The sequence below is a fragment of the Emys orbicularis genome, chromosome 8, assembly GCF_028017835.1.
Source record: "Emys orbicularis isolate rEmyOrb1 chromosome 8, rEmyOrb1.hap1, whole genome shotgun sequence".
Lineage (NCBI taxonomy): Eukaryota > Metazoa > Chordata > Testudines > Emydidae > Emys > Emys orbicularis.
The window spans coordinates 76,268,445-76,337,780 of NC_088690.1; the positions used below are offsets into that span (position 1 = coordinate 76,268,445).

The 69,336-nt window shown below is 51.0% G+C and overlaps 4 protein-coding genes across 4 annotated transcripts; 2 read left to right on the top strand and 2 right to left on the bottom strand.

Moving 5' to 3' along the window:
* Window positions 1–4,329: 4,329 nt before the first annotated feature.
* IK (IK cytokine) lies at window positions 4,330–21,475 on the bottom strand. The gene is made up of 20 exons (XM_065408798.1): window positions 21,386–21,475; window positions 19,853–19,919; window positions 19,234–19,326; window positions 18,708–18,767; window positions 17,473–17,640; window positions 17,274–17,388; window positions 16,048–16,118; window positions 15,892–15,938; window positions 15,404–15,567; window positions 15,130–15,238; window positions 14,324–14,363; window positions 13,556–13,781; window positions 12,666–12,684; window positions 11,640–11,718; window positions 11,131–11,211; window positions 10,750–10,807; window positions 9,905–9,993; window positions 9,527–9,635; window positions 9,082–9,116; window positions 4,330–4,688 (listed from the first exon to the last, which is right to left on the bottom strand). The coding sequence occupies exons 1-20, from the start codon at window positions 21,399–21,401 to the stop codon at window positions 4,661–4,663; spliced, it is 1,674 nt and encodes a 557-aa protein (XP_065264870.1). The 5' UTR covers window positions 21,402–21,475; the 3' UTR covers window positions 4,330–4,660.
* Window positions 21,476–21,639: 164 nt separating this feature from the next.
* On the top strand, window positions 21,640–28,396 carry NDUFA2 (NADH:ubiquinone oxidoreductase subunit A2). Its single transcript, XM_065409522.1, has 3 exons — window positions 21,640–21,777; window positions 25,635–25,741; window positions 28,186–28,396. The coding sequence occupies exons 1-3, from the start codon at window positions 21,671–21,673 to the stop codon at window positions 28,275–28,277; spliced, it is 306 nt and encodes a 101-aa protein (XP_065265594.1). The 5' UTR covers window positions 21,640–21,670; the 3' UTR covers window positions 28,278–28,396.
* A 377-nt stretch (window positions 28,397–28,773) lies between these two features.
* Window positions 28,774–40,479, bottom strand: TMCO6 (transmembrane and coiled-coil domains 6). The gene is made up of 10 exons (XM_065409896.1): window positions 40,401–40,479; window positions 38,638–38,821; window positions 36,581–36,685; window positions 35,857–35,942; window positions 34,842–34,958; window positions 33,514–33,625; window positions 33,213–33,393; window positions 31,044–31,138; window positions 29,529–29,696; window positions 28,774–29,051 (listed from the first exon to the last, which is right to left on the bottom strand). The coding sequence occupies exons 2-10, from the start codon at window positions 38,806–38,808 to the stop codon at window positions 28,881–28,883; spliced, it is 1,206 nt and encodes a 401-aa protein (XP_065265968.1). The 5' UTR covers window positions 38,809–38,821; window positions 40,401–40,479; the 3' UTR covers window positions 28,774–28,880.
* Window positions 40,480–47,223: 6,744 nt separating this feature from the next.
* Window positions 47,224–48,573, top strand: LOC135882132 (toll-like receptor 2). Its single transcript, XM_065408929.1, has 2 exons — window positions 47,224–48,108; window positions 48,160–48,573. Exons 1-2 carry the CDS (start codon window positions 47,224–47,226, stop codon window positions 48,571–48,573), a joined length of 1,299 nt encoding a protein of 432 aa, XP_065265001.1.
* The last annotated feature ends 20,763 nt before the right edge of the window (window positions 48,574–69,336 follow it).

The following is a 69,336-nucleotide window of genomic DNA, read 5'->3' on the forward strand; positions in this document are numbered from 1 at the left end:
TGATGCTGATGTCAAGCTACAAACCTGATAGGCACTGCACTTAACCAGACATCCACAGGCAAGGACCCACCCAACTGAGTTACATGAATGATTTCCCAGCCACTCATGAACCATCAATAGAAAGGCTCCAGCCAGTTCCCTCCAGCTCCAGCCCTACACCCCAGAATTGTTCCGTCTTGCACTGGTCAGAAGCCTGAGCAGTGTAAATTCATTTCTTAGTTTGCCACTTCTTCATAGGAAAGTGGACATGCACCAGCCTTTGTAACCTGATTTCCCAAGCACTTTAGACAAACTCACTGGTAAGGATAAAACATTAAAATAAGTTTAACTACAGAAAGATCGATTTATAAGTGATTATACTGGTAGGCATAAAGGTCAGAGTTACCTTAAGAAAGGGGGAAGGGAAAGGATGATGTCATTGTCTCTCTCTTAAAAGATCTTTGTTGTGATGTGAGTTAGTCTGTCCCCACGGTGTACATACCTTCTCAGAGAAGTGTCTGGGATAATGGAATGGCGTTGGTGAGCCATTAATGCTGTCTGGCTATTGGTGGCCACTCCTTTGTTGTAACTGAAAGATTGGTTGTGGGTGTTCCCAACCTCACAACATATTTCAGTAACACATCTAGCAATACTTCACATACAATGAGAGCACATACACTCCAGCAGCACATTAATGTTCAACAGATCAAGACTGTTAAAATCAAGGCTCTCAAAGTCCCGGCCCGAGAACCTCCCCACTGCGGCCTGCGGAGGAGAGACGCATGCAGACACAAGGCCAGTCCCCACAGCTCCCATTGGCTGGGGGAGAGGGACAGAGATACCATCACGAGTCGCTGGGCAGAGTCAGCTATGGAGGCAGCATCATTAGTTGCCGGGCAGAGTCAGCCATGGAGGCAGCATCACTTTTTTCTATAATGAATATAAACAAGTCTAAATACCGAACACAATGATCTGATGCACACCTTGCTGCAATCCTGAACGTTTCAACTGCTCAGTCACTGAGGCCAAACGTCAACAAACTGACAGAACTGAAGCGTTGCCAGGTGTCTGGCAAACACTAAAAACTCTCTGGCAGGCGAAGAATTGTATAAAGTTGTTTGACAATTTTATTAATTCTAAGAAATTTGAAATAAAAAATACAATATAAACATTTTCTTTTCTGAACACCATCTTCAGTAACATTATTGGCCTGGTGGGAGGATGTGAGGACTTGCACTGGCCCTAAGGTAAATTGAGTTTGAGACCCCTGGTTAAAACGATACCTCACATGGCATACTTTGTACAAAACATAATTACAGTGGTGAATATGGGGGTTCCAGCATGGTACTTGGAGGTACAGAGTGTCACAGGTGCCCAGGAGGTGGAGTGAGGCTTGGTCATTTGCATGGCCCTACTCCCCCAGGGGTCTCCTATAGCTCTTTGGTATCTGGGGTCTTGGGCTGGCCCCAGCCCAGCAGTTCCATTGACAGCTCTGCTCTGGAATCCACACTCCTCCAGGGGTTTGAGCCCTGTGGATGCCACCCAGACTCTTACCCTTGCACACACAGTGAATTCCCCCTGCCAGCCCAGGGCTGGGCCCCAGCTGCACACAGGGGATTGCCCTCTAAGGTGGAGGCAGCACAAGGAAGGCTGGGCCTGTGGCAAAGGCAGGGGCATGAGCCCTACACGCCAGTACTTTAGCCCTAGCTCTGCCCCCCTGTTGCCCTCCACAAGTGATCACACATCAGGAGTCAAGCCCTAAAAATCACAATAGTACCTTAAAAATCATGAGCTACTAAAAATCATACTGGATTCTTATTTCCCTTTTCTTTATTGACTCTTTGGGGGTCTAATTTTCATGCTCTTTCCTCATCTTAAGGGCTAAAAGAAAGCTGAGAGTCTCATATAATCACTTGACTCCAGGAGCTGGGGCTCAAAAAAACAACAAATACAAACAGACTCAATGAAATCATAAGAAGTCACATCAGTGGGTTCCCCCAGGACATTGGGCAAATCACTGAATGTTGAAATTTGGAAGAGAAATTTTTGTGCCTTGATATCTCAGTGCTTCAGTTCTATTCCTTCCAGGTTCCAATCCTTCCCAGACTGGCTCTCATCTACCACCTCCTTCACTTCAGATTCCAGAACTCTCAGGGATGAGTTCCTGGGCACTCTCTGGCCTTGTAACCCTGTAAAAAGCCTTGGCTGTCCAGGCTTCTTAGCATTAACATTTCTTAACACATCAGTACTCGAGTTATGGCAGATGAGACTCTAGCGCTATCCCAGAAGATGGACAAGCTTCACTCTCCCCCCTCCTTAGCTTAATGAGCTTTTGAAAGGCTGGGATGTTCTTTTGTAGTAGATTTAGACACAGAACCCAGGTTTGTGGTAAGAAAGAAGCAAGTCTTAGCTATATTGCTACACAGGCCCTGTGAAGGCATGTGCCTAATGTATGTGTGTGGTTGAGCAGTATGTCTGTAAAACAGACCTGATCCCACATACCCATTTTTACAGGGCCCTGGGAGCCACACAAATGAATTTCGTCTCATTAAATGAGGAAAGTGGGGCTAGAATGGTTGGCTCTGCCTTTCAAGCTGTGTTCTGCTACCCTACAGGGCTGTGTTCTGGCCCCGATTCCCAGGTGATGCTAGGCAAGTCACCGAAAGCTGAAGCTTTGGAGACACATGCTAGTTTTTGCCATGTGTGCTCTGTGCTTCAGTTCCCCTCCTACTGCTCCTAGACCAGCACTTCTTCACTCACTCAGTTTCGGACATCCCAGCCTGTCCGGGGCTTCAGGTCCATGGACACATCTGGCCATTTGTATGGGAGGGTGGGGACCTGGCAAGGGGTGCAACTTTCCCCCCCCAGAGGACAGTGAAGACTGATAAGATTAATAAGGGGCACCAAGGGCCTTTCCCAAAGACCAAACTCTCAGTGACTGGAGCCCAAACCCTCTTCAGCCCTAGGAAAGGGAGTGGGGTAGAGCAAGCACCCACAATCCAGCTACAGCCCAGGACCCAAACTCCCCCCAGCCCCTCCTCTGCCTCCTGGTGGGAAGATTTAGGGTGGTTTGCACTGACTCAGGACTGGCCTGAGATTAAGGAAAACACTGGAGAGGGACGGGAGCAGATGAATCAACTGAGCACCTGAGAACTCGGATGCAGCTTGATCTCTTCCAGGTACAAACCATGGGGTGGAGGCCCTGTGCCCACAGAGCCTCTCTCCTTCAGTGGGAGATTCAGCAATTTTCAAGGGTGCAAAAGTCTGCTAAGTCCACAGCTGGAGGAAATAGGGAGCAGGAGAGCAGGTGAACCTAACAGCACTAACAACCCCCCTGGCTGGGATCTAGGGCATGGCACTAGGAGCACCATAATTTAGTCTTCATTTGGATCTACACCTTGCTAGTGACAACCAACAGCTCAGCAGCCCAGTATGCAGTGACCCCACTGAAAATAGTAGCAGAAGGCTGAGAAACACCCCAGGGAAAGGAAAAGAGTTAGAAAACATGAACTACCCCCACCAAAAATGGGGTCTATCCCATTTTTGGTGGGGGTAGTTCATGTTTTCTAACTCTTTTCTAGGGAGTCGCTGAACTTTTAGGACCCTTCTCTTCCCTGGCAAGAAGCTCAGCTGCTTTTCGTGACCCAGCAAGGGCAGCATTTCCCTTCTTCCCATTGAACACAGAGGGCACTGGGATTTTCTCTGTCCTAGTGATGGGCACCATGAAAAAGGTTCAACTGACTGCTCAGAATGTAACTGTAGCCCAGGGGTCAGCAACCTTTCAGAAGTGGTGTGCCAAGTCTTCATTTATTCACTCTAAGGTTTCACGTGCCAGTAATACATTAACATTTTTAGAAGGTCTCTTTCTATAAGTCTATAATATATAACTAAACTATTGTTGTATGTATAATAAATAAGGTTTTTAAAATGTTGAAGAAGCTTCATTTAAAATTAAATTAAAATGCAGAGCCCCCCGGACCAGTGGCCAGGACCTGGGCACTGTGAGTGCCACTGAAAATCAGCTCCAGTGCTGCCTTTGGCACACGTGCCATAGGTTGCCTACCCCTGCTGTAGACCATCAGTGGCCCAGCCAGGCTAAGATTAAATACCGCCACCACTGCATTGACTCTTTGGACACCATAGTGAAAGCAGCATTTGCCTTGAGAGCCAGCCCCCAGCAGGGGATAAGCCCCTCCAGACATACTCTGCCTCCTTCTGTTTGAAAGGGGTGATGCACAGTAATTGTCCACAGGAGAGAGAAAAGGGAAGCAGAAGCCTTTCAAACATCCCACAGGCAGCCCCCCCACAGCCTATCCATTCCAGCTGCAACCCAACAGGCCAAGCCCAAAGTGACACACAGAGTTAGCACAATTTTATTGCATCGACAAGGATTACAAATCACATGACGCAGCAGCAGAGACTCTGGAAGAAGGGGCACAGTCTAGATGCACAGCCACCAGCAGTCCAGGGGCCCCAGGCTCCTCTAGACAGAGGAGAGCTCTCCCCCGAAGTGCATATGTACCCCCCAAGCCCTGTTCTTTCCTGAGAGCAGAGAGCAAAGCAGCTTTGTGCCAGAGCCTGCGACAGGAATCAGAGCTGCAGAATTTTAATAGAAACGAAGTGTCCAGAAATCAAAGCCCCAAGGGCTCCAAGGATGAGAGACAGGAATTTGGCTGGGACGTCAGTACTTCGGTCTCTTCACCTCCACCCTGAAACCAGAGAAACATGAAGCCAGCTGTCAGACATCAATCAGCATGTCAGTGCGGCCCTGGGGCTCTAATCTGAGGCTTTCCCTCAACCTGTTTCCTTATGGAGAATGAACACTACCCATGTATTCCCATAAGGTGCACCAGTCTGGGAGAGCACTCCCCACGCCCAAGCTGAAGCACCTACTTCCAGAAGAATGGCCATACTGGGTCAGACCAAAGGTCCATCTATCCCAGTATCCTGTCTACTGACAGTGGCCAATGCCAGGTGCCCCAGAGGGAGCGAACCTAACAAGTAATGATCAAGTGATCTCTCTCCTGCCATCCATCTCCACCCTCTGACAAACAGAGGCTAGGGACACCATTCCTTACCCATCCTAGCTAATAGCCATTAATGGACTTAACCTCCATGAATTTATCTAGTTCTCTTTTAAACCCTGTTATAGTCCTAGCCTTCACAACCTCCTCAGGCAAGGAGTTCCACAGATTGACCGTGCGCTGTGTGAAGAACTACTTCCTTTTATTTGTTTTAAATCTGCTGCCCGATAATTTTATTTGGTGGCCCCTAGTTCTTATATTATGGGAACAAGTAAATAACTTTTTCTTATTCACTTTCTCCACACCACTCATGATTTTATATACCTCTATCATATCCCCCCTTAGTCTCCTCTTTTCCAAGCTGAAAAGTCCTAGCCTCTTTAATCTCTCCTCATATGGGACCCGTTCCAAACCCCTAATCATTTTAGTTGCCCTTTTCTAAACTTTTTCTAATGCCAGAATATCCTTTTTGAGATGAGACGACCACATCTGTACCCAGTATTCAAGATGTGGGCATACCATGGATTTATATAACGGCAATAAGATATTCTCCGTCTTATTCTCTATCCCTTTTTTTAATGATTCCTAACATCCTGTTTGCTTTTTTGATTGCCACTGCACACTGTGTGGACATCTTCAGAGAATTATCCACGATGACTCCAAGATCTCTTTCCTGATTAGTTGTAGCTAAATTAGCTCCCATCATATTGTATGTATAGTTGGGGTTATTTTTTCCAATGTGCATTACTTTACATTTATCCACATTACATTTCATTTGCCATTTTGTTGCCCAATCACTTAGTTTTGTGAGATCTTTTTGAAGTTCTTCACAGTCTGCTTTGGTCTTAACTATCCTGAGCAGTTTAGTATCATCTGCAAACTTTGCCACCTCACTGTTTACCCCTTTCTCCAGATCATTTATGAATTAGTTGAATAGGATTGGTCCTAGGACTGACCCTTGGGGAACACCACTAGTTACCCGTCTCCATTCTGAAAATTTACCATTTATTCCTATCCTTTGTTCCCTGTGTTTTAACCAGTTCTCAATCCATGAAAAGATCTTCCCTCTTATCCCATGACAACTTAATTTACGTAAGAGCCTTTGGTGAGGGAGCTTGTCAAAGGCTTTCTGGAAAGCTAAGGACACTATGTCCACTGGATCCCCCTTGTCCACATGTTTGTTGACCCCTTCAAAGAACTCTAATAGATTAGTAAGACATGATTTCCCTTTACAGAAACCATGTTGACTTTTGCCCAACAAGTTATGTTCTTCTATGTGTCTGACAATTTTATTCTTTTGTTTCAACTAATTTGTCTGGTCTGTAATTGCCGGGATAACCTTTACAGCCCTTTTTAAATACTGATGTTACATTAGCTATCTTTCAGTCACTGGCTACAGAAGCTGATTTAAAGGACAGGTTACAAACCATAGTTAATAGTTCCGCAATTTCACATTTGAGTTCTTTCAGAACTCTTGGGTAAATGCAGGGCCGTTGCAACCACTAGGCGGACTAGGCGGCCGCCTAGGGCGCCAAGTGGTTGGGGGCGCCAAAAAGCGGTGCCCCAAACATTTTTTTTAAACAGCGGAGCACAAGGCTGCCGCTGCTCTCAGCCTCCCAGCTCCAGAGGGGCTGCCCGCGGTGGGAGCAGCCGGCGGCCGAGCGGGGAAGGGGAGGGTCTGGCACTAGCAGCTGCGCCTTCTTCCTTGCGCCACGGGCCGAGCCGGGCTCCCCGCCGCCCCTGGGGCTCTCAGTGGCGGCGGCAGCAGGCTCGGGGGGGCTGGCTGCCTGTGCCGCCGATAAGAGCTCCGTGGGCGGCGGAGGGCCCGCGGAAGAAGGCGCAGCTGCGCTCTGTTCTTTGGGCGGAGAAACTGGGTGTCTACTCCGCCTGCAAGGTACCTAGCCTGGCCGCAGGAAGTCGCACAGGCCCGCGGAGCGCTGCGGGGTGGGCAGGTCCAGTCCCTGGCCTGGGGAAATGGTGTATGTGGGAGCAACCTGGGCACCCCTCTCCCAGCCAGCGCCATCCCCCCCAACACCCACAGACCAGCTACCTTCTCCCCTGTGCACCACCCGCCCCAACCCACCCTGTCCTGCCACTTTTGCCTCTGGGCAACCTCCACCCAGCAACGCCCCCCCGCCAGCCAGCCATGGTCACCTTCACCCCTGCATCAACCTCGGGGACCCCCCCCACCTGCCATCTCCCTTCTGCCACTCCTCCCTTGTGCAAACTCCTCCGTGCCACCTTCACCCCCCTGCAACAATCCTGGGCACAGACACCCCCCCACCTGCCAGCCCCTTGCAACAACCCCCTCCTGCCCACTTCTCCCTTGTGCCATTCCTTCCCTGCCACTGCACCCCCTACAATGAGCCCCTTTTGCCTCTGTGTAATCTCTTCCCTGCCACTATACCCCAATCCCGTCCACCTCTTGGCCACCTCCACCCCCTGCAACAATCCCATGCACCCCCCTCTCTGCCACCTTCACCCCCTGGAAGAGCCCCCATATGACCCCCCTCTTTGCAGCCCCCCCCCATGCCCCCTGCACTTTGTGAACATCTGGGCCCCTGGGGGGAACTTGGCCGTAGGAAGGTGGGGGCTGGACATCGGGGGGTGGAAGTTTTGCCTAGGGCACAAAATATCCTTGCACCGGCCCTGGGTAAATGCCATCTGGTCCCGGTGACTTGTTACTGTTAAGTTTATCAATTAATTCCAAAACCTCCCCTAGTGACACTTCAATCTGTGACAATTCCTCAGATTTGTCACCTGCAAAGGACAGCTCAGGTTTGGCAATCTCCTTAACATCCTCAGCCGTGAAGACTGAAGCAAAGAATTCATTTAGTTTTTCCGCAATGACTTTATCGTCTTTAAGTGCTCCTTTTGTATCTCGATCGTCCAGGGGCCCCACTGGTTGTTTAGCAGGCTTCCTGCTTCTGATGTACTTTAAAAACATTTTGTTATTACCTTTTGAGTTTTTGATTAGCTGTTCTTCAAACTCCTTTTTGGCATTTCTTATTACATTTTTATACTTAATTTCGCAGTGCTTATGCTCCTTTCTATTTACCTCACTAGGATCTGACTTCCACTTTTTAAAAGATGCCTTTTTATCTCTCACTGCTTTTACATGGTTGTTAAGCCACGGTGGCTCTTTTTTTAGCTCTTTTACTGTGTTTTTTAATTTGGCAGGCATCCTGCCTTCCAAAGCAAGGCAGCACTACTGAAGAGACAGTGTGTGTCTTGCTTGGTTCTCAAAGGCAAATACAAGCCGGAGGACCGGAGCTTGCAATGCAGGGAATAGCAGTGTACTGAAGGGTGCTTTCATAAGCCCACATCAGAACCGTGAGCCCAAGCTGTCCCTCAGTTTAACCCTGGTGCAAACTTGAGCCCAAACACAGCTTCTCTTTGGAGCTCCCCAAGGCTATGTGAAGAGTGGAGGGACTTAGCAGTACAGCCCCTAAGAGAGCCCTTCACGCCAGGCTGGGTCAGGCATTAGAGATACGATGATGCCATAGAAGGATCTGGGGAGATAACCTCTCCTCCATTTCTGATCCTGCTAGCTCAGAGCCTCTCAGATTCCTAGGCCGGCTCAGCATGCTTGTGCTCAGGGCATTTAAGAAGAACATACCTCTGGGGGTGGAGGAGACAGCCCAGCCCAGGAGAGTAACAATTGAAAGATGGAGTCTTGACCCACGTCCCAGAGGACGTGTCCATGATGGCAGCTTTCTCCTGAGGGCTGTGGGGGCTAAGCCGTCTGGGAAAGTTCTCGTGGATGGGGAGTGAGCTGCAAGGGAGAATTGGGCTGGGAAGGGTTGGAGAGTTTAATGCTATCACTTGGAATGGGTTTCTTCAGTACACAGAGCCTAGCGCTGGGGAGAGGCCTGTGGGACACCGTAATAAAATAGCTGGCTCCCTGGTTGGTAGTCTCTCAGAGATGAAGACTGTGGGGATCGCAGAGCCTCAGCCCCTCCTCCATCCAGTCCTGCTGTCCCCTGTGCTGGGGACAAAGGCTGGCAAGGCCCCAGTGCGGGCGCTGCAGCACTCTCCAGCAGCAAAGTCACATTAATGAAGAGGAGATTCCACTCACCCGTCAGCCTCCAACTTCTTCCTTTTCTCAATGATCTGCAGAGAAAGCACAAAGACCATGTTGCAACATGAGAGCAACACAAGCTGCCCAGAGACCTGTGGCAGGGGGCTCTCCCTACCCACAGTGAAAGGTGAAGGCTCCATAGGGGAGGGAGCTGGTTTGCAGGTTCTTTGGCCTGGTAAGGGTGGAGCAGGAGCTAGGGCTTCCGAGCTGCAAGATCCGCTCAGGGACAATTCTGTTCAACCAAACCAATTTGTACTGGTGGGAAGAGGGAGTGGTTGAGGCCAGAGGAATGAAGTCAGGTCCCCACTCCTGGACAACACCGGAGACAGCTCAACCAACCCCAGAACCCAAGGGATCCTTCCTCTGGGTGCTAACTGTTCAAGTCCTAGACAAACAGCACCCCCAGCAGGGAAACAGCCCTGTCCTGCCCCCAGACTCTCACCGCACTGATCTTCTTCCACTGCCGGTCCAGCTCGGCCTTGTCATTGGTCTCCTTGAAACGGCGTGTTTTACGGCCCTCTGACATCTTGATTCCGTACTGGAAAGCCGCTCTGGGGTGAAGAGGTGAACAGAGGGGAGCTCAGGTGTGGAGGACAACTCGGCAGGTGGCTGCAGACCAGCCAGGCTGCCTGTATTACTGGGCCAGATTAGGGTTTCATCTCCACTGGGCCAGGTAGGAATCTCCTGAGGGGTACTGCCAAGGGACCATCCTCCCCAAGGGACCTAGGCAGCAGCTGTGCCCCATCACCCACTCTGCTCTCTCCACCCTGGTGGGGTCCCTTCCCCCCCCACCCAACTTCTGGGGGAGCACCAGACTTACTTGGGCAGAGCCTCTTTGTTGTTCATATACTCGCTGTACTCCTCCTGCGTGTCAAAGTCCCAGCGGCCCAGAGGCCCCTTCTTGTTACCCTGCAGCAGGAGAAAGGGGCTTAGGTGCTCATCAAAGGAAGCTGGCTGATCTTCCCCATGCAGATCGCAGGCCCAGGGGAGACGAACAGGCTTGGGGATCTTATTCCAAACCAAGCCAGGCTCGAGCAGAGAGCAGTCTGATCTCCCCCCCTTGGCGGGGAGACATAGTTCTGGGAGCTCCTGGATACCATCTCTGAGGTCATAGCTCCACATGGGAGATGCTTCCATGAGCATGCCCAGAACTAGAGAGAGCTGGTACGAGATGCCAGTCACTGCATCCATGGGGTTTTCCTCCCCCCAGCTCTCAGAGGCAGCAGAAAGGCAAGTCTTTAGATGGATTCTCTAATTTATCTTTGCTTGCTGGATAGTCCCTGCTCACCCACCTCCTTTGAAACAGGAAGTCCTGAAGGCAGACAGGATGCAAGGGCCTGGCTCCAGTCTTGGCCAGTGAGCAAAGCTAAGAGGAGTGAAGAGCCAGGGAGCCAAGCAGCCACAATCCAACTAGAATCCCTCCCCCAGTCATTCATTGAGCACCAGATGGCAGGTAATTTTCACCCTCCTCTCCCCCATAGCCAGAAAGATCCAGCTGCAGGGCAGAGAGAACAAGCACTTTCATCTATCTGAGAAACACAGTTATTTTGTGGAGCCAGGAGTCCATGTCCAGACCCACCCTGCACAGATTCTGTCCCAGGGCTCCTTTGAGCTTCTGTTTTACACCAGCCTCATGAGCTGGCTTTAAAAGCGTGCTGGGAATACCTGATCCATTTTGCTGTAGTCCACCTCTTCATCACTGTCCACAGCCATGTCGTCCATGCTGAAAGGGGAGGGGGAGAGTCAGCTGGGGCACTGGCTGAGACCCTGCAGCACACACAGTTCAACCAAAGGTACTCAAGTACTCTCTGTTCTGGCAATGCAGGACTCTATGTACATCTGACTTTAGCTGGGCAGCTCCCTGGGCCAGATGACAGCATCTGCTCCCTCCAGCAAGCTGAGCGCTCACAGCCAGCCTGCAGGGCACTCTCCAAGCAGGGCCAGGCAAGTGCCTCTCTGGGCTCCTCAGCTCTGACCAACCCCCCCAGCTGCCTGGGAAGCAGCTGCACAGTGACCCCCTGCCCCCAGTGAGTGGAGAGCCCTTACGTGGCAGGGTAGCACTCAGCGTAGCTGTTCGACATCCCAAAGAAATCGCCCAACTGCTTCTTATCTTCAGGCTTCTTTAATGTGTCACGTGTTAAAGAAAATGCAGCATGGAGACAGTGTCTGACAGAAGCAGGGAGGGGGCATAGGAACTGGCTGCACAGGTGGAGCCAGTGTGGGGACTATGCAGGGCAAGGCACAGACCGGGTGGGCAATGGAGGAGGCTGAGATGGTCAGCGGAGCCCCTTCTCTGGTGGGATGCACCAGGCGATGGCTCATGGTTTGGACCCAACGTACCACAAGGGACACAGTATTCAGATGGCTTTTCCCACCCAGCTCTCCTCTCCCAACAGCAAAGTGTGTGTGTGTGTGTGAGAGAGACCCCCTGCGGAAGGAGGGACATGCCGGGGGGAGAGGAGCCTTCCTGCAGCACAGATGCCCAGACACACCAGCAGGCTGCCAGCGAGAGAAGCCCAGAGGCAGGCTGGTTGATGTGTGAGCATAAAGGATATGATTCTGCTCCCTCCCAGCCAGCTGCTCCAGCGAACTTCTCATTGATGGATTTAATCAGCTCCTTGGCTGAGCCTGGCCCTGGGGGCAAGAGAAAAGCTGTTAGACTCCACTCTAACCAGGACACCAAGCTGGGGTACAGTTCCCCGTCTGCAACATACACAGGACTGGCCGGAAACCTCTCACATGAGAGCAAGACATAACCCCCACATAGTTACCATGATCAAATATCAGGGGGTAGCCGTGTTAGTCTGTACCTACAAAAACAACAAGGAGTCTGGTGGCACCTTAAAGACCAACGGATTTATTTGGGCATAAGCTTTCGTGGGTAAAAACCTCACTTCTTCAGATGCAGAAGAAGTGAGGTTTTTACCCACGAAAGCTTATGCCCAAATAAATCCGTTAGTCTTTAAGGTGCCACCAGACTCCTTGTTGTTACCATGATCAAAGCAGCTTCTCAACAGCATCTGGGAGAGGCACTGCCCCCTTCTGGTAGCTAATGGAATAAAGTGCATGACCCAGAGATCATCCACCAGGGACAGGGCCTGGGGACTAATGGGGACGAGGAGACCCACAAAGGAGGAAAGAAACCTGACCCAGAGTAAACAGCTTGTAGGGTAAAGGTCAGTCCAGGCAGGGCCCATTGAGTCCCTGGCCTTCCTGCTGAGACCTGCCAACTAGTGCCAGCGGGATGGGGCCCCTGTTCAACCAGGGGCTAAACTGAGACCCACCTGGCCAGCCATGACCCAGTGGGAATGAATTTCAGGCACTGGCAGCCCCAAATGGATGCACACCAGTGCCCTAGGATGAATGGCTCTTTATCCCATTTCCAATCCCCGGGAGCCAGATGGGCCCCCACTATTTTATAGCAACATTAGAGGCTTCAGGAGCTAAAGCAGAACCCTATTGGCCTGGACTGGCAGTGCCAGGAGCTCTGCTTGCCATGCAGCCAGTAGGATTAGGAGGTCTCTGCTGCAGGCTGGAATTCAGTCCCATCTGCCTCATGCCACACAAACACAGCAACTCACCTTTGTCAATATCCAGGGGCTGAAAAGGGAAGGAAAGAAGAGAATGTTACTATGGTGGGCCAGAAAACAACTGAAAATGACAGTGCTCCTGAACCCCGCGTCTGAGCACCCAATCCTGCCCCCAAGCAGCACAAGCAATGCTGGTTTGAGCCTTCAGTGTGTGAGAGTAAAAAGCTCCTTCCGGTCCTGTTTTCCAAGGCAATTGCAGGAGGATAGAGGTGCCCAGCCTTCCCACCAATCAGCTGATCAGCAAGACTCTGCCCACGTCAGAGATCACTCTGGAGACATCGGAGGATGGTCACACACCGAAAGGCAAAAAGCTACAGGTGCAGCAGCAGTAACATCCCTCTCCAATTAGCACTCCGATCCCACTGTGAGCTTGTAGGGCAGTAGATGACCCAGCCACATTCCTGCCCCAAAGAGCAGGCAACCTCCTCCTAGGTGCTGGGGCAATTCAAAACTGCAGGGTCTCATTCTGAACTCAGATCCACCGGGGCTGACCAGAGTGCAGTCAGTATGGATTTCCCACAGTGCATCACAGGTCAGAATACAGCCCACACACTACTATAACTCTGAAAGAGCCTTACTACTGACCTGGAGCTAGCATCCCCCACCCCTCCCTCAGGAAGTCTCCATCACAGAACAGATTCTGGACAAGATGCTGGATCTGTTCCCGCGCGGCATGGGGAGATGGAGAGCAGGATACCCAGGGCTCCCTCTTCTCCTGGGAGGGTGTATTCTCATTGCAGCATGAGGAGCCAGCAGAAGATGCAGGTGTTGCTATGACTCTCCTATGCCATATCCCCATTTTGGAACAGAGATGCGCAGTATAAAATCCCCTCTGCTCCGTGATAACCCCAGCCCATTTGAGGGGACCTTCTTTAACTCACCTCGTCATCAGCTTTGGGTTTCTCAAAGTAGCTGTGTCTCTTCTTCTCCTCTTCCCGTTCCCGCTCTCTCTCTCGCTCCCGTTCCCGCTCTCTCTCTCTCTCTCGCTCCCTCTCCCGGTCTCGCTCCCTCTCCCGATCTCGCTCCCTCTCCCGATACCTCTCTCGCTCCTTCTCCCGTGGCACCTTCGCCGCGGATGGCACGTAGTCACCAATATCTTCAAAGATACTGCAGGTGAAATGGACATTACAATTACCACTGGTGTTGCGGAAAAGGCCAACAGATCAGCCCCTCAGAGCTGGAGGCTAATCAGTAACAAGCAGCATGAATCCAGAGAAGACTACAGCATCGGAGAAGTCCCAGCCAGCTGCATCCCTATGCTCATCTAGCACACATTTTTCTCCACTGAAAACAAGAGCTTTCTGCTCTGCAGCTCCTGCTATCTGCACTGGCCTCCCTTTGTGCCCCAGGGAGGTGCAGACGCTCCAGACATTTCAAATTTCAACCAAAAACATCTCCTCTCCCTTGTCTGGGCCTTTTCATCTCTCTCCCTAAAGGGAATGGGAGGGGGGGGGGATATCTCCATTCTAAAGCCCGGTGTAAAGAAGTAAAGGGCCAAACAGAGCCCCTAGGCTCCCCCTAATTCCCCAAACGAACCCAACAGCTACCCCCAGAAGCACCAGGCAACTTCCTGATTCCCAAATCCCTTAGTGTGAGCAGTCAAGAGAAAGCCCAGAGGACAGTCCCTCATCCCAGAGGAGGTTACTTACTTCATATCAGCCTCAGGGGGTTTCTTCTCATCCAGCTTTCCTGCAGGCAGAAGGCAGCAGTCAGTTAAGTCAGCACACTTCTGTCCTGCTTTCTCTGCGTCCCGTGCCCTGCCCAACCAACTGAAGTGCACACAAGAGGGGCTTGTGCTATCACCACAGAGCTTCCGAGCAGGGCTCTCCCAGAGCCTCCGAGCAGGGCTCTCCCAGAGCCTCCCATACTAGCCTCCAGCAGGCCCCCGGCTATATATACAGTCCTTTGCAGGCAGAGCTGCCTCCAGACAGCTTTCCCTCCCCTTCCTGCATGGCTGGGGATGGGAAATAACCAGTTTCTCTTCAACCCGAAAGGAGATGAAACCAAGAAAGGCACAGTGCAACCCCCATTTAGAGCCTGCACTTTTAGATTAGCCAGGATCTGCCAGGATCCATCACTTCATTCCTAAAAACCCTGTCCCCCCAAATCCATCCCATCATGGGCCACAGGAGCCCCACCCCCTGATTCCATCCCACAAGGCGATGGAAATCCAGCCCTGCTAGGATACACACAGCTCCCTTCACTCCTTTGTAATTTCACTAAGATCAAGCCCCAGTTTGTGGCTGACCAAAGCCCAGCCAATAACTTTTCTAGCTACGACATTGCATCCCACCAGAGAAGGGGCTCCGCTGACCATCTCAGCCCCCTCCATTACCCACCCGGTCTGTGCCCTGCATATTCCCCACACTGGCTCTATCTGTGCAGCCAGTTCCTATGGCCCCTTCCTGCTTCTGTCAGACACTGTCTCCTTGATGTTTCCTCCCCTCAGGGCTACCTTTGTCCTTCTTCTTGAGCTTCTTGTTGCGGGTCCCCTGCCTCAGGTAGGAGAGGATCTGAGTCAGCTTGCTGATGACAATGTCGTTTGTGGTCAGTGTGGTCTGTGCCTGGAAGAGAAAGCGCCGAGAGAAGGAATGATTCCCCAGAAAGAGAACCCCTGAAAATTGCAGCCTGTCCGTGAGGCAGGACTCTGAGCAGCTATGCTCCTGCTGACCTAGAACCAGTGCTATCAGACAGTGCAGTAAGAAGACCAGGACGGCCTAGGCAGTTACCTCCATGGTGGGGCAGTCAGCTTTGCTCCGGATCAGGGTGGTTGGGATATCTGTGTCTGCGTACTCGTCATCCAGATCGACTACGTAGGCCATCCGCCCCGGCAGGTACAGCTCGTTCCGCTCATATGCCTTTGTCTTGAACAGTATGCGGTAGATGTTCCGACCTGGGGAAGAGAGGGAAGCGTAAAACAAAGTGGCTCAGGAGAAGAGGAAACCAAAATACCCAAACGTCTATTGACTGCAAGAGCTAAACTATCCCTGCGCTCAGAGGCTCCAGAATCTCTCTCACTCAGCCTCTCTCCTGAGAGCCCCAACCGATCGGCCAGCTCCTCACCAATCCACGGAGTCCTCCACAACTCCCCAACCGATTTGCTAGGCTTCCTCTCCACCAAACCCAGGGCATGATCCTCAGCCATGCACCAAGCCCCTTCCTAGTCTCTGCACAACCAGCGTAACACACCCAAGTGGCCACATGGACACATTCATACCCAAACGAGTCTTGAATTCTATTTTATTTTCAGGATCTTCATCTTTTCTGAAAAGAAAACAAAGTATTAGAAGAATGGCCGTTTCCATTCCTGCTCCAGCCCCTGCGGAGCTGGCTGCACTGTGCTCAAAGGAGGACTCAGCCTTCTCGCACTCACTTGGTTTCCTTCTGGGGTTTCTCCATCAGCTCCTCCTCTTCCTTCTCTTTGCTGGCAATCTCAGCACGCACCTGATCAGAACAACAAGACGGACGGAAAGGGAAAATGCTGTCAAAATGCTACCCCTGCTACAGCTGCTCATTGGAACCAGAAGAGAGGCATCCAGCCCTTTTCCCTGGGCTCCAACACCCTTCAGTGGAACCGCCAGTGCTCTGCCCCAGCCTCACGCAGGACAACTCCAACCAAGAAACTGGCTGAACGGGTGCAGAGTAGAACTTGACCGTGCTATTTCCCTGTGTGCTCCACTAGCTAGACTGGAGCAAGGGATTGCGAGAGAGAATTCCTGGGTTCTAGTCCTGGTTCAGCCACTGCATCATTATGTAGACTTGAGTAATTTGTGACTTGGTTTCCCCATGTAAGCTGGGGATAATATTTGTTTACTGCACTGAGGGGTGGAGGCAGGGCCATCCTTAGGGAGGGGTGGGGTCCAGGACATTAGAAACTCAGCGCCTATCTCCCGGGGGGGTGCTCACCCCCGGCTCCACCCAGGCCCTGCCCCCACTCCACCCCTTCCCCCAAGGCTCCACCCCCACCCCACCTCTTCCCGTTCTCACCCCTTCCTACCCCGCCTCTTCCCCGCCCAGTTCTGCCTCCTCCCCCAAGCACGCTGTCCCCTCACTCCTATCCTATCTCCTAGAACTGGAAGGGACCTTGAAAGGTCATCGAGTCCAGCCCCCTGCCTTCACTAGCAGGACCAAGTACTGATTTTGACCCAGATCCCTAAGTGGCCCCTTCAAGGATTGAACTCACAACCCTGGGTTTAGCAGGCCAATGCTCAAACCCCTGAGCTATCCCTCCTCCCTCTCCCGCAGCGCCTCCTAATGCCGTGAAACAGTTGATCCGCGGCAGGTGGTAGGCCTTGGGAGGGAGGGGGAGGTGCTGATTGGTGGAGCCCGCCGGCAGGCAAGAGGTGCTGGGGTTCTGATAGGGGGGCTCCTCCTCGCCCCACCCCCCCCACGCCCTCCTGCCCCTCACCCCCATTCGCCTCCTCACCCCACTTGCCTGCCTCCCCTCCCATGGGGCCCCCCAAAGCATGGGGCACGGGGCGTTCGCCCCAATTCACCATACCCAAGGGACGGCTCTGGGTGGAAGTCAATGGCTTAGCTCGCAGAAAAGTACACTGCTACTCAGAAGGAAAACCCTATTGATGTATTATCTGCACTCACCTTCTGCAGCAGTGCAAAATCCAGACCCTTCACCAAGTGAGTGTGCTCCATGTCACCACCCAAGAACTTGGATTCCTGGATCAGCTGTCGCCTCTTCTCAGCCGCTGACTTATCCCTGTGCAATGAGAAGGGAGCATGTTACACAAGCTCTGCTCTGGGCTGGAGCTCCCTGACAATGCCTGGACACAGGCTAACTTACGCTTCTGCAGTGGGTCCCACTGCCCTGTAGTTGGCAGTCGTGCTAATAAGCTCCGTTTCCTCGTAGTCTTTGTTGACTCCGTCTCTTCTCTCCTTGGCTCGATCCCTGTATTTCTCAGCCAGCTCCCTCTCTCGTTCAATCTCCTGCTGCCGCAGCTTTGCATAATAGCTGGGGGCAGAAAAAGGGAGAAACGTTTGAGCTACTGGATTAAAATACTGACCAGGCAACACCACCAGTCTGTTCCCATTCCCACAGCACTGCCCTGCGTGGGCCACTGCCTCCATCCACCTCTGCTTCAATTCTCAGCTATGCTTTTAGCTGCTCTGCCTCAGCTGGCACAGCTCCCTTCTCCATGGTCCCCTAAAGTCCCAACTCTCCAGACTCCAGCATGTAGAAAATACTGCTGCCTTCCTTCAGCCATGTAGCCCCATCCTCAGACACCTCCAGTGCCTCCCCATTAATTTGAAGATGCTTGATTTAAAAAACCCTTAATGGACTTGCTGCAGACTCTCTTAGACCTTGTCTCTCTCTACTGCCCTTCTCACTCCTGCTCATCTGGCACTGGCCTCATCTGTCTCTTTCAAGAATCTCTTCACTGTAGGTGCAATAGTTTTCTCCTCAGCAGCAACACTTGTCCAGGACAGTCTTCCTGTAATTCTCAGCTCCAACGGTCCTATGTCCTCACATCTCAGTGGAAGACAAAACAACTTTTCTTCCTCTCTTACCACTCTTCATATTTTTACCTCTACAGCATTTGGGGACACAGTTTGTATGGCAAATGGTAAACAAATAACATTATAATATCAAGATATTGCTGAGGAACAGAGTAGCTTTAACAGTGAAGAACCCACTCTGCACAGTCAAACGGTGTAAATGCACCATAATGAGTTCAATACTTGAAAGAAAATGCTGAATGGGGCGAACACTTCCATATTGTCCTAACTCACCCCCACAGAGGGCAGTCATGTCAGGTGCTCTCCCCTAACATCCTCCCAGGGGCAAGCTAAGCAATCTGTGGCACCATCCTACTGCTCCCCAGTGCAATCACTTTGTTGGTTGTGAAAAGTGACAACCTCCCTATCAGAGTGCTTCTAACATCATTTGGTTCCTTTGCCATTAGTCCAGAGCCCACTGATATTCCAGGCCACTTAGGGTCCCTTTCTGCATTCTAAACAAAGGGCAGCAGCTGGCTGACAGGTGAAGGTGGCTTCTGCTACAGCACATTCCCCATTTACCTCTTCTTCTTCCTCCTGCGAGCAGCTGGATCTTCATCTTCATTGTACTCCCGGGGCATCCTGGAGAGAACAGAAAAACCAGAGTCATCACAAACAGCAGACACCCACAAAACAGGAACAGGAGGGACTAGAGGCGACAGTCACACAGGGACCTGGGCTTGAGAGGTCTAACACTTAGATGTCCAAAGCTAGGTATATTTGGAGCAGGGTAGTAGATTTCTGCCCGATAGGACACCTAACTTAGTTGTACCAACAGGGAGGGAGAAAGTGAAAGGGCTCAACATGAGAACCAAAGACAAACCTTGGGGTTCCCATGCATGTTTTAATAAGTCTATTGCATCCATGCTCTCATTCATGATGTTCCTGATTTTACTAGTTCCCCCCAATGCATATACAACATACAGAGCAAGTTAGTCAGTCAGTACTGGAGTGCAGGGAAGAGAGAGTAAGATGTACAATAGCTGATTGAGACAGATGAGTTCACATTCGGTCAAAGAGCAGTGAAAGATTAATGAAATCTACTTACTCATGATGGCGAGATTTGGAGGGGGGCGCGGATGTTGGCGCAGCCCGCGGGGTCATAAGAAGCTTTCGGAAGTCTTCATTGGTCAGCTTGGACCTAGGAAACGGAAGAATCATGTTTCGTTGTAACAGTGATAACGAGACCATCACACACTCCTGCTGAGAGCAGTTTTGTCTTTATTTTTCCCTGCATATGCTTGGCCACATTGTGACATTGCAGCCTGCACTGGATTGCCCATATTCACCTGAGTTTCACAATGTTCAAACTGGAAATAAGATGCACATTTTTAAACAGTGAGGATAACTTATCCAGGGATACGGTACGTTCTCCATCACTTGGAGTTTTAAATCAAGATTAGATGTCTTTCTAAAAGATACGCCCTAGTTCAGCTACAAGTGATTGGGCTTGGGCACACTGGAGAAATCTATTATCTACATTATGCAGCACATCACACTAGATGAGCATAATGGTCCCTTTCTCGCCTTGGAATCTATTAACTGGTGCCAAGAGATTGACTGCAGCACAGAAACAGTATCCAAATCCTTCCTCCCTACAGTACACCATATTGTGCCCACTACCTTTCCATTTGAGGGAAACAGAGAGCAAAAGCTTTTATACTCACTGATTGAAGGAGTGGGAATCATCCACCTCATGGCCATCTGGGGCCAGAGGGTTGGAGAACGGTTCACCTTGGAGAAGGAAAAAGAGAGCTGGTTAGAGCCTATCAATCTGTACACTGTGCTGCCAAGCCCAAACCTATACCAGGCCCTACATCTTAGACGACAGACGACTCAAAATCAGATTTCAGTGAGCAGCAAACAGAAAATTAGATTTCACACACACACACCCCTCCCAATAAAATAAGCTTATGCCACATACCTGTGTGACAGATTCTCCCTTCACAGAGCACATCAATACACAACTGACATTTTTAGCCTAGTCATCTGATGAAGTGGGTTATAGCCCAGGAAAGCTTATGCCGAAATAAATATGTTAATCTCTAGGGTGCCATAAGGACTCCTTGTTGTTTTTGCTGATACAGACTAACAGCTACCCCTCTGAAACCTTAGCCTAGTCAGTTACTGAACAGTGCTCTGTTATGACCCTTTGATCCTTATAACCTGGCATCAGTTTAAGAGGAGTCGGAATACTAATGCTCTGGAATCACTCTCAGTCACTTTGAGGTGGGAAGGCACACGTTAGCAGTCTCACAGATGGTTACATTAGAGAATTCAGAACTACAAAAGGAGCATCCCTCACTGATCAATAGCATCATCTCTCACAAGGCAATGGAGAGAAGTTATGTTAAACAACAAAGCCCCAAAGGCCCAGTGAAGGAGTAAAATTCTTGGGTTATGGGGAAAATACTCAGGATATTGACTTTTACCCAGCACCTAAAAAAACACCAAAGGAAAGCCAGCCCTATTTTGGAGTGAAGATTCTGTGATCCTCCAGCTAGCCCCAACAGGAAATAAATGCAGGAGAAGCATTTGCCATTGTCTATCATCTCCTTAACTGTGAGAGTATGTCTATAATAAAGCCGCTACAGCAGCACTGTACGACGCTGCAGCTGTGCCGCTGTAGGGTAGACGCTTCCTACGTGGATGGAAGGGGTATCTCCATTGACATAGTTATTCCCTCTCTCCAGAGGTGGTAGCTAGGTCGAAGGATGACTCCTTCCATCGATCTAGTTGTGGCTACACTAGGGGTTAGATCGACCTAATGGTTGTGCTCAGGGTGCAAAATTTTTCACAGCCCTAAGCACTGTAGATAGGTCGATCCCATTTTTAAGAATAATGTTTAATCCTGGGGAGTACCTCATCGCTGGGCCCTGTGAGCACTACGGGAAGTGGGGAAGAGCTGTTTCAGTGCCTGCCCAATGCAAACACCCTGTAGCATCCGGACATCGACCCCCCAACACACACACGCTCGCCCCAGGTGGGCGCTCACAGGTGGCTCCACCGCCGGCCCGGCAGCACCGCGAGTAGCTAGTTTTGAACAGTCTCTGAGTGACTTCCCTGCCGGGGCGAGAGCTCCGGGGCCGCGCTGGGGCAGGGAGGGGACCCTGCACTCCACAGACCGGCGGGGGCCGCCCCAAGAGGGGAGGGCGGAGCCTGACAGTGCCCCTCCCTCGGCTCTCGGGCCCAACACTCACTGTCTCGCTCCGGCATCTTCCCCGCACAACCGACGCCACCACAGAACCAACCGAGACCCTCTACTTCCCACAATGCCCCGCGCGCGATCTATCCACAATGCCCCGCGCAGGGAGCAGAGCGGAACGAAACTGAAGCCCCGCCCCCAGTCTGCCCGCACAGCCGCCTGCGGATTGGCTGATGAGGTTCGAAGCGTGTTTTGATTGGCTGAGTCCCGTATCATGCTTCAGGCCTCCCCTTCCTGCCGGCTATGGGATTGGCTAGGAAGGGGGCAGTACACTGGGAAGATGGCGGCGGCCGCGGCTGTGCGGAGTATCGGGAGCGGTCTGGGCCGGAGCCTTAAGGAGCTTCGGATCCACCTGTGTCAGCGCTCGCCGGGCAGCCAGGGCACCAGGTGCGGGGCACCTCGGGAGGGCTGGGCGGGGGCCGAGATCCTTGGACAGGCAGCAGCGCCTCCCTCCCGATGGGACACTGGGGATCTCCTAGTTACCGTCATCATCGTCCTCGCGTCGGTATAGTGTGAAAAACGGCTCTTTGTCTTAATTTGCTGAGCATGCTTAGTAACATCTGCTGAAACCATTGCCCTTCACCCTGCCCTTACTTGGCCTCAGATTCTGCGGAGTGCTTTTTACAGGGGCAAAGGGGGAAATCGGAGGACGGGGGAGCAGAGGGTGGAAATTGACTGGTCGGGGGGTTCAAGCAGTTGGAGGCAGGGTTAAGATAAGGGCCGAAGGGCAAAATGGCGGGGGGAGCAGGGGCAGAGGGGGTAACAGTTACTGGACTGAGACAATAGTGTTTGCAAAAATGGGGAGGGGGGCAGAGGGGCTTTTTCATTTCTCCTCCCATAGGACAGTACATCTCAGCATGGGCTTCCCAGGGCTGGGTTCTTAAAGGCACAGGCATCCCAATGCCTAGTCACAGCAGCTCCTAACCTATTGAGGTGCTGCAGGAGACTTGATTCAGTGAAATATTTTACATATACCCCTTCAGAAACAAGAATCCCTTATCCGTGCATCTGATTGCATAAAGTCTCATAGCAATTCACAAATTTGTCTTATCTGCTGCTGGGATTCCCTGAATTACTCTTAGTGCTTCATCATTTACCTTTGTTATTGTGCAGATGCAGGTCATTGAGCTATTTAATTTATATTTTAATAATACTCATTGAAAATATGTATAAGTAAGTACTTGCTAGTAGTTTTAGCAATGACATCTGTGTTTCAATCTCCCTGGACACTCAATAACAGACTTAAAAGTGGCTATTCCCCAACAAAAAAACCCTTCAAAAATAGACTTAAATGAGAAACTGCGGAGTTGGAATTAATTTGCAAACTTGCCACCATCAAATTAGGCCTCAATAAAGACTGGGGTGGCTGGGTTACTACAAAAAGTAATTTTCTCTCTGTTGATACTCGCACCTTCTTGTCAACTGTTGGGAATAGGCCACATCCACCCTGATTGAATTGGCTTCGTTAGCACAGACCCCCCACTTGGTAAGGCAACTCCCATCTTTTCATGTGCTGTATATTTATATCTGCCTACTGTATTTTTCAATCCATGCATCTGATGAAGTGGGTTATAGCCCATGAAAGCTTATGCCCAAATAAATTCGTTAGTCTCTAAGGATCCACAAGGACTCCTTGGTCTGTATCAGCAAAAACAACAACCCGGCTACCCCTCTGAAACCTGTGTTTCTAGTATTGCACTGGCTATGTTTTGCTAGCACAGTAAATGAAGCTGCAAAATAAATGATGTTTAAATGACCTCCTTCAATTAAGAGGTAATTAATACATATGTACACCAGGCAGGGTTATTTGGAAGCCGAAGACTTTATGCTTCCATCCCACATCACTGAAGTTCTAGCAAATTGGGACAAGTCAGAAAGTAAGGACAACCTCACTTATCAGTAACTGCTACTGGTTAGAATTTGCTATCCCTGTTCCAGTAGCAGATTGTCAGATAGCAGTCTAATATCAGTAACTGCTACTGGTAGCAAATTAAGACAGATAGCAGTTTTTCACACTACACTGGCAGGGAGCAGGACCCCAGTGTGCTCAGTGCTGCACGGCCACCTCAAAGAGACGGGCCCCTGCCCCACGGATCTTAGTCATAAACCAGGAGACACCGGGCGGATCGAGACAGACAGGGGAGCACATGGCAGCAGGGAGACAATGGGCAGCCACGCGTCCGGTGAGATGTCTGGAACCACCCTGAAAACTGGGACCTGATCGTCCCTGATCAGCTGCAGTTGCATTCTGCCTAGTTGACCATATTTTCCAAAGGGAAAACGGGACACTGCATGGGGCTAGCCCGAGGGCTTCTGCCTCCCCTGCATGGGGTTGGCCCAAACCGCCGGCCCAAGTCCTGCCCCTCTTCCCCGCATGGGGCTGGCCTGAACTGCTCGCTCGAGCCCTGTCTGCCTCTCACCTGAGCCCTGCCTCCCCCCCTCCGCGGGCCTGGCATCCCTGCTCACCCTCCTCGGCTCTCCACTTTGACAAAATGTGCATTTGTCCCTTCTGCTCTTTCCAACTTGATCAGCTAGCAAGAGCAAATGGGACAAAATGTCCACTTTTGCCAGAAAAGTTGGGACGGCCGGAACAGGGCTTAAAAAAGGGACTGTCCCGTCCAAAACGGGACGTTTGGTCACCCCACACCGATACCCTGACAGGGAAGGTAATTGAGATGGTGAGGGTGGCAAAGACTGATTGGGCAGTACTTGTAATCTACAGGTTTCCTCTCAACCTTCAGTCTGCCTCAGCCTTGGCATTGCACGGAAACGCCCCATGGTGGTAAATCACTTCTCTCTGCCAATAATCAAAGACAGGACCCTAAATATGACTGTATCAGACCAAGTGAGTGTTCTTGCTAGTCCATGATCTCTTTTCTGGCAGTGGCTAGTACTGGAGATTGCAGAGTGAGGTGCAGGTACCCCAAAGCGGGCAGTTATGGAACAACCTGCCCATGGGGCAGTTTCCTCCTCCGAGGGCATTGCTGGTGAGTTGCAGTATAGTCACTGTGGGGATGACACATAAGTTGACTTTTTACATTTGACTTGTAATAGTACAGTTGTTCAGCTTTCCCAAAGGCTGGCTGAGTGAGCCAGAGTGGACGTCATATCTCAAATAAACTAATAGTGATTACTTGCTACTGCAAAGCATCACTTGATTGGATTTTACTGGAGAGATGGTTCCGGGCTGTGTGCAATTTGGACAGCACCCCTATGAATTGTGGGGGTGATGCATGTATAGATCAGGGGCCGGGGGTTGAGCTCACGCTCCCTAGACTTATTGACTCCTGCGTATATTGTAAGGCCTATTTTTCTAGGCTTGTCCTTAGGGTAGGGATTGTATCTAGGGAGCTGTTTATTGACTGACACTAGCTCAGCTAAGTGAGAGTAACTAGATCTTTTTTTTCTCTGTTATTAATGTGCCTAAAGCCTATAAACCTCCAAGACTCCTAATAACTGCAGTAATAATGGCATGCTCACTTAGGACAGGGAGGGTGATGTCATGGAGATGGGGCTTGGTGTGAATGTAGGTGAGAGGCCTGTCTAGGTGCCCTGGGTGGACACCGTGTCCTGTAGGTGCTCTGATAGTAATATGGGTCAGTGGTTAAAAGATGCTCCTGGACCGCATGGATTGATGTGTTGGTAAATGTTTAAATCTCAGCGAAAGGCTGTGTTGTTTTGAGTCTCCCCTTTCACAGCTTCCACCCTGCAAGAGGGAGGTATGTACAAATTGCTTCTCTGAGCAATTTCCACACCTTCCTGCTTGAGTCCCACTGTATATGCCAGAGGGAATTCTCCAGGCACTGTTGTGATAGGGGACTGTTCACTCAGGCTGAGGTCAAAGGGCAATACTGTTTGTGACTTGATTCAAGCATAAAGTAGAATGGGGATCCTGTGTAAGAACACTACTAGTATAACTGTTCTTTTTTTGACATGTCCTGTTTCTCTGTAACGCTTGTCCTACGCTTCACGTAGCCCTGGTGAGGTCCACAGGACTGCTGAGCTGTGCAAGAGGGAGCAGAGCTGGGGTGAAATTGGTGTACAGACAAGATGTTCATTACTGTACCCTTCCGTAGACGGTGGTCCTCTCTACTGCCTGCTTCCAGAGGCTGTTGATGCTTTGGAAGGGCCAGGTGCATATAACACTTCTGAGACCCCAGTAGAGAAAACTACTTATTCTCTTTAGTTTGACATAATTGTACTTGGAAATGACACAGAGCTTTAATTAGCTCTGTTTTTGACAGAGACTTCATTGAACAGCACTACGTGACTCTGAAGAAGGCAAACCCGGATTTCCCCATCCTGATTCGGGAGTGCTCTGATGTGCAGCCTAAGCTCTGGGCTCGATACGGTGAGTTGGGAAGGAGCCCTAGTCAATGTCATTAGCTCCGAGTTTGACAAGAACACTGGGGTCTGTATCAAACTAGAAATTCAGCAATAAACTGCTCACAATCCAGGAAAGAGCAGTGCAAATTACACATCAAGGAGGAGTTTCCATATGTGGAGAGATGAGGCTAGGACCTGCTTGGTTTGGGAAAGGGCAAAAAAAAAAAAGAGGCACTGTACAAAATAAAGGCTAAAAACTGCCTAATGGAAGTCTGAGACATGAACTCGTTAGGAAGTTCAGAAATCGGGGTACTTGCAGTGGTGCTCTGCCCTACCAGTTCAACTGCTTAAACAGTGATTCTGAATGGTGTGTGTATGTGTCTATGCATCTGCACAGTGGGGCTAAGTGAACTTTGTGGTGTGAATCTTTAAAGGGGTAGTCAATTTGAAAATTACAAGTCCACCTTAAAACTTTGTACCTACTGTTGTTACCCCATCTAAAATTCCTGTAACAAAGCTGGATATTTTTTGCTAGGTTTCTATTTTTCCCCCCCCATTTTACTTGTTTGTGTAATTGGTTTCATTGTTTCCCTAGTCTATAGTAATTATCCCTAGCTAGACAGACCCTTATAAACACCAAGCGAACAGGAAAAACTTTCCACTTCTTAAAGGAATGTTTTAAAAAGCATTCAGGACATACTGTCTAAACAGGGCTCTATCAGAAAGTAAGTTTAAAAAAAATTAGTAAATAAAAAATAAAATTGGGTGACCCTGTTAACACTAGAATGCTCTGTCTGATGCAGAAGTGTCTCTATGAAGCTTTAAATGTAATGGTAGCCTGTGAAATGAACAGATTTTTCCTTTTTAAAAAAAAAAAGTGTTTAAATGAGTAAAATGTGCTGCACACTCACAATAGACAGACTTCTCCCCGTGTAGCTAAACTGGAAGAGTGGTCTGTTGCTTTAAATGCACAGAGTTGTTACGCAGACACAAACATGCTTGACTGCAGGCTGAATGTTTGCAACAGAAAATTCTTGCCTTGGGCTCACGCTATGGGCAGGAACCTGAACTCCGAAACCCAGCGAAGCAGGGAGAGTCTCCAGCCTGGGTAAGAACTTCCTTGCTGCTATTTTTAGCCCTGTGGTGCAAACTTGAATCAGATGAGCCAGGCTTTGAGACTAGCTGCCACAGGGTTTTGGATTTTGCTGTGTAGCTGTCCCCTTTGTAGCTATATTTGCAAAAAGCTAGCGAGGCTCACAACTACAGCTCTTGAACCAAAGTGGAAATCTCATATGGCGCAAACCAGCTATAGCACTTTCAAGCTTAAACTGACCCACTGAGGATTAGCCATGAACTCTGGTTGGAGTTTTAAAAAAAATAATTAGTGGTGGAATCAGAAGCATAAAGAAGGCCAGTTAATTACACAGACTTATTCTCTTACTAAACCATGAGAATGGGGGGATTCTGAAGACTACCACAGGAAATGCTGCTTTTCTGATTTGGGACATTTAGTTAGTGTGCAGAACTCTGTTATGATGGAGGCTCCTTGAGAACCGAGAAGAAGAGCTGCAGTGCCAAATGGCAGTCAGTGCAGTAACCAATCTTTTCAAACAGCTTTTCCCCAAGCCTTAGTCAGGACTCTGAGATGAACAGGCTGCAGGTAAAAATGAAAATGCAAGTCTGCTCTGCCTTCAATACAAGTGTCCCTCACAGCTTGGGGTAGTAGGCTGTCTCTTCCTTGCTTCTGGGGATTAGCCAGTGAGACAATCTGCATAGCCATTCGTGGGGGTGGGGCTGACTTACAAGGAAAGTGGGCTAAACATGCAGAGTTCAGATGAGCAAAAACTAGAAGGGAGGGAAAAAATCTGCAAATGTTTTGAAGAGTGTGAACACCAAGGAGGAAGAGGAGGGTTATAACTAAGAAACAGAAAGGGGAACACTTAAGCTGAGTCTGGGAAAGGCTCTTTACAGAGAAGTTATGGGATAATCTAAAGGAAAGAGTGGAAGCCCCATGCTATAGAACACTCGAGTTGGGTATCTGACCGGTCTAAAAATAACTGGTCAAATATTTTAGAGCCCTAATTTGTTAGAACAGTAACAAAAGAGTAAGACTATGGTCTGCAATAGGCTTTGCCTTAGCCACTTATGCCTAACTACAAAAAACAATGTACTTAACTGAGTTATTTTAACTCAGATAAATGCAAAACACAATGAAATTAAGTTTAAAAAATGAAGGAATGGCTCCATCATGCAGTCACAAAAGTCAGCCGTCACCTACATCAGGTATTCCTGTTGGAATATTTCACCATGGTCAAATAATAGGGGGTCAATTGACCAGCTTGTCAAAACCTACACTTATGAGATTGGCCAAGGCACTAGGGAATAAATCCAGCACTGCCTCTCCTGGGGGAAGGGGACAAGGTGGCCTCTTCATCTAATTCTCTCTCTCTCTCTCTCTCCCCCACCCAGAGTTCGGCAGAGAGAGTTGCGTGCCACTGAATAATCTCAATGTGGATCAAGTGGCCAAGGCCCTGGAGAATGTTGTTCACAGCAAAACATGAAGACAAAGAGAACTGAACCTGCATGTGCTGGAGCCCTTGCCTGAATGGGTTTAATGGAGAAGCTGTACATCTGTAATTGTAACTTATTAATCGCATATAAAAGCATGTCTGACAAAGTGCTCTGAGAGTCTGTTCTAAAAGAGATGCTAAGCTGGGAGGTAGCTCCTCATCCTCCCACATAGGGTGGGGGGCACTGAAGAGGGAGCAAATCCACTGAGGTACACTCACCTCTTGTCCAGGATTTAGCCACTTCCCTTCTACTCAGTTGAGACCTCTCTCTGTTCCCTACCTGAGCAGTCATGTGAGCAGCTTGCTGTGCTGGAGGGAGGGTACCTTTATGGAGAAGGGTGAGGTAACCTCTGGCAGTCTGTGGGCTTGTTATGGCTGCCATTCTCTAGGGAACCATCCCATAGACTTTCCAGACAGCTGGGGGGCAGTAAAATCAGCTGGCCCTGTCCTATTAGGGCTTGGCTTCACGCTATGACAGCAGAGGGCACAATGTAAAACAGTTTATTAAATTCCAAAATAACTTCTCAATGTACAAAGTCCATGGGATAGAATTAGTGCAAATGGGAAGAGAAGCAGGAGTGGATGCAGCGTGGTCTAGGAGGAGGGCAGTACAGCAGCTGAGGCACCGGCGCAGGAGATCAGAGAGGCTGCAGCTGGCTGGAGGTATGTCTCGCTGAGTGCCCTCACTCGCTCCTGGAGTTGGGGGTTGTCCTGGTGCTGTTCTAGGGCCTGCAGTCCTGCTTGGCTGAGAAAGTCGTCAGCAGCCTGTTCCAGGACAGACCGCAGATTAGAGCTAGGCCCAGCCTAATGAAGGCGGCTGAGCAGCCCACGTGGGATGAGTGGATCTAGTTCTCCATGGTCTCTATCATAGAACCCATCATGCCTGATTCTTGGGAAAGGGGCTGAAGGATTAATTTCTAATGCACCTCCCGCCCCAGGACCTAGGTGAAATGCTCAGACTAATAGTTGACTTAACGGTTTCAGCTTATCCCCATTTTAGAACCCTGAGGTGATCAGTCCCTGCAGCGCTGGGTTGAGGCACAGCAAAGTTCCCATGGATTGTGCTCTTGCTGCTCTTTAGATACAGAGAAGCCTTGAGGGAGCAGGGTTCCCCCTGGCACCTTTCCACAGCATAGCCTCTTAGTTCCCCTGCTCAGGTTAGGTGGTAGCTGTTAGTTTACCACCGTAGTTCCCCGGCCATTGCACAATGCAGGGAAACTGGAGGTCTTAGCTGAGCCCTACCTCTGGCAGGTGCAGGAAGAGGAGATGTAGCAGCTCTAGACTCTGGCCCACCACCTGGGCATCGGAAAGAGCAAGGGTGCTGAGCAGCGAGGGCAGCACAGCCTTCTGGTGTAGCTGGTAGCAGTAGGCAGGGCCTTTCTCGGCGATGTTACACAGCACAGTCAGAGCCTAGAGAGGGAGCTGGCATGAGTATCCCAAGCTTCATGGCTCAGTAACTGACACCCAGGGAAATGACATTACTGAGGTTGGTCACAAGTTTTATATTGACTAGAACCAACCAGCTGTCACAGTCCTGTATGTCTCCCTGCCACAGGATGGTGCAGTCTGGGTAACCACCTCCGAGGAGGACATGGAGAGAAGCAGGAAATGCTGTCACCCCTTGAAGGAGACGGCCCTGCAGTACAGCAAACCTTCGAAGGCGGAGATTGGCATGCTAGAACCCCACTCCCCTGCCGTTGTCTGCATGGCTCTAGGGCAGGGCGAGATGAGCTTTCTGAGCAGGTGACAACCTGCTGAGGCCATGTGGAGTCTACTTGTGTTAGCATGGGGCTTGGTACACTGGCAGGCATTCCTGTGCCCACAGTCACTCTGTGCTGGAGCTGCCTGCCAGGCTGGGTTGCACAAAGGCCTGAGGGTTAACTCCCTGCAGGCTTGGTGGGGAGCCATGGCAGTCTCCTGCCAGCAGAACACACTAGCGCAGGGCAATAGGTTTTCTCTATTTAAGCACAGGCTGGTCCAAGCCTTTCCCTCACTGAGGCTGCTGGAAAGGCAGAGTATGCAGCAGCTCCTGTTGGCGTTCAAGACGCTTTGAAAGTGCTTTCTTCAAAAGTAGTACACGTGAAGGGATTTTTAACTGGCTGCCTCCAAGCCCGAGTACTGGCAGCGCTAGATCCCGGCTGCTCCTTTTATCTGCACTGCATTAGAGTGTGTTCCTCTTTCACTGCTTGGATTTTGAAGCATCTTTTAGTTGGTCTACACTAGCTTTCCTACCGGAGGAAGTTCAGCAGCTGCTCTCAGCTGGACCAGTTCCTTTCAGAGCAAGAAGGCACTGGACTGTCTGCTGGAATGGCTTATTATCCACTGGCATATTAGGAGACTAGAACCTGGGCAGGCAGCTCCCCTCATATTCTGCCAACTCCTCCCATGATGACACACAAGTTGGGATGGGGATGAGCATTTCAATGGGCTCCAAACCCTCCCAGGGCAGGATGCAGTCAGAGCCTCCATAAGCAGGCATGAATACAGAGTCTAATAAGGAATGGGGGAGGGGACTGTCTTTAAAAAGAAACAAATAGGACCGAGGTAAATTAACCAGGTGAGGCGCTGGGTACTTATCTCACCCTCATCGTGGGCTGATAAAACCTCCGATATACATATGGACCTCCCAAGTACAGGGCCCAACCACAGGAGCACAATCCCTTCCAGTGGCTTCTACCTATCACCAGAGGCCCAGAAAACTGACTGCTCTAGCTGCTCTAAAGAACACAATAGCCCATGTAGTGAGAGATTCCCTACCAGCAGGGTCACCATCCGGGAACAGGACAAGAGCTGCAGGAGGGCTGGGAGCAGGTCCAGTGTGAGCACGGCAGAGCAGAAGAAGGGCTCATCAGCTGGGAAGATCAGGAGACAAAGGTATTAAGGAAACCCAAACAGATTACTGAAAAAGGGCCTTCCAGACGAGGCGCGCAGGAGCATGCACTGACTGAGGTAGAGAAGTGGAGGGTTTGCTGCTATATATAAGGAGACACTCTACATAAGAATGGCCATCTGGGGTCAGACCAATGGTCCAGTTAGCCCAGTATCCTGTCTTCCAACAGTGGCCAATGCCAGGTGTTTCAGAACGAATGAACAGAACAGGAAATTATTGAGTGATCCATCCCCTGTCATCCGTTCCCAGCTTCTGGCAGTCAGAGGTTTAGGGACACCCAGAGCATGGGGTTGCATCCCTGACAATCCTGGCTAATAGCCATTGATGGACCTGTCCTTCATGAATCTATCTAATTCCTTTTTGAGCCCCGTTATACTTTTGGCCTTCACAACATCCCCTAGCAATGAGTTCCACAGACTGACTATGTGTTGTGTGAAGAAGTGCTTCCTTATGTTTGTTTTAAACCTGCTGCCTATTCATTTCATTGGGTGATCCCCAATTCTTGTGTGTTATGAAGGCGTAAATAAAATTGCCTTATTAACTTTCTCCACACCAGTCATGATTTTATAGACTTCTATCGTAGTCTCCTTACTCATCTCTTTTCTAAGCTCCTCATGTGGAAACTGTTCTATACCCCTAATCATTTCTGTTGCCATTCTCTGTACAGTTTCCAATTCTGGGGCAACCAGAACTGCACACAATATTGAAGGGGTGTGTGTACATGAATTTATATAATGGCATTGTATTTTCTGTCTTCTTATCTATCCCTTTCCTAATGATTCCCTATTGTTAGAATTTTTGACTGCTGCTGCACACTGAGCTGATGTTTTCAGAGAACTATCCATGATGACTCCAAGATCTCTTTCTTGAGTGGTTACCAGCTAATGTAGACCCCTCATTTTGTATGTGTAGTTGGGATTATTTTTTCCAGTGTGCATTACTTTGCACATATCAATACTGAATTTCATCTGCCATTTTCCCCCCCAGTCACCTCATTTTGTAAGATCCCTTTGTAACTCCTCGCAGTCAGCTTTGGACTTAGCTATCTTGAGTAATTTTGTATCATTTTCAAACTTTGCCACCTCACTGTTTACCCCCATTTCTAGATCATTTATGAATATGTTGAATAGAACTGGTCCCAGTACAAATCCTTGGTGGAGCCTGCAGTTTATCTCTCTCCACTGTGAAAACTGACCATTTATTCCTACCCTTTGTTTCCTATCTTTTAACCAGTTACTGATCCGTGAGAGGATCTTCCCTCTTATCCCATGACTGCTTACTTCGCCTAAGAGCCTATGGTGTGGGACCTTATCAAAGGCTTTCTCAAAGTCCACCTGGATCACCCTTTTTCACATGCTTGTTGACTTCCTCAAAGAATTCTAATAGAGTGGTGAGGCATGATTTTCCTTTACAAAAGCCATGTTATTATCATGTTCATCTACGTGTCTGATATGTCTGTGTGTGCTCATTGCACTAGGATGGGGGATGTTGTGAAAGTATCAATATCAGTACAGCTGGGCATGGAAGATTAGAGACAGTAAGAAATTTTAGCAGCTGCAGTGGAATCCTCACTCTACATTGGAAGGGAGCGCCATGCTGTCTCATATCAAGCATACCACCCAGAACATGTTGGAGATGGATGAACATGTGAGTGGCCAAGAAGAGGAACTCAAGAACATGGGAGCACTGGGATGATGAAGTGGGTACTAAGATTAACACCTCTGTTTTCTGTTCTGCCTCTGGGTGTGTTATCTTGTGTCTCCCAAATTAAAACTCTGGCATGCCCTTCCTGCATGAGTCTAGTCCTAGCCCAATGATGAGCTGTAGCAGCACCACAGGTTCTGTTTCAAGGTCTCTTGGGAGCTCTGTCCCTTCTCAGAGGTGATCTACAAAAAATGTGAGTCTCCCTGACTTTGATTTGAGGCAAGTCCCAGAAACCCCAGCCATTAGCTATGTTAGTCACTCTATTCCTGTAGCAAGTTCTAGGAGAATTCCCATTAGGTGCTATGCCCAGCCAGGGTGCATGGGAAAGTCACCTGTGAGGTTGTTGAGAAGCCAGAGACACTCCTGCACTAGGAACGGGTGCTGCTGGAGGAAGTACTGCATGAAGAGAAACAAAGCCACCAAGAGGCGCTCATCCTGGATCTGCACTTTGAAGCCCTCTGTCTCATCCTCCGCAAGCAGGTTGCTGAGACACCGCAGCACGGGACAGATAAGCTGAAACAGTAAGAACAGCAGCATGGGGCATTCCCCCTCATGCACAGTAATGCTTCAGACAGTAGGGGTCTGGAGCGTGGCTCTGCTGACTAGCCAAGGCCCTCTACAGCCTCTACTTACCAACTCCAGGCCCTCAGTAGCTGCTTTTGACATCACGGAAGCCAGTTCTAGCAAGAGCAGCACCAGGGTTGACACGATCCCCTGGGAGATTAACAGCGCGTTGTTCACATGGCTATGAAGGGAAAGGAACATTACAGGAACAGTGAATTTAAGGAGCGAACCCAAAACCAGCCACCACTCAGCCTGCTCATGTCCATGCACCAGCTGGTTTGGCTGGAGCCTCAGCTAAAAGATTGGGGGTCGCGTTGTTTCACCCTCTCTCAAGTTGAAATTGACAGAAGGGGTTTTGCTCTGATTCTATAGAGCAGGTCCCCTGAGGGCAGCAGCTAACTCTGGAACATTTCAGCCTAAAAGGGGAACGTTTCAGAAAGGGAAAAGCATGTGGAAACAGGGTTATAGCTGTCTGGGGGTATCCACGCCTCACACCGCGCTTCCCTTTGCAAGATAGAATTCGCCAAGTGTGGCAAGCTGTCATGTGACAGTGCAACCCAAGATCACGGATTGCAGCGAGGAAAGCCAGGAGGAGGACGGGGCAAGAGCCTCATCTCAGACCAACCCCAGGCAACAGATTACAAAAGCAACAGCTCCAAGATTACATGCACCTGGTGGGCCTGGGCCATGAGGGCAGACAGGTGGAGGATAGGAAGCTCAAAGGAGAGGACAGCTTCATAGAGCTGCAGAATCACTGGGATAGGAACAGTCTCTAGTTCAATGTCAATAACACGAGACTGGGTGTGCCATAGAGTACAAGGCCAGCAGGGACCACCAGACCATCTAGTCTGACCCCTGAATACCACAGGCCATCCCCACACTGAACCCAGCAGCCGAAATTAGTCCCCAGGAGACTCGACTATTATGTGCCACAGGCAGAGAACAGGAGGGACTAAGGTGCACCAGTGCCCAAGGCCCCCACAATGGCAGGGAAATGATTAAGTGAGATATACCCAGAGAATGCTGGCAGGTGACCCACACCCCACACTGGGTGAAACCCTCCCAGGGTCACTGCCAACCTGTCCTAAGCAATCCCGCAAACTGAGGCCAGTAATGGGGTTGAGAACTGATGGGTCCCAACCACAGTGGATAGAGCCATGCACACACAAGGGACAACCCCCCTGACACTCAGCTCTCCCGCCGAGGTCTCCCCAAAGGACTGAGAGAGGGTTACACAGAGTGAGGTAGCCTCTGAGCTAAAGCAACTGGCTAAGGATACTAAGGAGCAGCTCTTTCTGTTCCCAAACACCAGGGGTCGGGATCCTGCCTTCTTCCAGGGGTCTGGAAAGCCCCACGCAGCTTTGGGGAGCTATACAGTAAGTACTAAATGCATTTACCTACACACAATGTAATGAAGACACCAAGCAAACTCCACGGCGACTCCCATTCCCAGCTCCAGGTTGGAGCTAACCAATCGAAGCATGTGCTGGGGGAGAACCGAGTCCAGAACCAAGCTGGGGCCAGAAAGGAGAGTTAAGAGAAACATGGATTTTAAAGAGGGATTAAGCAGGAGTACAAGCAACACTGCTATATGTGGGGCAAAAGCCCGGGCTGTCTGATGAGGGTAACTGTACCGCTCTCCCCAGAGCTGTTCGGGTTTAACACCCTCAGTGCGCTTCCAAAGCCCCGAATGGGAGAGACTCAACCAACAGAGGACAGACCCAGAAAACATGCCCACCAAGACAATGCTCAGAGAACTGGGCAGGTTCCATCAGGTGAGGGGAGATGTGAGATCTGTTGGTAAATATGTACCAGGATATTCCTATTTGTCAACGAGGCCAGAACTCTAATACCATGAAAGGAGTCGGGGGTGTCAGTCCGGTTCCTGTGGGGGGGTCAAGCATCTAGCATCCACAACCTCACAGCTGGCACTAATCAACCCCCTCATTAGCAGGCTCTGCAGAGAGGCCTCGGAGCCTCAACTCGCCTCATCCCTAGACACAGTCCTTCCCGGGCAAGGCAGAGGAACCTCAGCAAGTTGTTGTGGGGGTGGCTTGCACTGATGCTGACCATGCTAGAATACATGGGTAGATGGCCTCAGTCTCCAGGGCTGTCAAGCCAACTCCTTTCAGCAGCACTAAAATCAATAGGAAAAAGTGTCCAGAGTATTTCTCTGTTGGCCCCCTCAGTTTCACGCAGCCCCTTACGGTTACTGAAAGCTGATTAGCTGAGGGGTCAGGGAAAAGTGTCCTAATCTGTACAAAACCTCAGTGTCCTTGCCAGGGTTCTGCTCCGACATATTAACGTCACAGAGATAACATATGCCAGGAGGATGCTAACTGACCCTGGCATGCAAATGCCGTGCTCAGCCACATGCCCTGTCCAGATGGAAGGTGAGGAAGTGATGCTTACGGTATGATCTTGGTGGGAGCTTCCGTGGCCTGCAGGAGCTGCGACAGGACGTAGCCCAGGCCTTCCAGCACTGCCACGTGAGGGGACTGAAATCAAAGAGCACAAGGCTGAGCCACTAGAACAAACCCAAGTATCAGAGGGGTAGCCATGTTAGTCTGTATCCACAAAAACAACGAGGAGTCCTCATTGGTTTTTTAGAACAAACCCAGCAGGAGTCAGCGGTGAAAGGCGGAAGGATGGTGCCTACAAAATAACTCAATGTAAAGCAGAGAGGCTGAACTTGGTCTCGCGGCAGTTCCATGCAGAGGGAGCTAGTTTGAAATATGTACATGTGATGGCCAAGCCATTCCTCTGAGTCTCCAGGACCCTCAGAAAGCTCACAAGGCAGACATGCCTGTGATTGCTTGTGATTAAGAGACAGAGCGATCTAGCCAGGAAGAGCACAAAAACCATGTCAGCCACTATCAGAATGTTACCCCAGGAAATTAAAATTGTATATGGCAGTGCACACGGCGTATGCCCAGCTGCACCCGCAACTGGGCTCAGCTCTCTGCAGAGTGCCCTCTGCACACAGCCTGCCCTGTGACAGGAAGCGATGCTGTGTCATTCATACAAGCTCTTAGTGACTACACTAAGCCACTAGTTCAGGAACGCAGGGAAATACCCCCTCCTGCTTGGCAAGGCTCGTAGGAAGAGCAGGAGATAGGCTAGCTGGGTCACTCACCTGGATACAGGATGCCAGGGCTGGAATAATGCCTTGAGGTAAAAGCTGCTTCCTCACTGCGTCACTCTCCACTGCCAAGTTCCCCAGCGTGTACAAACACAGCTCCTAAAACACAGACGTAGGGGACCACAGTTACGCTCCCTATGTGCCACAAGTGCCCCGCCAGTCCAACCAGATGAGAGTGCCCCCTACTGGCATTAGGGAGCTATTGCCACTAGAGAGCAACAAACAGCACCTTGAGATGCATGGATGCTGCACTAATGGCAAGAGAGATGTGATTTCCAGGACTAGCAGAGCCAGAGAATCTAATGCTAACTGAGTCGCTTTACCTAGCACAGCTTTCCCTGCTTGTGCAGGAGACTCTTGGCTAGCTAGACACAGGCACACATATTTAGTCCATCTGAGGGTCATACTAGCAACAACAAGAACCCAAAGGACATACTTGCTGGAGCAAGGTGTAGCTAACCTCCTCTGCAATATAGGAACACAGGGACTGCCAGATGGGTCAGACTCAAGGTCCATTTAATCCAACCTCCTATCACTGACAGTACCCAGTGCCAGATGCTTCAGACTTGATGATTCAGAGGAAGGGGCAAATAGGGAGGTAGATGTGGGATAATCTGTCCCATATGAAGGTCTCACTTCAACCCACAATAGTTAGAGACTGAAGAGTTAGTGGGTTTTTTATCCCTTCCAAGACTTTGTTTGCATTAACTTTGGATATTCTTGTTAGCCATATGACTGTCCAAACCCTCTTTGAATCTTATTGGTTTCCTGGCCACAATGACATCCTGTGGCAGTGAGTTGCACAGTCTGATTACACACTGAGTGAAGAAGTATTTCCTTTCTCAGTTTGGAATTTGCCACCTTTAATTCAGTTTCACTAAGTGTCCCCTTGTTCTTGTGTTTTGAGACAGGGAGAACAGAAGTCCCCAATCTCCCTTCTTTAAACCATTCATTCTTTTATAGATTTTTATCTTGTTCCCTCTTATTTGTCTCCTCTCTAAAGTAACAATCCCAGTCATTCCAATCTCTCTTCACAGGAGAGTTTTTCCAGCACATAAGCATTCTCATCGCCCTTCTCTGAGCTCCCCTTATTCTGCTACATACTTTTTGAAATGAGGGGCCAGTTCTGCATACAGTCTCCAGCTAAGGCTGTACCATCCATTTCTATAACGGCATTAGATTATTTTCTGGATTATTCTCTATCCCACTCCTTCTACATTGTAACATCCTGCTTGCTTTTTGCACTGCAGCTACACATTCACTAGCTGTCTTCATTGCACTGTCTGTCCCTTTCCTGAGCTGATAGTTAATTTAGACCCCTGTGAGATGTGTGAGTAGTATACATTTTCCCCTCCAATGTGCATTACTTTGCCTTTATCCGCACTGCTCTTCACCTGCCTTGTGTTGCCAATCACCTAGCTTGGTTAAGTCCCACACAGATTTATCGGGACTTGACTAACCTCAATAGCTTTGTGTCACCTGCAAATTTTGCAACATCACTGTCCACCCCCCTTTCCAGTGCATTAATAAATATATTAAACCACATCAGACCTAACATGGAACCATGAGGCACTTGGCTGTCAATCTTTGCCATCACGAAAACTGACCATTTATTCCTACTCTTCATTTCCTGTCATTTAGCCCATTTTTGATCCACGACAATACTTTGCCTTTTACCCCTGATTAGTTAGCTTCTTTAGTAGCCTCTTATGAAGGGCTTTGTCAAAAGCCTTTTGAAAGTCTAAATACATTGTGTCAAGCAGTTCTCTTTTATCCATTGTAGAGATGCATCCCACAGAGCCTACAGGGCCACTGTTCTACCTTCAGCCAGGAAGCCAGGCCATTGACGGGAGCACTGAGGGGCACCTGTAGTCTCCACAAGATGTAGCTCTGTCCTGAAGAGGAGGGCAACTGCAGGGCTCTATTGGAGACCTTTGTGGGCTGCATCTGGCCAATGGGCTACATTTTGGCCACTCAATCTCAGAAGTCCAACCACTAATGAAAGCCCAGCAGATGCAAGAACAATGAAGAAACACAGGCTCGCATCTTACTGTGAATTCTACACTGTGTCCTGAGAGATAGGTCAGGAGATAGGAGGTTGCTGGCAAACACGCCTCAGCCACAGCAGGGTCACAGGAGTGTGAGAGTTCGTGCAGACAGCGAGCTGCCTCCATCTGTACGCTGGCCAAGCTGCTGGTGAAGAGCCCGATTAGGACCCGCATGCTGCCCTCCAACCTGTAAAAGCAAAATGGGACATTGTTTCTTTCTGCTGCCCCCCCTTCCCCAAAATACACACACACTCCTCCCACCCTGACGTCCCAGGGTCGGGAGGGCAAGTTGTCTCTCAGGGACCAGGCACTAAAAACCTGCCCAGTTCATGGGCTGGCCTAGCCATTCCTCAGACCACTTGACTTGAAAGGGCCAGGTTAATTCCTACTCTCTCAGCTCTGACTTCGCTGCAGTTACACAGGGCTGGATTTGGCCCAGTGTTTGGATATTGACTTTGTCCCACTTCTTTTACAATATTTTCTCTTTCCTTCCCGCCCCCCCACCTTTCCTGTCTTTGAGCAGCCAAATTTGCTGCCTTCTGAAAAAAGAACAGGAGTACTTGTGGCACCTTAGAGACTAACAAATTTATTAGAGCATAAGCTTTCGTGGGCTACAACCCACTTCTTCGGATGCATCCAGATGAGAGTGGGTGCATCCGAAGAAGTGGGTTGTAGCCCACAAAAGCTTATGCTCTAATAAATTTGTTAGTCTCTAAGGTGCCACAAGTACTCCTGTTCTTTTTGCGGATACAGACTAACACGGCTGCTACTCTGAAACCTGCCTTCTGAAGTCACTTTGCCACCACTATGTGGCATGGCAGAGAGCCTAACAAAGCTGTCCCTGACCAGCCGGAAGGGAACTGCAAAGCCGGACAGCTCTCCCTATAAGAACATGAGCAGAATGAAGTCTCAAGCAAACCACGCAGACAGGAGAGTACAGCACACAGCTCTCTCGAGCACAGTGAAGAGCCTTGTAGGAATCCTTTGCAATATATTTCCCTGATCAAAATCAGGTAGAGTCAAGTCCTCCAAGCTCTCAGCCTCCTTTTATCAGTCTAGAGCGGCTACGTCCAGCTTTCCCCCAAAACCCTCTCTGTTCCAATGGGACTTTCCCAGCTCAGCCTCATCCGCAACCCAGCAGAGCACAAAGGCATTCAGGCCAGGCTGTCAAGGGCACTGGCCCACATAACCTGAGCTCTTCTCTCAGTGGGAAAAGGAAGTGGTCACAGAAAAGAAAGGGATGGAGACATTTTCTAATGCAGATACGTGAGCCACACTCCCAACCACAGCAAAATTACCCACATCACAGAAATAGCCACACCGATCCCTGCTACAGAGGATATGTGGGCCCATCCCCATCTAAGGGTATGTCTACACTGGAAACTTCAAAGCGCTGCCGTGGGAACGCTCCCTGGGCAGTGCTTTGAAGTGCGAGTGTGGTCGCGTGTGAGCGCTGGGAGAGAGCTCTCCCACCACTCCTGGTAATCCACCTCCACGAGGGGATTAGCTCCCAGCGCTTGAAGCCTGTCTACACTAGCGCTTTAAAGCGCTCAGACTTGCTGCACTCAGGGGGGTGATTTTTCATCCCCCTGAGCCAGCAAGTTAGAGCGCTATAAAATTTAAGTGAAGACAAGCCCTAAGTGGATCCACAGCAATGTCCTTGCAATGGCCACTACCGGAGAGGCCCACTGCTAGCTGGAGCCTTTATGAGCACAGACTAGCCATGCCTGGGGCTGGGCATAGCATGGAAGCACAGACTGGCTAACCTGACAAATTTCTGCTGCGTCTCTTTGTGCTGCAGTCCCTGTCGAAGGCGACTCAACAATTTCTTCCTCTCCTCTGTTCCCCTCTGGACATCCCTCAGCAGCTGCAAAACCTGGTGGAAAACAAACAGCTGAGTGGATGTCAAGCACAGCTCCAGGGTAAAAATCACAAGCCTAAAGGCATGATCACTTATGGTCATTCAAGATGCCATGGCACTTTTCCAAAGGGTATTGATACTAACCCTGGCACCTAGGTGCTACAACTAAAGCTTATCTAGCAGTTTGTAAAACACTTTGGAATCCAACCACCTATATAAACTTAGTACCATTATTATTATTATTAACAAAGGCTAGGGCCAGTGAAAGACATTGCAGTGAATACCTAGAACCAGGGACAAATGGTATAAACCCTTTACCTCCTGCTCAGACAGAGGTTCTGCTGCTATCTCCACTCCAGCCTGCCCATCTCCATTCACTTCTTCCCGCAGAAGTCTCTTACTGACCAACTGCTGCTGCCTCCGGGCCTTCCTCAGAGCTGCAAACAAACCAACCTCTGATTACTGACAATAACACGGCTTTCCAGCTCAAGACAAGTTTTCATCCCACCCAAAACACTGCTCTTTTTTGGGGTGAGGAGAAGCTGCTGTTTGTCTCTTGCTGTGACTGTAAAATCACCTATGCCAGTGTCTAGATGTTTTTCCCATAAATGATGGGAATTTATGGGAAAAACATCTAGACAATGGCATAGGTGATTTTACACAGATTTATTACAAATAAATAAATAAATAATCTGCGCACAATGGAGTTTGGAGAGGTAGGTCTTACGTTGGCCATAGATTTGGGAGCTGCAAGTCAAAGCAAGAGGTGACGATGGCCTGGATGACAAGCTGAAGCAGAGGTGGAGCTGAGGCAGTGAAATACATGGAGAGTGTTATAGGGGTAGTAAAAGGCCACTAGGCATAAGTGGGGAAAAAAAGTTTGGGGGAGATCTGAACCAAAAAGGAAAACAGAGGAGATGGAGGTGTGTTTGAAGATGCAGCAGAGGCATCTTCTGACTTTGAGACATCCAGGTGAAAGATGCTGAGATGAAGCCACCAGTTTACCTGATCAAGTCATAAGAGAATTCAATAAAGGTCTATGAGGAAATATAGCTGAGTATCATCAGTGTCAAAGTTGAGCTAGAGAAGGTAGACAAGGAAGCAGGAGAGGCACAAGAACTGAATCTTTTGGGACTGTGAAGAGAAGGAGTTGCTGCCCCCACCAGAGACAGGGAGAGAGGGAGTAGTGTGATAATGTAGGAAGTGGAGCCATGACAGCTTCCATTCTATGGACAAATCAAAACCTAGCATAAAAGCGGGCTTTGTTGCACTATTCCCCGAACAAGCCAATGAGAATCAATGACTCCACCAGCTGCAATATCAAGACGGTCTAGAATCCAGTAACAAACCACCTATGATTCCTAAGGGGGTGGGGGGAAATGAGGGAGAGGAGTCAGAGGACAAGACCCCTCCCCAGACCCAATTATTGAAACAAATAGACTAGATCTTACCCTGAACGGACACCTCTTCCCCAAAGGCCCGTCCCATCCCCACTTCCCAGGAGCATGGCTCAGATCACACCAGATTTGGCCCCTTTGCAGGGCTCAAGATCCTTGTTCCAGACCCAAGCATGCGGATCAGAGCAGTAGACCCAAGAGTGACAGGTTTCAAAGTGGTAGCCATGTTAGTCTGTATCAGCAAAAAGAACAAGGAGTACTTGTGGCACCTTAGAGACTTGCTCAAATAAATTTGTTAGTCTCTAAGGTGCCACAAGTACTCCTCGTTCTTTAGACCCAAGAGTGTCTCTGTGTCTCAGTCCTTGGCAGTCAGCTCAGTCCCCAGGGGTCTGAACCCCCTTCCCAGAACTGGAGCAACTCCTCTCAGCCCAGATCCCCCTCCCAAGACCCCCCCAGACACAAGGATCCAGAGCCAACTGCCCCGAACCGAACCAGCTGCCCGGACCTCCAGAACCGCCCCCCACTGGCTCCTGCAGGGCCCAGCCCGGTTCCCCAGGCCTGGGCCCGGCGGCTTTGTCGGGCCCGGACCTGACTCCTGCTCCCTCCGGCGGGCCCGCAGCTCCTCCAGGCCGCTGGCATCGGGCCGGTACCGGCAGCTCCTCCGGCTCCACATCCCGATCGCGGCCGAGGCGGCGGGTGGGAGCCGCCGCCGGCTCCAGCGGGGAAGATGGCGGCAGGGAACCGCGCGCTTCCGGGAGCCGGGCCCGAGCCGCCACGGCGCTGCGTCTACGGGAGGCCCCGGTCTGAGCGTCTGCAGCAGGCCTAGGGTCCCGGGCTCTGTGGAGATTGGGGCGCGGGTGCTGGGGGGGCCGGAGGAGTCGGGAAGGAGTCAGTGAGAGGGTAACTGGGGGGTCTGGGGGTTCCTGGCGTGTCAGTGAGGGGGGTCCCAAGGGGACTGTGAGGGGGTCCCAGGGGCCTGGGGGGCTTGCATGTTTCAGTGAGGGGGTTCCCTGGAGGTCCCAGGTGTCAGTGAGGGTAGTCCCCAGAAATTGGGGGACCCCAAATGTCAGTATGGGGGGTCCCTGGGATGTTTTGGGGTCCTGTGTGTCAGTGACGAGTCTCCAGGGAGTTGGGGGTCCCAGGTGTGTTAGTGTTGGGGTTGGGTAACAGTAAGGAGGGCTCCTGGGGGGTTCAGGGCCTTGGGTGTGTCCTGGGGTGTATCAATTGGGAACAACGGTATTTCAAGAGACGTCCTGTACCTGGATCCAAACATCCCCACGTCTCCTGTGCAACAAAGAGCCACCAAGAAGCAACTGGTCAGATACATTCTCTCTAGCAATAATCATGCTAAAGATCTGACCTGTGAGCTAGATAGAGGATTTTTACTGTGGATAAACTATCTGGATGAGCAGGAGAGGCCCTTTAAACTACCCTTTGCTCTGTATTTCGATATAATTGTCCTTGTTTCCCTTGAAACACAGAAGGGGCTGTCAGGGGACAGGACCCCTGGACCTGGTGGGCCCTGACTGTGTTGGTCAGGGGAGCCCTGGGAATGTAGATCAGGAGGCTTCACCAGAGAACACGTTAGGGAATTGTGCTGCACTCCGCTTTCTGCTTTTTTCCCTGGGCTCCTTTGGTGAACTGCACAGTATGTGGCGCTGCCTATTAGCCAGGTGTTATTTGTGCCACTCCTCCCAAGAGTTTCTAGTCCAGATAGTGACTATGGGGCTGTATTACTGAGGGATTTGATTCATGCCTTGAAACTCTTTTCTCAAGTAAATTCACCAACACCGCTGGTGATCATGAGGGAAGGGCTCTAGCTGTTTGCTCTATGTTTATGGTGCTATGGCTATTTCATGTTATTTCTAGCATTTGCCAGTAAATGTTCCCATCATGATTGTAGTATACACTTATGAGAGTCATTCAATTACATCAGTCTGGGATTTGTACCTCCACTTATGGCAGAGAGAGGCTACCCCTGCTGAATACGCTGTATTGCTGCTGAGTCCAAGAAGGTATCAATGTGAGATTTCTAAGGATAGATACAGCACTGGACCCAAGGTTTAAGAATCTGAAGTGCCTTCCAAAATCTGAGAGGGACGAGGTGTGGAGCATGCTTTCAAAAGTCTTAAAAGCGCAACACTCCGATGCGGAAACTACAGAACCCAAACCACCAAAAAAGAAAATCAACCTTCTGCTGGTGGCATCTGACTCAGATAATGAAAATAAAAATGCATCGTTTCACACTGGTTTGGATTGTTATCAAGCAGAACCTGTCATCAGCATGGACGAATGTCCTCTGGAATGGTGGTTGAAGCATCAAGGGACATATGAATCTTTAGCGCATCTGGCATGTAAATATCTTTTGACGCTGGCTACAACAGTGCCATGAGAACACCTGTTCTCAGTTTCAGGTGACATTGTAAACAAGAAGCGGGCAGCATTATCTCCTGCAAATGTAAACAAATTTGTTTGTCTGAGCGATTGGCTGAACAAGAAGTAGGACTGAGTGGACTTGCAGGCTCTAAAATTTTACATGGTTTTATTTTTGAATGCAGTTTTTTTTTACATAATTCTACATTTGTAAGTTCAACTTTCATGATAAAGAGATTGCATTACAGTACTTGTATTAGGTGAATTGAAAAATACTATTTCCTTTGGTTTTTTTACAGTGCAAATACTTGTAATCAAAAATAAATATAAAGTGAGCACTGTACACTTCGTATTCTGTATTGTAATTGAAATCAATATATTTGTAAATGTAGAAAACATCCACAAATATTTAAATGAATGGTTTTCTATTATTGTTTAACAGTGTGATTAATGACGATTAATTTTTTTAATCGTGCGATTAATCGCAATAAAAATTTTTAATTGCTTGACAGCCCTAGTTTAAACTCTGCTAACAGTGCGATTAATGGCGATTAATTGCTTAGGTAGCAGGGGGGCTGGAAGCGCTGGGAGGGAAGGGGAGGAGCGGGGACGCAGCGCACTCGGGGGGGGGGAGGGAGGAGGGGGGAGCTTGGCTGCCGGTGGGTGCGGAGCATCCACTAATTTTTCCCCGTGGGTGCTCCAGCCCTGGTGCACCCATGGAGTCAGCGCCTATGCTCTTGAGTACATCATCACCAGGAAACCCTGACCCAGTCGAGGTAATTTAGGTCAAGGTGCAGTTTTGGTGGCCCCTATAATTCACCGCGGATGGCTCATGGTTAGTTGTCAATGATGCATATATGAGCCCCATTTGTCTCCCTGTTCCCCTTGGTAGAGTTTGCAGGGCTAGCACTGGATCTGGAGTCAGACAAACCTAGAACCCTGCAATGCCGTTTGGACAGAGGTACTTTTCAGAGGAGAAGCATGCTATAAGGAAATCAAAGCAAGATTTCCTTAGCTTTCTGGGCAGCTGGAGCACAGGAAACCCAGTTCTCCCCCTTTCTGTGGGTTGGGCAGCCCACTGCTGGTCGAGACAGCATTCTGGGTGTGGAGGATTTGGGTAGGATTATGAAATGCCTGACACCCATTAGTATTTCCCAACAGCATTTCTGTTTCGGGAAACAAACAGAATAGATTTGTGCAAAAGGAAGTAGCAACTGGGAAACTCTGTCTGACAGTGAGTAGCGGTGAGTGAAGGGTTTTGAGTGAAGGAGGGTCCCATGCAGGAGAGTAAAGCTGCTCACAAGAGAAAACCACTGACATCTTAATCAAGGACGCCCCAAAAGCTAAAGGAATCGAGCTGCTTCCTTGGCAGGAAAATATTGCAGGTGAGTCTGTAATGCTGATGAAATGTGATCACTCCCCCAGTTATGCAGGGGCACCTGAGAAATACACCTCTGCAAAACAAACAAAGCATTCTTTACCAGCTTTTAACCCTTTAACTGCTGGCACTTTTCGGACTGCCCATCGACAGTCCTGATCAGGGTCAATCAGTCACATAGAATAACCAGACCCCAGAGTTTACACATTCCCAGTGTTGTATGGATATTACCGAATGATCCCTTACCACTCCCCGTGAGGTTGGTAATTGTTAGAACTCCAGTTTGAGATAGGGAAACTGAGGTATTGAGAGGTGAACTAACCTTCCCAAGGGTGCACAGTGAGCCACTGTCAGAGCTTTGAATAAAAGAAGGGAGTTACTGACCCCCAGTCCTGGGCTCTGACCACTAGACCATACTTTCTCTTGTGTGATTTGCCATTTCTAACATCTCCTCCTGCTGTGCCCTTGGGTTTGCCAGGGCACTTAATAGGAGGAGTTTCCCCAGCCTAGGATGTTGCAGCCTCCTCCAGTGCACAGGATTCAAATTGGCACTCGAGTGTTGAGAAGTCCTTCATGACTGGGTGGGACGAAGCAGCTCTCTTTGCTGGAGGGGATTGTTGAGGGGTGGGAGATGGGCAGATTCCCATCCAAATGGGGCTGCTGGCAGGGTGAGGAACAGCTCTGCCTATGAAGAGAAACAGGCTTTGTCTGGGGTGAAATACCGACTCTCCTCCACTGGCTGCTACACGTTCACTGGGGCGGGGGGAATGAGGAATCACTGCTGGCCCTTAAACCAGATCTAGGTAAGAATCCTTGTGAAGATACAATGTAACTAGAGACACCATGGAGCTGAGTATCTCCTCTGGCCTTTGGGCAAATCTGAAGCTGGATTCAGGCCTGAACTTTGTGGCTCAGACCCATCTCTGGACTTGGCTGTGACATCTCCTAAAACTCTGGGGGCCAGATCCTCAATTTAACTCCGTTGGCTTCCAGATGAGACTGATGCTGGAAGCTCCATTGTAGCCAATGGATGTTTTGCCCTGGATTTGAATGGGACCAGGGTTTCACGTGGTGTCACGTCACTGACAGGTTGTGTGACTAGTAATAGAGGCCACCCACCTTCCTCCCAGTGCCTTGGAGACGGTGCCTGAGCTAACAGCACTCACTGAACAAGCACTCCATTACTGGTAGAAGGAACTGGCTAAAACATACCCAGCACTGAGGCTTTCCAGCAGTGCCAGCAAGCAGCAGATCAATCCCTGAGTCCAAGGCAGTAGCTCTCACCGAAGTCTGGACTCGCTCTCATCTAGCTCTCTTCCACCCTCATTCTCCTCCAGAGGTTGCTGTGCAGGGGGAATGCCCACGTGCCCTTCTATTGGTGCCCAGTACTGGACTCAGGAACAATGTGCTGTGAATAATCCTAGCCTTGTTCTGGTGCTTGTATTGCATGGAGCAAAGGCTCTGGGGACTACCCCTTGCCTCCCATTGGCTTCACTGAATGTTGCTGCCTGCAGCCCCAGCTCTGTAACAGCAAAGGCCTGGGCTTTACTCTTGCTCTTCTGTTTTCTAGGCTATTCATCATGCACATCACTCAGCTGTTTGTGGTTATCCTGCTCATAGGATTGAAACTCTCTGAGGTAGTAGGTGACTGCTCCTTCAATAAGTCCCAAAGTCACTGCACCTGCTCTCTTTTGGATCTGGAAAATGGGGGAAACCTCTTTCAGTGCTTACCTGCCTTTGTCTTCGAGCTTCGAGGAGGAAACTTGGAGAAATATGTAGGTTTTGCATCAAGCACAGTAAATCAACAGGTGCTCGACATTCTGCAGACGCTGCAGGTGACCAAGATTGTCTTTGGAGATCTCCTCGTGCCGGAGGTTCTCTTGGCAGCCATCATGAAGTTCACTTACTACATGCGTATTACAGATATCGAGTTTGAAAGCTGCACTTTCCTGGGAAATGCCAGCTGGTTCCAGATGGACAGGTTGATTCTACCTGTCTCCTCATTACGCTTTCATAACGTGACCTCTGCCTCCCTGGCTGACAGAGACAAAGACTTCGCCCACCTGAGTAGGTGGCTGGAGACCCTGCAGAATCTGACTGTGACACAGTCTCAGGTCACCTACATTCCATGCAGCATTGGCAAGGTTTTTAGAACCTTACGCTATCTGGATGTGTCGGAAAACCACCTCCAGGACCAGAGCATGAGGCCTTCGTTTTGCCAGGGGGCTTTCCCACAACTCCAAGTATTAAAACTCCATCGCAACAATCTGAGCTCCTTCTACACCATGTGTGAAATGCTGCACCAGCTGGAGAAGCTCGTCCACTTAGACCTGAGTCAGAATGACCTCCTGGCTATCCCCTCCTCCTCATGTCAGTGGCAGCCATCCCTCCGCATCCTCAACTTGTCCACCACGGGCTTAGATCACATCACCCTGCCTCTGCCCCCCAATGTTGAAGTATTAGATGTGAGTTCCAATAACCTTCATGCTCTAGACCTTGCACTCCCCTTCCTGAAGAAACTCCACCTGTCCAACAACAGGCTGCATGCTGTCCCCTCAGCCAAGAACTATCCTGCTTTAGAAGTCCTCAGTCTAGATGGAAACCTGATCTCGTACCTCCCAAGGGATGAGCTGCAGTCTCTGAGACACCTGCAGAGCCTAAGGGCAGGTCGGAATCTCTACAACTGTTCATGTGCGGGTGCCAGTGAGATCCAGGCCTTGGCGAGCATGGAGTCCTTGATGCCCGACTGGCCTCAGGACTACACATGTGAGTCCCCATCTCATTACCAGGGCACCCTGGTGAAGAATGTGCCTGCTTCAGTGCTGCAGTGCAACAAGGCCATTGTGATAATTCCTGTCACTGTACTTCTTGTACTGAGCTGCTTGGCTGGGATCATTTGCTTTGCCAGACGTAAAGCACGGTCTGGCTAAGCCAGCAGCTAGGCTTTGACCACAAAAGCTTTGCCCTTCACAAGGCAGGACAGGGGCTTTAGAACATCACTGCCTGCAAATGCATATGATCTTGATGACCAAGTTGCACTAAAGCACCGCTGCCTGAGGGGGCAGCCTATCCTGGGGCTGCCACCCAGCCTAGTGGGCTAGGAAGAGCAGACATCTAGCCAGCTCCCCAGGAATAAATTGACAGAGACATCAAGTGCAGGCCGTTCCTTCAGGAGGGAACCCCTGAGCACTGCCCCCGCCCTCCGCCTGCTCTGTGGGGATCGTATGCTGGATGGTTGCAGACATCTGAGGTACCAGACAGGTTTTTGGCATTGCTTTAAAGCGCAGGTGTGATCAGAAAAGTAACTGTGCCCCATTGATGTTATGGGGCTCCCCATTCATGCTGTCTCGCATATCCTGGAGCAGAGTGAGCAAGCCAGAAAGAGGAGGCCGAATTCTTTATTCAAGCAGACTCTCTAGCTTGTAATGTCCACAAGTTAGTTGAATTCCTCTGTCTCTCAGCTGCCTCCAGTGTTCTCAGGAGGGATTGAATGTACTCCCTTCTGCCCTATTCACTTGGGCCAGCTCTACATACAGATTGTGTCCAGATAGAAGTTACTAGATTACTTGGAGGCAGGGGGGTTTGTTTGTTTGTTTACCAATATAGTCATACTGGTACTGCTTCTAGTGTGGACACAGTTGTAGTGGGTATAAATGTGCTTATACTGATGTAGCTTATTCCCCAACCCATACTGGAATAAACTGGACCAGCATAAGCACCTTTATACCAGTATCACTGCATCCACTATGGGGGTTGTGACGTTGCACTCTATATGATTTTATGAAAATATGCTAATGTAACTGGAATGTGCTTCATGCAAAAGGTCTCTTGTAAGGTATCATTACAAACAGGGCCGGCTCTAGGCACCAGCAAACCAAGCACGTGCTTGGGGTGGCACATTTTCAAGGGCGGCATTCTGGCCGTCTTTTTTTTCCCCCTTTTTTTGCTTCGGGTGGCAAAAGCCTAAAACTGGCCCTGGCAGCAGCAGCGCGTCGCCCTGGGGCCGCTGCAGTTCGCGCCGCGGGGGAGCAGTGCCCGCACCTTGTGGCTGGGCCGGGCAGGCTCCTAGCGGGGGACACTCAGGCTGGGGGCCGTGTCACAGAGTGTGGGGGAGAACAGGCCCTGCACCCCCAGCTTCCTGCAATTCACCATGACTCTCAGCCAACCAGTAGAACAGAGGGTTTATTTAGACGACAGAAACACAGTCCAGTTAGGTCCATCTGAACACACCCTTCAGCCCCCTCCTTTCTGGCCTTTTCCCGGCTCCTCCCCCAGCCTTTGTGTCCTTTGTCCAGTTTCCCGGGCAGAGGTGTCACCTGGCCTCCAACCCCCCTCCTGGGTTCTCAGGTTACATGTGCAGGTATGCTCCCTTCCCCAATGCAGGCAGCCCCAGCAAAACTCCCCTGCAACCTTCCCAGGTCAATACTCCCCACTTAGCATTCAAATAACACATCAAGAACATTCCCACTTCGTCACATGCTGCCCCTCGGGGCACACGGAGCTGCCTGCAGATGCCACAGGGCGGCCACCCCCCCAGCACCGCAGCTGGGGCTGGGCAAAGCGGCCCGAGCCACCCAGGGACTGCGGCAGGGCGGCCAGAAGCAGCAGCGGGGCCATATAGGGCGGGGCGCTGCTGTGCGGGCTCGCGTCCCACTCTCCGGGGCTCCGCTCCCTCTGGGGCTACCCTGCCCCGGCTCCTCAGCCCCCTGCCAGGGTGGTCCCCCAGCTCTGCCCTCCCGGGTCCCGGCCAGTCCTGGAGGCGGGAGCCCTGGCTGGAGGGACCCTGGGCTGAGGCGTAGCCCGGGAGCCCCACTGCTTATCCCGACCCTGCCAGCGCTGGACCGGCTGGAGGCGAGGGGGGAGTGGGCGGAGTCAGCACTGGTGGGGGGGAGCCCAGGGCTGGTGCAGCAGGGGGGTGCGGGTGGGGTGGGAGTGAGAGCCCAGGGGTGGGGTGGGGTGGCAGCCAGAATTTTTTTTGCTTGGGGCAGCAAAAAACCTAGAGCCAGCCCTGATTACAAAGCTTATAATCTACTGAGTGTGATCATCCTATTTGTATAAATGTACCACTCTTGTATCTGAAACAAAAATATGAAATATAACTCTGAGGGCCTATTGTAATTATGCAAAGTGTGGGCCATTAATGGTGGTTTGGAATCTTGATGACTCCCATTAACCAGGACAATTGACTGCAGCTGGCTCTGTTTTACCTGTAAGTCTTCCTGTATACGTGTGTGCTGGCAAGTGGGTAATGAAGTCTTACAGTGACATGTGATCATGTCACCTGAACTGGAATCCATCTTTAGCCTGGTGCTTTTCCATTGAGAAGGGGGGGGAGGGAGCCCAGAGGGACAAAGAATTCCCGCCTTATGCAAAAGCTATATAAGTGGGTGGAACAGAGAAAAGGGAGCAGCCATCATGAGGAATCCCCTAGCTACAACCTGAGCTGGAACAAGGGCTGTAGCAGGGGAAAGGATTGTGCCCAGACTAGGAAGGCATCCAGTCTGTGAAAGAAACGTATTGAAACATCTTGAGGGTGAGATCTTATCTGTACTCAGTATTTTACTGTATTAGACATAGACTTGCGTGTTTTATTTTATTTTGCTTGGTAATTCACTTTGTTCTGTCTGTTACTACTTGGAACCACTTAAATCCTACTTTCTGTATTTAATAAAATCACTTTTTACTTATTAATTAACCCAGAGTATGTATTAATACCCAGGAGGGCAAACAGCTGTGCATATCTCTCTATCAGTGTTATAGAGGGCGAACAATTTATGAGTTTACCCTGTGTAAGCTTTATACAGGGTAAAACGGATTTATTTGGGTTTAGACCCCATTGGGAGTTGGGCATCTGAGTGTTAAAGACAAGAACACTTCTGTAAGCTGCTTTCAGTTAAGTCTGCAGCTTTGGGGCAAGTAATTCAGACCCTGGGTTTGTGTTGGAGCAGATGGGGATGTCTGGCTCAGCAAGACAGGGTGCTGGGTCCCGAGCTGGCAGGGAAAGCAGGGGCAGAAGTAGTCTTGGCACATCAGTTGGCAGTTCCCAAGGGGGTTTCTGTGATCCAACCCGTCACAGGGGTTATACACATTCACTATGTTAGTACAGTTAAAGTGGTACAACTTGTGTGGGGACAAGGCCTTAGTGTTAGCTATAATAAAGAAAGTAGATTCTGCTCCCAGGTACACTGACTTACTCCAATTTTACACCCAAGTAATGAGAGCAGAATTTGGCCCAATGGACTCGCTTTACAAGTCAAGCAATTATTTTTCCAACTCTCAGTGCATGGGTTATTTCATTGACTATTATGCTTTTCTTTTCGTGTACTGCCTCCAAGGCCTCTGCTGTCTACAGAGACAGGCAGCCATTAGTGTTTAGGTGCTAACTCCCATAGAAATTGATGAAGCTAGGCATCTGGTACCTTGGAGGATCTGGGCTGGCACATACAGCTCAGGGCAGTGTGTCCTAGAGGGGGACAGGGGCACACCCGGGGGGTGGGGGGCTCTCTCGTGGGACTTTACTTTGTACTTCCTTGTTATTGATTAACCTAAAATAAAAGCAGTCCAGACTGAAAGTGATGGCTGCTCTCTGCATGTGGAAGAATGGAATCCAGCTGCACTGACTCCAAAAGCCCCCCTGTTCCACTGCTGCTTACAGTGCCCCTGGGAGGGAAGAGTTTGCAGCTGGAATGGAGCTAGCAGTGTCGCTGATAATGCATGAGAAGGATAGACTTCTGCTCTCTCTCCCAAAGCTGCTGTGGCTCTTAGAGGGTAAATAGCAGTGAGACTTGAGTGGCTGGGCCTGAGATGCCCAGGGAGCAGATCCGTGGAGCGGGAAGGTGCCAGTTTTACATAGTCCCTTTTTCCCATAGCCCCATTGTACATGAAGGTCACATGCCAAACCTAGCATTAATAATAAATGAGTGCTGGATTGAGGTTGTTTGCCTCTTACTGCTGCCATAGAAAACAGGCTGTAATAACACCACTAGTGACTGCTTTAACTGGGTTGACAGGCTCCAGTGTCTGAGTTGCTGCAGCATTCTCTGCTAAAAGCCTCACAATCATTGGGATACATTTCAGCAACATAAGAATGGCAGTACTGGGTCAGACCAATGGGCCAGCTAGCCCAGTAGCCTGTCTTCCGACAGTGGCCGGTGCCACATGCTTCAGTGGGAATCAACAGAACAGGGCAATTTATTGAGTGATCCATCCTATGTCACTGAGTGCCAGCTTCTGGCAGTCAGAGGTTTAAGGACACCCAGAACATTGGGTTGCATCCCTGACCATCCTGGCTAATAGCCATTGATTGACCTATCCTCCAGGAACTTATCTACTTGGTTTTTTAACTCAGTTATACTTTTGTTCGTTACAACTTCCCCTGTCAACCAGTTCTACCGGTTAACTGTGCACTGTGTGAAGACGTATTTCCTTATGTTTGTTTTAAACTTGCTGCCTATTAATTTCATTGGGTGACTCCTGGTTCTTGTATTATGAGAAGGAGTAAATAACATTTCCTCATTCACATTCTCCACCAATCATGATTTTATAGACCTCTACTATATCTTCCCCCCCAGTTATCTCTTTTCTAAGATGAACAGTCCCAGTCTTTTTAATCTCTCCTCATATGGAACCTGCTCTATACCCCTAAGCATTTTTGTTGCCCTTCTCTGTACTTTTTCCAATTTAATATTTTTTTTTTTTAAGATGGGGTGACTAGAACTGCACACAGTATTCAAAGTGTGGGCATACCATGGATTTATATAATGACATTATGATATTTTCTGTCTTATTATCTATCGCTTTCCTAATGGTTCCTGTTAGCTTTTTTGACTACCACTGCACATTGAGCAGATGTTTTCAAGAACTAGCTACAATGACTCCAAGATTCACAGAATGCCAGGGTTGGAAGGGACCGAAGGAGGTCATCTAGTCCAACCCCCTTCTCAAAGCAGGACCAATCCCCAGACAGATTTTTGCCCCCGATCCCTAAATGGCCCCCTCAAGATTTGAACTCACAACCCTGGTTTTAGCAGGCCAATGCTCAAACCACTGAGCTATCCCTCCCCGTTTCTTGAATGATAACAGCTAGTTTAGACCCCATTGTTTTGTATGTATAGTTGGGATTATTTTTTCTAGTGTGCATTACTTTGCATTTAGTAACATTGAATTTCATCTGCCATTTTTTTACCCAGTCACTTTGTTTTGTGAGATCCCTTTGTAACTCTTCACAGTCAGCTTTGGACTCAGCTGTGTTGAGTAATTTTGTATCATTTTCAAACTTTGCCACCTCACAGTTTACCCCTGTTTCCAGATCATTTAGAATATGTTGAACAGAACTGGTCCCCGTACAAATCCTTGGGGGAACCCCACTATTTATCACTCTCCATTGTGAAAACTGACAATTTATTCCTACCCTTTGTTTCCTGTCTTTTAACCAGTTACTGATCCATGAGACGACCTTCCCTCTTATCCCATGACTCCTTACTTTGGTGTGGGACCTTGACAAGGCTTTCTGAAAATCCAAATACACAATATCAGCTGGATCACCCATGTCTATGTTTGTTGACCCCCTTAAATAATTCTAATAGATTGGTGAGGCATGATTTCCCTTTACAAAAGCTGTATTGACTCTTCCCCAACATATTGTGTTCATCTATGTGTCGTATAATTCTGTTAATTATTAATCAGTAATTAATTGATATAAATCCATATCAATAATTGAATTATTCATTCAATCAGTTTGCCTGGTACTGAAGTTAGGCTTACCAGCCTGTAATTGCCAGGATTGCCTCTGTAGCCTTTTTTAAAAATGGGTGTTATGGGTGTTAGCTATCCTTCAATCATCTGGTACAGAGGCTGATTTAAGCAATAGGCTACATACCACTTGTAATAGTTCTCCAATTACATATTTCAATTCCCTCTTGGGACCATCTACTCCTAGTACTTCTTATTGTTTAATTTATCAATTTATTCCAAAACCTCCTCTATAGATACCTCAATCTGGGACAGTTCCTCAGATTTGTCATCTAAAAAGAATGGCTTAGATATGGGACTCTCCTTCACATCCTCTGCAGTGAAGACCAATGCAGAGAATTCATTTAGCTTCTCTGCATAGCTATGTCTTCTTTGAGTGCTCCTTTAGCACCTTAATCAGCCCCACTGATTGTTTGGTAGACTTTCTGTTTCTAATGTACTTTAAAAAATTGCTGTTAGTTTTTGTGTCTTTTGCTAGTTGCTTGTCACATTCTTTTTGTTTTTGTTTTGTTTTTTGGCCTGCCTAATTATAGTTTCACATGTGACTCGCCAGCGTTTATGTTCCTTTCTATTTTTCTCGGTAGGGTTTGACATCCAGTTTTTAAAGGATGCCTTTTTGTCTAACTGTCTCTTTTACTCTGCTCTTTAGCCATGATGGATCTTTTTGGCCCTCTTACTGTTTATTTGGGTGGCGGGGGATATATTTAGTCTGAGCCTCTATTATGGTGTTTTTAAATAATTTCCATGCAGCTTTTAAGGCATTTCACTCTTGTGACTGTTCCTTTTAATTTCCATTTAATTAGTTTCCTCATTTTTGTGTAGTTCTCCTTTTTGAAGTTAAAAGCTACTGTCATGGGTTTCTTTGGTATTTCCCTCCCTACAAGGATGTTAAATTTAATTACATTATAGTCTCTAATACCAAGCAGTTCTTGGACCAGATCCTGTGCTCCATGTAGGACTAAATCAAGAATTGTCTCTCCCCTTGTGGGTTCCAGGACTAGCTGCTCCAAGAAGCAGTCATTAATGGTGTCTAGAAATGTTATCTCTGCATCCCATCCTGAGGTGACATCTACCAGATCAATATGGGGATAGTTGAAATCCCCCATTATTATTGGATATTCTGTTTTTGTAGCCTCTCTAATCTCCCTGAGCATTTTACAGTCACTATCACCATCCTGGTCAGGTGATCGGTAGTATATCCCTACTGCTATATTCTTATTATTGAAGCTTGGAATTTCTATCCATAGAGATGCTGTGGTACAGTTTGATTCATTTAAGATTTTTACTTTATTTGACTTTATGCTTTCTTCCACATATAGTGCCATTCCCCCAGCAGCATGACTACTCTATTTTTCCAGTAAGTTTTATGGTGTCCCATTGGTTATCATCATTCCACCAAGTTTCTGTGATGCCTATTATATCAATACCCTCATTTAATACCAGGCACTAAAGTTCACCCAGTTTAGTATTTCGACTCCTTGCATTTGTAAACAAGCACTTATAAAATGTATCAGTATTTAGTTGTCTGCCTTCCTGTGATGTAATTGAATGGAACTCTTTTTCATTTGACTGTTTCTCTTCAGTTTCTTCCTGTACTTTATCTACTTCTATCCTCTCCTCATGACTAGGATATAGAGTATCCCCTTTAATAAACCCTCCTGTAAGAGATGTCTCTGTCCAAACTGTGTGCTCCTTCTCACTTGTCAGCTTCCCCACAGCCCTTAATTTAAAAACATGCCAGCAATCTGGTTCCATTTTGGTTTAGGTGGAGCCCATCCTTCCTGTCTGAGCTCCTCCTTTCACAAAAGATTCCCCAGTTCCTAATAAACCTAAATTCCTCCTCCCAACACCATCATCTCATCCACCTATTGAGTCCCTCTCTGCAGTTCTGCTTGTCTAACTGACTCTAGGTGTGGAACTGGAAGCATTTCAGAGAATGCTGCCGTGGAGGTCCTGGACTTTAATCTCTTACCTATCAGTCTGAATTTAGCCTCCAGGACCTCTCTCCTACCTTTCCCTATGTCACCAGTACCTACATGTACCCCAACCACCAGCTTCTCCCCAGCACTGCAAACAAGTTTATTTTGATGTCTCAAGAGGTCCACAACCTTCGCACCTGGCAGGCTTCTCCTGGTCATCTCCTGGGCACTATGCAGTTCTCCTGGTCATCACAAACCCAACTATCTATATTTCTAATAATTGAATCCCCCACTATTATTACCTGTCTCTTCCTAATAACATGGGTTCCCTCCCAATGGAGTGGTATCCTCAGTGTGAGAGGAGACCGTAACATCATCTAGAAGGAGGACACCATCTAGCATGTGGAATAAGGGAAATAAGCAGGAAGCACTCGAAATGCTAGTAAATAAACACAACTATGACATAGTTGGCATCATAGAGACCTGGTGGGATAATACACATGACTGGAATATTGGTATAGAAGGGTACAGCTTGCTCAGGAAGGATTGGCAGGGAAAAAAGGGAGGAGGTGTACACTTGGACTGAGATTGACATGATAACAGTTTTCAAGTATGTAAAAGGTACAAGGAAGAGGAAGAAAAATTGTTTTTCTTAACCTCTGAGGATAGGACAAGATGCAATGGGTTTAAATTGTAGCAAGGGAGGTTTAGGTTGGACATTAGGAAAAACTTCCTAACTGTCAGCATGGTTAAGCACTGGAATAAATTGCCTAGGGAGATTGTGGAATCTCCATCACTGGACATTTTTAAGAACCCTAACCCTAACCCTAAGGTTACACAAACACCTGTCAGGAATGGTCTAGATCAGGGCTGGGCAAACTTTTTGGGCCGAGGGCCACATCTGGGTGCGGAAATTGTATGCAGGGCCAGGGCAGGGGGTTGGGGTGCGGGAGGGAGTGTGGAGTGTGGGAGGGGTGCGGTGTGCAGGAATGGGCTCAGGGCAAGGGATTGGGGCAGAGGAGGGGTGTGTGGTGTATGAGGGGGCTCAGGGAAGGCGGGGTGCAGGAGGGGTGCGGAGTGCAGGAGGGAGCTCAGGGCAGTGGTGCAGGAGGGGTGCAGACTGGGAGGGGGCTCAGGGCAGGGGGTTGGGGTGTAGGAGGGGTGCGAGGTGCAGCAGGGAGCTCAGGGCAGGGGGTTGGGATGCAGGAGGGGTGCGGGGTGCGGCAGGGGGCTCAGGGCAGGAGGTTGGGATGCACAGAGGTGCAGGGTGCAGCAGGGAGCTCAGGGCAGAGGGTTGGGGTGCAGGAGGGGTGCGGGGTGTATGAGGGAGCTCAGGGCAACACACGGAGCCCTCTGTCCCCCCGCCCGGGGGCCGCAGGGACCTGGTGCCGGCCGCTTCTGAGAGCGGCGCGGGGCCCACAGTGCCACGGGGGGCAATCCCGCGGGCCGGATCCAAAGCCCCGAGGGGCCAGATCCGGCCTGCGGGCCGTAATTTGCCCACCCCTGGTCTAGATAATTAGTCCTGTCATGAGTGCAGGGGACTGGACTAGATGACCTCTCGAGGTCCCTTCCAGTCCTATGATTCTATGTCTGGTGATCATCTATTCTTTTAAAATGAAGTATTTCCTGATCATTGATTTATTAATGCTCATTAGCATCTGTAGCCATGGGCCCTGCTCTGGGCTGTGCTCTGCTGTTACAGAGCCAAGTATTTGTGGTTTATTTTTGGTGTTATACTGAAGGGCACTCAAGTAAGGTCACGTGGTTGCTGTGAGACCCCAGGACACTCAGACAAGGGAGGTATGTGTTTCAGGGGGCTTTCCCAGGAGCAACAAACTGATGGAATGCAACTGATGCTATGATCCTTGGAGGAGCTGCTCAGGGTGTGCAGAGGGGATTTGCTAGAGGATAGTCTGTCTCTTGTTTAGATTGTAAACTCTTCCAGGCAAGACTATCTCTTTGGTACAGTTTGTACAGTGTCTAGCATGGTGGAGTGCTGATCCAGGGCTGGGGACCCAGGACACTCTAGTGAGGCAAATGAATAACAGTAAAAATAAAAAGGAGGGTGGGTCATTAACTAATGAGGTTTGGAGGTGATGAGGTTTCTCCAGAGACTTGCACATTTAAGCCATCAGTTTGAATTCAGCCCAGTTCGGTAGTAACCAGAAGTCATTGCGTGGGGCCAGGGGAATGTGAAAGGAGTTGGGGGTGCCAATGGAGAGATGCCTGTCGTTACTGGCCCCCTGTTGGCTGTCACAGCAGGGGCCAAGCACTGAAATGAGCTGTGAAGTCTGAAGTCCCCTCTCAGCCCTAGAAGTTGCCCCGCAGGGCTGGTTTGAGGCACCTCCGGGGGCCAGTGTGAGAGAAGATTGCTCTGCTGTTGCCCTATTTACGGTGCTGCAGCCATACAAGCAGATGACTTCAGCTGTCCGAGTGCTGCGGGGGAGGCATTGAAGGAACCGCCCTTGCGCCCGCACCCCCAGCTCAGCCCTTGAGGCTGGGGCGCTGCTCTCCCCAGCTCTGTCCACACCTTCCGCTTGTGCTCAACTGGCGCAGATCCCTCCCCCCACCTGCGGCCTACACCTACCTCTGCTCCCCTGAGGAGCATCAGGACAGGCTGGCCAGACAGATTAAAAATGCATGGTAACTTCATCTCCCTGTCCCCCCGCCCTTCCGTGGAAAAGATGCTCACCGGCTGGAGAGTGCAGTAGAGTGTTGGCTATGGACGCTGGGCAGGTGAGTGCTGCTGGGGTTAGCTGAGGGACCCAGAGTGGGGAGGTCTGGGAGAGGCGGCTCCCTCATTGCACATTGTCCTGTCTCTGTCCCCTTTGTCCAGCTTTGACACCTGATCTGTTGCTTCCAGCTCCTCCTTGGGCTGGTGGTGAGCGGGAGCCAGGTGCTCTCTGGAACTGGCTGGTGCACTAGGAGCCAGGGAACTGGCTTCCCCTTGTGCTTCTCCTTCAGTTCCCTAGCAGTCTGCTCCTGGAAGTGCTGGGCCTGGGGCAGAAGCCCTTACTTCTCTATGGTGTGCTTCCTTCCAGGCCAAGCAGGAGGCATGTGTGCGAACAGCAGTGGGACTCCGACGCGCAGCAGGTACAGTGCCCTGGGCAGCCAGCAGCAGGGGGGGTCTAGGGCATGAGTGTCTACAATTCATCAGGCCCCTTTGTGTAGTCTTGTCAGGGGATTGGCTCCTGCGTGGGAGTGGGGAGTGGTCTGGGAAGCCGATGACTGGTTCAAATCCAGCCCAGCCTGGTAGGCCCAGTTAAGCACCTAACTGCCCTTGAAATCAACGGGAGAGAAGCAGGTAAATCTCTCTGTGGAGCTGGACCCAAAAGCCAAGTCCATCCGCTGCTGCTGTGAAAGGAGCTGGGGTCTGTGTCCAGCTGGCATGGCCAAGGCCCCATGGTGAGAATGGCAATAAGGCAGCCAGACACGAAGAGCAGCCAGGGGGAGATGCAGAGTTAGCTGGAGAGGGACATGATGAAGGGGGCACAGGGGGAGGAAGGAAATGGGCCTGGGGAGAAGGGGGCGAGCTGGCTCTGGGTCGCACTGCAGAATGAGGACACAACATCCCTTTGCTCTCTGAGCCACTGGTGCCTAAAGTGGAACGAGAGTGGAGGCAGCAGGGTACTCGGGAGGCTGCACCCCACCTCTCCTCAGCCTGGGGCTTGGAGTGAAGGGCTGGCCAGGCTCAGGCTCCATGGGGGAGGGGCAGGAAGCTCAGGCCAGAACTTGGAAGCAGTTTTGTCAGTTCACAGCAAAGGGGAACTGTTGACAGGAGCGTCTGGTCCCCCAGCGCAACAGGAACCCGGGGACGGTTACACCCAGCATGCTGCAGCCAGCCGGGATCTCATTTCCGTTAGCAGCCAGTGTTAAGGCCTCCCCTCTGTGCCTGAGCCAGCAGCAAAGCCAGCTCATGTCTACACCACTGCAGGAAACCAGCTGGGCAGGGCCAGCAGCAGCAGGGCTCAGTGACCTTCCTCACCCCAGCCCTTCCCTGGCTGCAGGACCAGCCCGAGGGGAGGATGGGCTGAGATTAAACCCAAAGAGCTGCGGCTCCCCAGTGGGGACCAGGAGGAGGCTGATGCTCCCTGCGAAGGGGAATTGGGGAGGGGATGGAGGGCAGCCTGGGCTCAGCAGGTGAAAGACCCATGGGCACATGTGGGCCAAAGTCCCGGTGCCTGGGGAATGGCAGGTTGGGTCTGGTCACTCTGCTCTCGCTCCTGTTTCCTGGCCCATTCCCATCTGGTGTGTGGCTTCATGTCCCTGTTGTCTAGGCCTTCCATGTGTGCCACAGGTGGTGCTGCCAGACCCAGGAGATCCAGTCTGCAGGTGTTGTGTGGGGTGGCACATCCCAGTCCTCACTGCAGCTGGTTCCAGGGGAGTGGCCCCTGTGGACCAACTGGAGTGGATCAGGCCCCAGGGAGCAGGATCTCCCATAGTTTATTTCTTGATCACATCCCTAATCCTGTGTTTGTGCCCCTGGCCCCCTGGACTGTGGGTAAATGGCCCTGACCTGTCCCCTCACTCGGCATTTCAGGCTCGGGGAAGCAGGAGAGTTTCCGGGTCGTGAATGAAGACTCCAGCCGGCTGATTTTCGTAGATAAGGCAGACAAGGACATTCAGGTAGGATTGGGTGGTGTCCGGGGCAGGGTCCTCACCCCAAGCTGGAGTGAGGAGGGAAGGTGGGGATGCTCATGTGATGCCTGTGTCAGGAGTATGGCTGTATGCAGGGGCAGTGTTGGGCTGGACCCTCCAGCCAGGCACAGGACGAAGCAACAGAGGCCTCACCTCAAGCAGCAAGAGTCATCCCACAGGGCACACCTGCTCTCTTACAAATCAGCCTTTGGGACTTGAGGGAATCCTGACCCATTGGGGTGGGGGTGGGGGCTGAGTCCCAGGACTCTCTCACGGCCTGGCTTGGTGCAGCTCTCAGCCCCTCCCACGTAGCCCTCTCACTTAGCTCCCCTCGGACGGGGTCCGTCTCACCCGCAGCCCCACAGGAGCAAAGGGCAGCAGGTCCCTGCCTGCTCAGCCCCTGCCCTGGCAGGTAGGAATTGTGCCAAGGCCCCAGCTGTGGAACTGCTTCCCGCGGTGCAGTGCAACGCTGCCAACCCCTGGAGCTTGGCCGCTACGATTCCTCCTGCACCCGGCCTGGGGGGATGAAATACAGCCCAGAGGTCCCTGTGGGATGGGAGAGCTCTGGGCCTGGGGTGCTGGGGCTGGGTGAGAGGCAGGAAGGGCTAAGCGCTAACCCAGCTGCTGTGTCTTTCCAGGAGGGCTGCTTCACGTTCGACGGCATCTTTAGTCTGGACACGGGGCAGGTACGGTGGGTTCTGCATGTCTGTGCTGGGAAGGGGAAAGGCCTGGGGCCTGCACCCCTCTCCTTAGACTCAGGGGCAGGCAGCACCCAGAGGCTGATCCAGGAGCTAGACTGAGCCCTAGACTCCCCAAGCCCTGAGAACTGATCCATGTGTCTCACCAGAGCTCGGCCGTGTCCCCTGGGATTATCCTGGCCCCCCCAAACACGGGCGGTAAGGAATGGCTGCTAAGGTGCTTGTCACGACCCCCCTGATCAGCCTAAGGCCTCTGAGGGAACCTTGAGATCCAGGGATAATGTGGAGCTTGGTCCAGTGCACTTGGAAATAGCCCAAGCAGCAGGGGTTCCCCTCCCCTTGGGACTAATCCCGAGCCCAGTCCCTGTGGGCATTTCACCATTGCTCCTGCCCCCACAGCGATGCTCTGTACTTGGCATTCCCACTCTTACTCACGCTGCACAGGGGTCTCCTATCCCCCTCCCCTGCTCCCAGCAGATGCCCCCTTTGGGGTCCCAGGCCTCCTTCAGGGGCTGTGCCATTCCCGGTCTGCTTCTCCAGGGCCCGACTGACCCAGGGCTTGGGGTGCTGAAAGCGTCCCAGCCCAGCTGGTAAATGGCCTGTAGTTTTGCTTGGCTGGGCACGTTTCAATGGGGTCTCTACCTCTCCCCACCAGCCCCAGCCCCAAAGCCCTCAGCAGGGGCCAGCACCAGCAGTGGGGGTGGGGGAAGGAGGCTCTGGGGCTGCCTGCACTAGGGAGGCTGGGGGTCGGGGGGCCCCGAGGTCAGGGCTTGGAGCAGAGCACCCTGGCCTGTGTTCGAGATCTGCCTCAGCTCCCCTGGGGTTGCTGTGTCCTGGGTTGCTCCCCCTGGCTCTCTCTGCAGGACGAGGTGTTCTCGGAGCTGGTGAGACCCCTGCTGGCCATGGTGCCCCTTGGCTACAGCGTGTCCCTGCTGCTGTGGGAGGCCCATCAGGCCGGGACCAAGCTGCAGCCTCAGGGCACTGGGCAGCACCACAGCATCATCCAACAGGTGAGTGCAGTGGGCTGGGCGGCCCAGAGGTTATTGCTGGGTCCTGTCTCCTTCTCACCAGGCTGGTTTAACCTTTCGGATGCTCTGGGCTGGGATGATCCACTCCACCCACTGGCATGAACCTTCCAACCCTTGTAGGCTGCCTGGGGCTTGGCACTGAACTGGGGGGCAAACAGGAATATACATATGTGTGCTGGGTGTGGTGTCCCGGGTCAGAGGGCAGCCAGGAGCACCATTTAGGTAGTTTGGCAGGGCAGATCTGGGCATCAGAGCAAGGCAGGAAAAGACGTTCTCCCCCTCCCCCTCTGGCTGCCCCACTGGTTCCCTGCTCCATGGAGGTGGTAGCAGTTCTGATGCGGGGAGAAAGCCAGTGAGAGGGGCAGAAAGTGTGGGGGGTGGGGAGGAGGCTCTGCCATGGGGAAGGCACCGTCCCTGCTCCCCGCTTCCCAGGCCTGGAACTGTGCTGGCTCTGCAGTGCTCTGGCCACTGCTGCCTGGAAGCCGCTCAGCACCATTGCCTTCCCATCTCCTATCGCGTGGCAGACAGATGGAGGCAGTGGCGTAGCCAGCACCAGCTTCCCCCGGAGGAGCAGAGTGGCCGGGTAGCTCAGCCAGCCCGTGGCTCCCGCAGGGTCACAGCAGGGGAAGGTGGCAGGGGGTGCTGGAGCCAGACAGGCGCCTGCAGCTCATGCATCATCCGAGAGAGAGGGAGAGAAAATGGGTCAGCACCTGGGAGAGGCAGTGAATGCGTGTCAGTGGGACCCTGGGACATGCCTGGCTTCCCATTGCCAGACCAATGGGGGTTGTTGCTACATGAGGCACTTCTCAATCTACTAACACTCTGTCACCTCCTAGCACAATGTCTGGCCTCCCGCCTAGCTCAGCATGTCTCGGTCCCCCATAGTATTGGCTCCACATGAGGATAAGAACCTATTAAAGCTGTTAACTGGAGGAGCTGCTCCTTTAGCTCGAGCTGTAGTGGCTCATGCTTCTAGCTCTGACGGGTCAAACCCTGCTAACAACCCAAGCGAGGGCATTGGTGTGGGTAAGTTGGGTGTAATCAAACAGCAGCGAATAACCACAACGAAGGCTCCCGAAATAGACTGACATTTACATTTTACCATTCACAAAAATCCAAGGGCTTCCAGGTCCTAAGGGACTCCTGGCCACCACTAAATTTCCCCCGCACTCCCATTGAAATCTGAACAGCCATTGGACACAGCGTCCCGGGGGTCAATTGGCAGCCAGGGATCCATTGGCTATGGCATCCCAGGGGTGGGGGAGACAGCCCGGGGAGGCTGCTGCTCACGTGGCAGGAGGTGGCCCTGAGCTCTCAGCTCACCCAAAAGGCCCAATCCCGCCCGTCCATGAACTGATGCGACAGACCCTGAAATTGAGGGGAGCTCCCCCAGCTATCTGAAGGCAGGACAGATCCCAGCTTCAGAAGAAGCCCCCGGGCCACAAATTCTAGGGAGCTGGTGAGCAAAGCACAGGACTCTGAGCAGTTCCACCCCCTGTCCAGGTGATAGAAACCTTCTTCCAGGAGCCCAAGCCCCCAGGGGATGGCAGGGAGCATCTGCAAACTGTCAGCTTTGTCCAGGTAAGATGGAGTGTGGGAGATCCATCGCTGGTGGGCTGGCGTGTGCCCCAGGCTGGTGTGTGCCTCAGGCTGGCTGCCCATCCTCCAGCCTGGGCCATTGGGGAATGATTTTATAACCCTCATTAGAGCAGTATCTCCCATTGCCCGTGGTGGGGCCCTGGGGCTGCAATCTGTGCTGCCCGCTGGCTGGACTCTCACACCCCCTGGGCACCCTTCGCCATCACCTTCCCAGCTGGGGCACCTGTGAGTCCTGCCAGTCTGCAGGGCAGCCCCCCTCCCCCAATGCCTGAGTCTGAGCCCCAAACTGGGGGATGGGCGGAGCGGGGCAAATGTACTACAGGATCATGGGATTGCTGAGTGTGGGGAAGCTGGGATGTCCCTGGGGGCTCCTGCTCTGAGCAGCAGCCGGGGTGGCTTTTCCTTCCCTTTCTTTTCCCTGTGTTACCCATATGGCTCTGCCTTCCACTGCCCACCCTCACTGCCTGTGGGTAGCTTCCCCAAGGGGGTGGATTGCCCCCTGCTCTGCCCCACCCCTGCTGCTGTCAGTGAGACCTGTGCAGAGTGGGTGGGTGGGTGTGAGAGGCTGGAGCAGAATGGAAACAGTGTACACCTCATTTAAACTCACTTGGCATGGGTGTCAATGACCCCAGCAAGGCCAGGATCAGGCCCTGTGTCTCTGAACAGCCTAACAAGTAACAAAACACACTGCGTGCAGAGTCTGCTCCTGTCAGTGGGCCCCACTGGTATAAAGAGGCTGGAAATTGGCTGGGAAAACCCCCAACATGAGGGGGATGCTGTGGTGCCATAGGGCTGGCAGATGGGCATCGAGAGGGTGGGGCCGGATTCCCTTTTGCTCCACCCATTCTTGGGTGTTGGGAAGTCCCATGGGCCTGAGCCAGAGTCAGCTGGGGCAGAGCCTGCTCCCAGCAGCTCCAGAGCAAACCTCCACTGCCCAGGCTGCACCAAGCTCACCCTGGCCTCAGCCCACAGGTGGAGCCTGCGGGTTTTGCTGCTGCCCTCAGCAGGTTCTGAACCCCAATCTCTGGGTGCGGGTGCCAGCCTGGTGCATAGGAACCATCCCCTGCCTGGCTCTCCTGGGTCTGAATGCCCCCTGCCGATGCTGCCTCAAGACAGGTTTGTGCCTTGAATTTAAACATCAGAAAGAGGAAACAAAGGAAAAGAAGCAAAGGAATGGAGGGGTGCAACCTGCTGTGCCCTGGAGCCAGCACCTGAGGTTGGGCCATGCCTCCGGATGGGGCTGCGGAGTGGTTAGCTCTTTGGGTTTGCAATAATACTGTTATCCCTGCTACACCCTGGACAACCAGCTGCCTAACAACCTTCTCTTCAGAACAGTTGGCATGGATCCCTGGGTACATCAATACCAAAGAACCATGACAAATGTTTCCATTCAGAGAGGCCCCCGGGAATGTTCCTTTATGAAAAGGAGAGTGGGCAGGCTGCTTCTGTATTAACTTCCTCCCCCATCTCCTGGAGGAAGGAACTATGACATTGATCCTGCCATCGGATCCGTGCAGGTGAACCCTGGCCCTGTCTCTGTGCAGAGTCCTGGTCCTGCAATCGGATCTGCATGGGCAGCACAGTCCAAGGCCGGGAGCTCAGACAGACAGCTGATTAACTGCCCATCATTCCCTGCCATAATGGAAGGGAGGGCAAGGGAGGGGGCTTCTGGTGTTTTCCCATGGGAAGCAATCTCATTTCCCACTCTCACAGCCAGCAGAAGGGGAGAAATCCGGGACAGGCAGGAACCTTATTTTATCAACCAAGGCTCACAGCGAAAACATAGCAGGGTCTCCGTGATGTTAGAGCGGGGGCAGCTTTACCAAGGTTGTTCTAATGAAAGAGAAGTGTAGCCAGGACTTCTGATAACAATACAGACCCCCACCACCCTCCAAGGGCCTGATCCAAAGCCCTGTGAATTACTAAATTCAATGGGGATGTGGGTCAGGCCCCAGATGGGTCCAGCTCTTCCACTATCCCCCTGGCCACCCCACATTATTGGGATGCCACAGGTTTTCAGTGCACCTGCTGGAGACACATGCAGTCCCCAACAACAGTCCCACCCAGTTACACACACACACACACCAGCAGTGCTGCCCCCGGGCCCTCAGTGACATTGTGACACTGGGCGGGAGCCAAGCTTTCCATTGCTGACCAAACTCTAGTTCCCGTCAATTTCCTTTTACATCCCTGCATGTGCCCCATGGAGAGCCAGCCCGCCGGGAATGGGGAGGCTCCCAGTTCAGCTGCTTTATAGCTCACCACGTATAGTCTGTCAAGGGTGAGATCCCTGGTCATAGAGCCGGTCCAAGGCCTCTGCACCAGCTCACTGAGCCGTGTGGCTGGCTCCCTGCATCAGGGGAACATCACCGATCAGGACTCCGGGTTTCCCATATGGAGCTAGACCATCGCAGGCATTCCTCATTGTTAAAACAGCCCCATGGCTCAGGAGCCCTGTGTGAAACCACCCAGCCCATGGTGTGTTCTCCCAGCCCCCCCTTGGGCTCCTGCCCCCTCGCATTGGGCACTCCCTACCCAGACAGCCCAGTGCCAGCGCTGCTCCATGCCCAGGGTGGCCCCTGCTCAGTACTAATGCTGCTCGTTACAGCTTTGTGCAGATGGAAATGCCCGGGACCTGCTCAGCCCCAGAAATCAAGCCCTGCACGTGCTGGATGTCCCCCCGCTGGGTCTGTATGTACCTGATCCCTCATTCCTGCTCCTCCCAGGGCATTAGCAAGAGGCTTCCAGTCCCCAGCACCAAGCTGGGCAATAGAGGGGCTAAGGCCACAGTGTGGGGATGGTTTCAGTGACATCTCTGAAAGCTACACGCTGCCCTTGGCCAGAGCACATGGAGCTTGGGCTTGGGGTGCCACGGCAGAACTGTGGGTGTGTGGTCAGGACTAGAATAGGGAATAGTGCTCAGGACTGAGCATTGGAGGTGGGAGGGCAGGACCAGGAGAGCAGGGTATGGAGCAGGCCAGGACTGGGCACCTTTGGCAGAGCTGTTAAGAGCCCAAGACTGGACAGGGGTGGGGGGACTGTGGCTCAGGATTGGGATGCACTGCAGAGCTGGGGGTGGGAGCGCAGGACAGCAGGGGGTGCACTGCAAAGCTGGGGATGGGAGTGCAGGAAAGTAGGGGTGCACTGCAGAGTTGGAAGGAACCCCACCCAGCACCCAGCCACTGTCCCTTCCTCACCCAGGGGCTTTGAATCCTCCTGTTTCTAAAGCACTTTATTTACTCAGGGACAAGCCTACAGCTGGATAGAAGCCAGTGGAGAGGGGATGGGCTGGGGGCTGGCTGGAAGAGGCCCATTCCCAGCTGCTGGCAGCAGGGGGGACATGCCATGACCATGCAGCCATTGTGCTGCTCTGCGCTCACTCCCATTGATGGTGCCACCTGGCAAAGCCCGGCTCTGGGCAGGCAGAAAGCAGCTTGGCTGGTGGCATCTGGAGGGGGGTATGGGGAGACCTCCCGCTCCAGTACTACTGAGGCACTAAGGCTGCAGTGGGAGGAGGCTGGGCTCCATCCCCCAGTTGCCTGGGGCTGAGGGACAAGGTGCCCCAAAGGCCACTGAGCAGCTGCTCTGCTCTGGGAATGGTGCCCAAGCCTGGGGGCATGTGAGGGGGTGCCCCCTCCTTAGCCAGGGCAAAGGATGGGAGGAAAGGCCTGGGTGATGAGCTGCAAGAGGGAAGAGCATCTCTGATGTTGGAGAATGTGTTGACTCCACAAGCCTGTGGCCCCGAGCTCTGCTCATCACATGGTCTGGTAGGACCCAGGGTGATTGCAGCCAGAGGAAGACCTGGGAACCCCCCCGGCTAGCCTCTCAGTCTGCACAGGGACTGCCCCACCACTGGGCTGGGGTGAGAGCTGATCCTGTGGGCCGGGGTTGGGGGTGATGGAGCTAGTCCCTCCAGAGCAAGGGCCAAAGGAGGAGGGGGACAGGGGAGGAGATCCAGAGGGTTTGGTTGCTCTGCCCCATGCGGGGCTTGTGCTGGTGTCCCCCCCGCCGTGCTCTTTCCCCTGGTGCCTCTTACTCCTGGCTCTCTGTTTCTAGGATGGTGGAAGAGGCAAGTGAAATTGTTGTGTCCAACTCTACAGCTGCCTACAGCTTCTATGTGAGGGGGCTGGAGGACAGTCCAGCACTGTCCCAAGGGTGTTCGCAGCAGTCCCAGGTGGAGCGGCAAGGAGCCACGTAAGGGTCAAGGCTAGGGGAGGGCACCCCAGGGTGTGTGTACTGGTGGGGGGAGTGGCTCTGGGACTGCTACTGCAACTGTACATCTTCTGTAAGGGACCCTACATGCTCCTTGGCCATCTCCCATCCACTTCCCAAGCAGGCCTGGCCCTGTTTATCTGGGTGAATTCCCAGAGCACAGGTGGGTTGGCTGGCTGCCATCTTTGAGAGCTCAGAGCCAGATCCCAAGGGCTCCCCAGCCAGGGCTTGAGGGGCCATGTGTGCAGAAGAAGGGGACTGGAAATGGGACCAAAGGGGCTTTCCCAAAGCCCAGGAAGGGGAGAAGGTAGAGAAGCTGCTGGCAGGATCTGAGCACTAGCCCTCTGGCCCCTGGGAGCTGGATTCGGCCCTGGGGCAGTAGATCCTGCACCCCCCTGGACAGAGAAGCTCCAAGGCATCTCCATCGGAAGCAGCCACAAGCCACGCAGTGTCTTCATGCCGAGCTCCCCAGATGTGTACCTAGAGGGGAAATTGTGGTAACTTGCTCAAGTGCTGTCACAGCAGCAGGACTGACTCAGCTAGGTCCTGCTGCGTCAGCAGCTGAGCCACAACCCGACACCCTGGAAGCGTGCCAGGGAAGGGGCTGTTCCGCTTGTCACGGCCCATTGCCCCCTGGTTCCTGGGAAGGTGAGCAGCTGCCCCCCGTGCATGCCCTCACCCTCCTGCCTTCCCCAGGTGCGCCAGCCTGTTCACCCTCACCGTGGAGCAGGAGCTGGAGGGCTGCAGGCGCCAACGCTCGGCTGTCAGGATTTTGGAATTCCCCCGAGGGGCTGGGCCCTGTGTGGAGCCGTACGTACGGGGGGCGGACGGGGGGACATGCAGCTCCA

Coding starts and splice junctions, on each gene's coding strand:
- LOC135882132 (XM_065408929.1), top strand. CDS start 47,224: ATGCACATCACTCAGCTGTTTGTGGTTATCCTGCTCATAGGATTGAAA. Junction 48,109..48,159: donor CCAATGTTGAAGTATTAGAT/GTGAGTTCCAAT, acceptor CCCTTCCTGAAG/AAACTCCACCTGTCCAACAA.
- TMCO6 (XM_065409896.1), bottom strand. CDS start 38,808: ATGCGGGTCCTAATCGGGCTCTTCACCAGCAGCTTGGCCAGCGTACAG. Junction 33,394..33,513: donor CTACTGAGGGCCTGGAGTTG/GTAAGTAGAGGC, acceptor TTACTGTTTCAG/CTTATCTGTCCCGTGCTGCG. Junction 31,139..33,212: donor GCTTCTCAACAACCTCACAG/GTGACTTTCCCA, acceptor TGATCTTCCCAG/CTGATGAGCCCTTCTTCTGC.
- NDUFA2 (XM_065409522.1), top strand. CDS start 21,671: ATGGCGGCGGCCGCGGCTGTGCGGAGTATCGGGAGCGGTCTGGGCCGG. Junction 21,778..25,634: donor CCGGGCAGCCAGGGCACCAG/GTGCGGGGCACC, acceptor TGTTTTTGACAG/AGACTTCATTGAACAGCACT. Junction 25,742..28,185: donor TAAGCTCTGGGCTCGATACG/GTGAGTTGGGAA, acceptor TCCCCCACCCAG/AGTTCGGCAGAGAGAGTTGC.
- IK (XM_065408798.1), bottom strand. Junction 16,119..17,273: donor ATTTTGCACTGCTGCAGAAG/GTGAGTGCAGAT, acceptor TGTTCTGATCAG/GTGCGTGCTGAGATTGCCAG. Junction 15,568..15,891: donor AGAATTCAAGACTCGTTTGG/GTATGAATGTGT, acceptor TCTCTTCCCCAG/GTCGGAACATCTACCGCATA.